The sequence below is a fragment of the Armigeres subalbatus genome, chromosome 1 (assembly GCF_024139115.2).
Source record: "Armigeres subalbatus isolate Guangzhou_Male chromosome 1, GZ_Asu_2, whole genome shotgun sequence".
Lineage (NCBI taxonomy): Eukaryota > Metazoa > Arthropoda > Insecta > Diptera > Culicidae > Armigeres > Armigeres subalbatus.
Genome location: NC_085139.1, coordinates 278,875,531 through 278,947,619, shown reverse-complemented (window position 1 = coordinate 278,947,619; position 72,089 = coordinate 278,875,531). Strand labels below are relative to the sequence as shown.

At 40.7% G+C, this 72,089-nt stretch overlaps 1 protein-coding gene across 1 annotated transcript; it reads right to left on the bottom strand.

The window, feature by feature from the left end:
* Positions 1–49,131: 49,131 nt before the first annotated feature.
* Positions 49,132–68,959, bottom strand: LOC134207361 (uncharacterized). Its single transcript, XM_062683078.1, has 4 exons — positions 68,852–68,959; positions 56,907–57,097; positions 49,384–49,536; positions 49,132–49,189 (listed from the first exon to the last, which is right to left on the bottom strand). Exons 1-4 carry the CDS (start codon positions 68,957–68,959, stop codon positions 49,132–49,134), a joined length of 510 nt encoding a protein of 169 aa, XP_062539062.1.
* Positions 68,960–72,089: the final 3,130 nt, after the last annotated feature.

The following is a 72,089-nucleotide window of genomic DNA, read 5'->3' as shown; positions in this document are numbered from 1 at the left end:
TGGCTCCTGGCCCCCTTATACATCAATTAAATAAAATAAAATTAAAAAAAAAAAAAGAAATAATGAATAATGTGCGAAAAAAAAAATTAAAAAAAAACAAGGAAAATAAAAGAGAAATAAAAAAGTATGGAAAAAGAAAAGAACGTAAAAATTGAAAGCAAAATATGAGAAACAAAAACCAAATAAAATTATTGAAGATATAAGAAACAGAAAAATAAAAATAAAAAGGAAAAACAAAAAAAAGGAGGGAAGATAGATAATACCAAGAGGGAGAAAGAAAGAAAAATGAGGAAGGAAAAATGAAAAAGGAAGGAATAAAAAGAATAAAGAAGCAAAAAGGACGAAGGAATAATGAAGAAAGAAGAAGAATAAAGAAGAAGAAAGAAAGTCGAAGGAAAAAGTAATAAAGAAGAAGGATAAGGAAGAGGTAGAAGAAAATGAAAAAGAAGAAAAAAAAGGACAAAGAAGGAATAAAGAGAAGGGAGAAGGAAGAGAGAAAAAATATGGAAGAAAAAAAAGGAAGGACGAAGAACCTCTTGTTCTTCACAACGAAGAATCAGGAAGGAGAAAGGAAGAAGAATGAAGGAAGAAATAATGAGAGAGAAGGAAGAGAAACGTTTTTGAAGAAGTAAGAAAGATAGTAGAAAGAAAAATAAAAAATAAATAGAAAAGGGAAAAAATTTAAAAATAACAAAAATATATGAAAAATAAAAAATTAAACGGATGAGAATAGAAAAAATAGAATGAAAATAGTAAACAATTGAAGGTGAAGGAAAAGGAAGAACGAAGTTTAAAAAATAAAAAAGAAGAACGAAAGAGAAGACAGAAATAAGAAGAAAGTAAGAATAGAAGAGGAAAGCAGAAGGAAGTACAAAAGTAAAGGAACATAACTTGTTTTTTGTAAACTTTATTAAAATTGGGCTGTGCACAACGTCTCAACGTTTTGGGACCCCAATCAACTGTGCAAAATATGAGCTCGATTGGTTGCGACCTCGCATGCCGCATCGCGTTTTAAGTTTACATGGAGATTAGTATGGGAAAACGTTCTTTTTTAGTTTTTTCTCTTAGCGGCTTCAATTTATCATCAATCACGTGACTCAATACGTAAGCATATAGCCAGGAAGATGCCGAAGAAGGTACGCAGCTGGAAGGTCTACAAAAATGTAATTACGTTTCGAAAATTGATTGTTTAAACCATATGCAAGAAATCAATGTTTCTGCAAGCACTACCGGACAACCTTTAATTGTCAGAGGGCAAACCCCATTTTCATTCTAGTCGGAATTTTTACTTTGTGAAATCATTCCGAATATCTCTCATTAGCTTCAAAGTCCTATAAAATCAATAATTTTTAAATAACACTCAGTTAAATTATTACTCCACGTAGTTCGGCAGTGCTGGCAGAATAAATGATTTTTTGCATATGGTTTGAACACTCAATCTTCGAACCGTTATAACTTTTTTCGTGGACGTTCCAGCAAAGTGCCTCCTTTAGCAAAGTTTTTCGGCATCCTTTGGTTTATACTTGGCCACTTGGTTTACCATGAACTGAAACCTCTAGTAGTAGAAATCTCCCATACTAATTTCCATACAAACTTCAAACGCGATGCGGAAAACGAGGAAGCAACCAATCGGTCCCAAATTCTGCACAGTTGTTCAGGACCCAGAATGGCTTATAAAAATCATTGATTTGCAAAAATGATCATTATGCCCACTCTACTGTTTATATACATGGTTTGCTTGTTTGTGTGTGTGTCAATTGACACCTAATAAGCTCCACCCATTACGATGGCAACGCCAACAAAAGAAAACAAAAACCTAACCTGGTGGATGAAGCTTGCATTGGACATGACATACAGGGAAGGGGCAAGACGATATTTATTTTGCTTATAGTTTCTAGAATGGGGGGAAAGGACTATAAAGGTGCATGACTATTAGACTTAACTATTACTAGGGGGTAATGAGGTCACATCCTTTTAGGAAATGAAATATAGGAAAATAAATACAAGTTTAAACTATATTTACACGTTCGGAACCGAACAAAATGTTTTTAATTCTAGATTTTAATTTCAACGCTCAAAAGCAAAACAGAAAAAAGAAAGAAAAACGAAGATGTAAGATAAAAATACACAGAAAATATTATGAAAATTGGACACGACGAAATTCATAATTGAATGTAAAATTCGGTAACAGAATGTGTACCAGATCATAATTTTAAGTTTCTGTGATGTAAATGATAAAATCATTGAAATTTCAATTCAGTATATCTTAATTTTACATGATTCTATCAGAAACCTTGATGAGCGCGCACGTGGCTGTCAAAATAAATCAAAACAAACTTCATTGCATTTCATTCAAACCGCAGCTGGCATCTATTTTATGTATATAAGAATCAACCTAATCGGATATCTTCGCATATGAAAATAAAGCAGCCTTTATGACGCTGCAACTCTTTGTTTTTGCTTTTTCCAGCGACAAATCTGTGATACATTCAGCATACTGAGTCTCAAATGATTCCGTCTTGATGGAGTTTACGTGTCATGTAAATTTAAGCTATCGCTTAGCCTAATGAAGAATTATCGAATCACCAAAACGTTTAACCTGTTACACCTTGATCAACTGAATATCAAGAAGCGGAAATACCGAGACGATAAAAGTTCGGCTCTCACTCTGCAGACCAATGTTCAATTCCCATGCTCTGCTCCTTTTTTGTTTTCAAATAAAAATAAGAACTGTAAAATTCCAGCACGTGTAAATTTAAAACAACCTATCCAGTTTTCCGCGAGCGGTAATGGCCGCCAGCTTGTCTGCGGGTCAGTCTCTGATTTTACGTCTGTGGAAGTCAACTGCTCCCACCGTTCGTACCGCAGGCAAGCTGGCGGCCATTACCGCTCGCGGAAAACTGGATAACTTTCTGTTGTTTAACACGGAGCAGATTTGTTACATCTAATTGAACGGAAATTTTCAGGTTTTGTTCGTACTGTGTAGTAGAAGGAAAAAGTATTTACAATGCATTTATGATAAAAGAAGACAGAAAAATAGTAGAAAAAAGGAGAAACCATGAAAGAAAGTAGAAAGGAAATAAGAGGTATAATAGAGATAGGAGAAGTAATAAGGAAGAATAAATATGAAGGAAGACGATAGAAAGAGGTAAATTTGAAATGAAAAAGAAATGAAAAAGGGTTGATTTCTTAGACTTAAATTTCCATTTTTCACTTCACATTTCTCATTCTCTAGTTCTCAATTTTGTCAACTTACACCTCCCACTAATCTTCAAACTTTCTAAGTTTTAATTCTTTTATATTTTGATTGTTGCTTCCGACTGTGATTGATTATTACGACGGTATTTTTCGGCTCTTTAAATCTTTATGATAAGCTAAAACGGATTTTGTGTCAACTATCCGACGTTTCGGTGTTTATTACATCCCTGAAGAAGATGTAGTGAACACCGAAACGTCGGATAGTTGACACAAAACCCGTTTTAGCTTATCATAAAGACTGAAATTGCCGAAAAATACCGTCGTCTTTAATACTTTGCATAATGCATTTCTCATTGTTTATTTCTAATTTTCCTTTTCTCATTTATTATTTCTCACTACTTGATTCTTACTTCCCAGTTTCTTCTTCTTATGCCACACTGGGACAGATCTCGTTTGTTAGGTCATACTGGCGCCTGCCACATCAGAATGCAAGTCAATGTAGGGAAGGGAGGAAATGATGATGCAATCACTCGCCCACTACAAGCCGAATATACCTCTGCACTTGCCACGGGTTCATGCGGAATTTTGTTGGAATCTTTGGGTTAGGTTCGAGAGGCAGAGGTCCGTCTTAGTTAACGAGCTGCCAATATGATAGATAGGAGAAAGCAACTGATGGAATTTCAAATTGAATGTTTGGAAACGCGCTTAATAGTTCATTTCCGATTATAGCAGATTACTGTTAGAATATTCAAGTTGATGGTATAGGAATTGAGATGGAAACGGCATGGATGTCCATGTCCAGTTCTAGCGATTGCTAGAATACGATAAATTTAAAGACAGATACAAAGTAGAGACAGTACAAAGAATGGAACAGACCTGGGATTGAACCCACGACCTCCTGCGTATAAGGCAGAAGCAGTAGCCATATGACTACCAAGCCCGCTTTTTCACTTCTCACTTCTCATCTACCCATTAATTCTCTTCTTTTCACACTGCTACCATCTCGTTATTTTCTTTGTTCGCTGCATTTTTACTCCTCATTTGTCACTTCTCACTTATTTTTTATGTGAACTTATTTTTTCTCACTACTCACAACTCGCACCCTGAGAAAATAAAAAAAAATGGTAATCAGAGAAAATGAACATAGAAGAAGAAATAAGGAAGAAGAAAGGAAAATGGAAAAAGAAGAAGAAATAGAGAAGTAATTTTTAATTCATATTTTTACTTCATACTCTCATTCCGCACTTCTTACTTCTGTTCACTAACAACTCACTCTAAATTTCTCACTTCACTTCTTGTATTTCAATTCCTAATTTTCCACATCTCATTTCGTATTTTTGACTTCTTAACTTTCGATTCTTACTTCTTACTAGTCACTTTGTACATCTCGCGTCTCACATTTTACTCATTAGTTCTCTCCTCCCACTTATTACTTTTTCTTTCTCACTTCACACTTTTCATTTCCTATAACTTATTTCTCTCCTTTCACTTTATAATTCTCACTCCCCACTTCAAACTTTTCTCTACATACTTCAGGCTTTCCCTTCTTGGATCTCGCATCTCACTTTTTACTTCTTACTCCTCGTTTGTCTCTTCTGACTTGTCCAATAATTATCTTAATCCTTAATCTTTATCCTCACTACTCGTTTTTCTCTTTTTTCACTACTTACAATTTAAGGAGTTTTTTTTGTCAAATTTCGACCAAATGGCATTCGATAAAATGACGTTCGGTCGACAGATCTGACATTGTTCGGAATAATTTCCTACAGACTTTCGGAAGAAACGAAAACGTTTTTAAACGTCTTCGAGACGTTATTGAAGACATCTTTCACAGTGTCATAAGGACACGTTTTCCGATAATTCCCATAGACGTTCGGAATCGTCAGACGTTGTAAAGTATCTGCAAGAATCCGAAGACGTACGTGAACACCTCCCATGAGACGATCGGAAATGGTTCTTATAGACTCAGACAAATATCTGTACGAGGCGTTAGGTAACATCTAGCTGAAGTCCACTGAAATGTTCTTCCGGAGATTTCCGAAAACGGTCCCCAGACACGTTCGGAAACAACTTCTAGAATCGCCTGGAAGTAACTCCAAAAGGGTTCCGGAAAAGCATGTCAGAGGCGTTCCGAAACGTCAAATAAAAGAGGTTTGAAAGCATTTCTAGCGACGCTCGAATTCACCTCTCAGAAACTTCGACTAAATCAGAGCCAGAGCCGTTTAAAACACTCTCACAAAGATACTCAGAAGCTTCATCCAGAAACGTTCGCAAATGTCTCCAAGAATCAGTAGAAAACGTCCTCCCTGAACGTTTGGAAAGATAATTTTTCTCAGAGACTTCCTCTGGTCGATTAAGTTCATTAAAAACACAAATACTTTCGAAACTATCCCGGCTATCTGGTCCAGATCTTACTTCTTCTGGATCCGTTTTCGACTCAACACCGGGACGCACACTTGCCGCTAGTATTGAGGAAAGATCTCCCAGAGACAGTCTTTCGTTCGGCAACGTCTCTCAGAGACTGTCAGAAAACGTATACTAAAGTCGTTTGGAAACGTTTCTCAGAGACGTTCAAAGACTTTCGGCAAGGCTTCGAAAAACGATCTGAATACTTCTTTCACAGACATTCACAAACGTCACCCAGATACGTTCGCCATATACATTCTATAACATCTATCAAAGATGCTCAACAACATCTCCCACAGCCGTTTGGAATGTTTCACAGAGGCCAGCAGAGATGGCAAATTCTATTTCTGTTATTCCACATGGTTCAATCGTATTCCTGTTTAAAAAAAGACTTCAAGACATTTCCCCCTGATCCTTCCGATTTGCATATGCATGCACTTCACGGTGTCGCCATCGTAAACTTCCGTATTCATGAGACCAGATTCTCTCTTCAATGCACGTTTGCTTCTATTACCCATCATCTCCTCAATAATGCGATAGCAGCACAGTATCATGCCCGCCGGGAGTAAAACCGAAAAAAAAATCGCAGGAAGTTACCCCTCGCTGCTTTCTGTCCTCCCACCACACCGCCACAATGCGAAACATTGTTGTTTGTTATCAAATAATTTCGTAATTTATTGGCCTATTTTGCATAATTTTTCAATTGTCATCGCCTTCGCTCCGAGCGGATATTGCTCTGAGGCAGAAAGTCACCCAGCGTCGAACGAAATTCTTCCACTCCAACGGTGCATGGAAATTCGACGATTGTTTGGCGCGAAAAATATTAGCACGTGGTATTTCCGCTCAGCCAACGCGGCGTACTTCTTGCGATACCGACACCACCCGACGACTGGCGAACTGCCAATTTGGCAAAAGGGCACAGTGCCGAGGACAACGGTAATGGGCTCAATTTAACAGAAGCTAAATTGATTCGGGAAAATTTTATTAAAAAGGACACTCCACCCTCAAAGCGTAGGAATTGCGAAGTGAGAGGGGGTGGATGATCCCAAATACAGCGGCCGCTTGTTTCGGGATAAAAACGAAGCACAACAATTGAAAGTTTGGGATCACTTCGAGCTATTTAGTGACTCGTCGGACAACTTTTATGACCGTGATGACATTTATTATCACCTCTTTATTTTTGAAAAAGATAAAAGACCCCGTCCGGCAGTTCAGAACAAATCGACCACGATGTACAGAAATGCTCGGAATTTGCTACACATATGCCCTGGCCTAACGTACAAAGGACTTTCGAGCGTTGTAAAAGCGGTTTGTCCTTTTCACGAATTTGTAGTGCCGTTCCACCATCACACAGGATAAATAATTCACAGCTCATTAAAGTTGAATAAACTTTTCTCCGTTGAAAGGCGAGAAAGCCGGATGTGGTGCACCCCACTGGCACTGACTCAATAAAATCGGGCTCGTATGTAAGGACCGTGAACGTTTCAAGCGGATCGGGTGGAGTTTTTCGGGGCGATAATAATGCCATTATTGATGTCCAGTCATTTGTCTTTCCTGTCGACCGGCCGAATGAAGTCGTTTTACAGTTGAAAGTGCCCTTTTCTTATTATGGAAACGAATACCCAAATGTGTCGTTCGGCCGATGAATGGCGAAGTAGTTTCACACATGCAATGATTGATTAGCGTGGATGGATTAGAGTTGTTTATTTTATGGGGAAATTATACATAAAAGAGTCATTGCGGGATGCGCTTTGGTCAACTTGTTTGGCAGATGATGTTGAATTCAGTTCAAAGTGTTTGAGATCCTTTTGAATTTCTTGGAAAATTCTTCTCATTTTCTCAGAAAACTCATACAAATTTCCTAAGGAAATTTATTCGATTTTCTCATAGTTTGTTTCAATGTTTAGATATTTTAAGGAAAATTTTGAATAGGTATGAATAAAAAGTTCTGAAAAAAATCAAACAGCATCTTTTCCCCCTAAGCAATAAATTTTAACTCATCTTCAACCAATATCGGTTATTCAGAATTCAATCTCCTGCAGCTTTTCCCCTCCTAAAAACACCGCAATATATCATCTAATTTGAATACATCACACAGTCTGATGAAAATGTTGAATAAAAATATGCTTATTAGGCAACAACTTGTTCTATCGGAACGGTTGCTTTTCTCCCATTACGCGGGGCTTCATAGAAGAAAATAATAATAAATAAATCATTTCCCATAGTTCATCCTGTTTTGAATCTGGTTCCACACAATTTGGAAGTGCACTTCAGTTTACGTAATGTTGCCTTTTAAAAATCTGTTTGGCACCTGACGATCACCACCGAGTAGGCAGACCCGCACTTCAAATCAGCTTCTTTTCACCTTCGTGCCATGAACACGATCGATCATGGCACTGAGTCATCCAACATCCTTGGACTTGAACTAGAATCGAAACCGGTGCAAAGCGGTGGTGGAGTGGAAGGTAAATGCGCCTAAACCAAACAAACACCGCATCACTCGCTTTTGACCGTCGACGATGACGACCCATAAATTAGGGCCTTCTATACGCGGGCTTCTTGCAGTTTTCCTATTTCTCCGCACTCTCGCAAACAATCGAGAAGTGCAAAGAAGTCAGTAAGAAAACGGTCAGCTCATGGCAAAACAAGCGCAAGCATGAATCATCAACCGAACGCCTGGACGACGACGGTTCGGTGCTGCGCTGCCTCTGTTGAAGGTTCGATCGCTCCTGCAATGGTCTTGCTTGGCAGGCGCGGTCAGGCGGCTAAGTGATCTTCTGGGCTGAAGCAAATTCATTTTCTTCTTTTCCCCTCTTTTCCAGAGGTTTGTCGCCGGGACGAGCCCCTAATAATTATGGTTGGAAATTAATACACTCATTCCGTGTTGACCGCGTGTCTGCTTTGCGTGCTCTACGCTCGCTCGCTGTGGAGAACCGAACGGTAAATGTATATGGCTTTACGATCTACGGTACCTTTTTTGCCGTGTTGCTACAGCACGTGTAGATGCGGTATTCTTCTTAGTTGTTGTCGGTGTTTGGCAAGTTGATCGTTGGCTAAATCAAACAGACCAGATTATGACTCATCTTCAGCGGGGAGCGTACCGAAGAAATTGGGGCTTACTGTGTGCGGAGAAACATCAGATGATAATTATTGATTTAGATCTTCATAGCCGTAAAATTTTAATGGCTTAGAGAGATTTGGATAGATTGAAAGCAATTTGAAACGTGTATTGTCATCATAACTAGGGAAACATTAAATTTTCCTAGGAGATCTCTCATCCAGTTTACTTCAAAGATAAACAAATGCATGTTTTTGCCGGAAAACCAGCACTAATAATAATTATTGATCAAACTCTGAGCATTGTTAGTTCACATGCACTGTGCAATCAGATAACATACTTTGGTACAGTTCAATTATGTTGTGTGGCTTGCCTAAAATATGGTGGGATTCGGCAGTGAGCTCTGTTAAACTTCTATAGGGAGTTGCATGTATCCATAAGCAGGCCTCACCGTGCTCAAAGCGCACCAGCCTGATGTTAAGTGGGACTCTAAACAGACCTTACACGGCGGCCCTCCGACAAGACAGCAAGTTTGCACAGGTCCAATAAGCCGCCTTGTTGATTTAGATATCAACGGGGTGAAGAAGAAGAAGAATAAAACGACACGGTTCCAATTTTTTAACTATATTGGAGTATGTTAAAAAAAATCCTGAAATACATTATTTCACTTAGTTTGAACATTTTTGTTTTAGGTTTACTTTACTTACGTTTAGTTCTTTGTTTTAACTTTAAGTTTTACTTCTTTTTTCCTTTTGTAGCACACATTGGGCAATTACCTATGGTTATGTTTACATATGTTTTGTGAACAAAATAATATAAACTGCTTCTTCTTATAACTTACAACAGATTAGCATATAACGTGTCTACACCCAACTCGATTTTGCACCGGTATGGATAATTCAATAATCTGAATGATTTAGAGTATCATAATAATTCCAATATTACGTAGATCTTCAATAGTCACCTCAATTCAATTAGTAATTACAATAGGAAAAAATATAAATAATTGTGATGACTTTAGGATAATACATTCAAGAAGTTTGCTACAGATAATCACTACACCACATTTCTTTTTGACCAATCATCTTTGTCTTGTCAACCTGTGCTTGGCATTTCATCCTGTCATTGTCAAACGAGTATCTACTTATATCGAACACAGTTTACTCAGACGCATGGTGTGATCAAGCTATATCGTCGTGATCTGGGACGGGACTTGCAAAGAGGAAAAACTTCATCTGCAACCAGCAAGCGCTGTCACGAATTGTCAGATGCAACCAGCACCTTTTTGTGTGAAAGTATTGGAATCCCTCAAAAAGTATTCCAAATGATTTTGTTTTACGAGTACTTTTTCACTTTGAAAAGTATTCTAGAATAGCCGGACAGCTTATTATTGCACAGTTATGAATACGTGTTTTATTCCCGATAGGAAAATCTCTTTAAAAATTAGATTATAAATCCGTAATTTGCGAACACTTTTATTGCGCTCAGAAGATTTTACCCGGGATTTAGGTGAAACACTCAAGAAAACAGTTGAGAATCGATGATCAACTGTGTTGAAATTAAGAACAAGTGTCAAAACAAGGAAAAAGAAGCCATCTTTGCAGGTCTCGTCTCAGGTCGTGATGAGCCGCATCGACCAAGGGGTCGCTACACGCCTGTAAAAACAATCATTAGGAACAAAGATTCGATACAATCGGCAAAGTCCCAGGAGACGAATAAAGGATCACGTTTAAAAGTTTGGAACATGGAGTTGCTAGTCGCTATGTTTCACTGGTTTCGACGATGAACTACATCCCCGCAACTTCGATGTCGTGGTGTAGGAAATTTGCTAGGCAGGACTGAAAGTTTGGAAAATCGGGCATCGAGCGAACACCTTCTATCAAAGCTGTGGCACCACCGACGAGCTGGGAATTGGCTTCATAGTGCTGGGAAAGATGTGCCAACGCGTGTAAAATGCCGTTTTTTCAACCACAGCATCATCAACACTGCCCACAGGAAGGGCAACCCGACAACGAAAAAGAAGCGTTCTATGGAGAGCTGTATCAGCCCACTGCCCCCATCAAAATTGCTAACGGCGACTTGATCGCTTAGAGGAAGGAAGAAAATGTACAGAGCGATGATCGGACCGGATAGTCTGCATATCGTATCTCATGACAACGGCCAACAATGCATAAACTTTGCACCTCCTGCGGAATGGTAGTCCGAAGCACTTTCTTCTCCTGGAATCATAATACTTGCCGGACAAACGTCTTCTTCTTCTTCTTATTGGCATGAAATCCCCACACTGGGACAGAGCCGCCTCGCAGCTTAGTGTTCATTAAGCGAGGTTTCTAAGCCAAGTTACCATTTTTGCATTCGTATATCATGAGGCTAACATGATGATACTTTTATGCCCAGGGAAGTCGAGACAATTTTCAAGCCAAAAATTACCAAGACCGTCACCGGGAATCGAACCCAGCCACCCTTAGCATGGTCTTGCTTTGTAGCCGCGCGTCTTACCGCACGGCTAAGGAGGGCCCCTAAAGTAAGCCGGACAAACGTCTACTTTTAATGAAAGGATCAAATCAACCATTGCCTTAACCTGGACAAACGGCTACTTTTAACCTTCCGGTACTCGCACCGTTGTAAAAAGTACAACACCTTCAAAAAGGTCCCTTGCCGTTCACAATAAGGGCGAGACTGCGTGGCGTGACGGATCCAGGCCAGGGTCATGCGAGTCCCGGAAGGTTAAACAAGGGATCACATCCACCATTGCCTTATTCTTGTCAAACGCCTGTTTTAAAGAAGGGATCACATCTAAAGCTATGTCCATTTGGAATCCGGAATCATTTATTGTATTGCAGCGGTACGGAAAGTGACCGCTGCAAGAATTGTTTTACAGTGGTTTGTCTACCTAGGCGACCACTTGCTGTGGTATAAATTTCACGATGTTATGTACAGCAAGTCAAAAATTATTCCAGATGGAAGCCGAAAGTAGAGAAAAAAAATCTGCACACCCACGTTGATAATCCTGCCCATCGACGATGGAACCTACGTCAAAATGGATTTCGGACAGCTTTCAAGCCAAAAATTCTACATTGGGACGGCACGATGAGTAGTTCCTGCGAAGTTTAAGTTTGCTTTTGGACAAACTTGCAAAAAAATGGTTTGGCAAGGGATATGCCTAAATGTTTGTGACCTAAGTGTTTGTGACGAATAAGACGATGGACTCGAAGCTGTACAAGGAGAAATGTCTCAAAAACCGCGGTCTACCTTCCATAAAGCCCATAAAGGTCCCGTGAAGTTTTGGTCAGATTTGGCGAGTTGCCGCTTCAGCCGGGAAGTCATCCAGTGGTACCACGATAATACCAAAGATTTCATCGATAAAAACATAAATCCACGCAACTGCCCACAGCCCCGGCCCATCGAGACAATCTGGGCAATAATGAAGCGGAAACTTAAGAAAAGTGGAAAACAGCTCAGGACGCGACTCAGATGACCGAAATGTGAACAAATGTACCAAGGAAGTTGACTCCGGAGATGTGCAACTTTTGATGAGAGGAATAAAGATGGGATCACACCCACCATTGCTTTAATCCACCTTGGCCTATTCACCTTATTTATGATAGATGCATTATTTTTGAAGACGGAAATCCATTTATCAGGGAAGATACATTGATTACGTAACGCAAAAATAGGGTATTTTAAACCCCTTCCCCTATGTCACACTTTTCGTATGAAACATCAAAAATTTGGTATGGATCGTCACACATTGCTCAACCCCTTCCCTCATCTAAGCGTTACGTAATTTGTGGACAATCCCTCATTGTTTTTAACTGGACACACGATGTATCAAACAGGGCCCTGCATAAACGGATCTCTTTCTATTTCATCCTTTGTGAAAGTTAGAAATATCAATTTAAGCGGTAAGTGGCTTTGTTGTTTTCAAATTTCTGTGCAGCGATAAAGAGATGAAGTTCTCTCGGATTCATCATTCCGGACTTTGTCAAGCACCACTTAGTCAAATAATTGATTTAGATAACCAAAAAAATGGAATTTCCATTATGTCAAATGACCCTTACTTTTGACGCTTTATGCCACATTGGGTTATACCAAACCACGCACGCTGTGCAATGCTGCCATCAAGCTTTGGCTGCTGGGTGGAGTAGACCCTTTCCTGACTTCCGCTGATCTGGCTCTGAACACGTAAGTGTCAACCTTGCATGGGCTCCCTACATGCCGTGAGGCAGAAGTCTGAAAGACATCTGTACGCCTAAGATGCGATCGCTTTGGCATGCAGGTAGCCTACCTCAGGTTACCGGTTACGGAAGCCAAGGAAGTGATGGAGCGAGGGAAGCTGAAGATCAACTGGTCAGTATGCTCAGTGAGCAAACTCCAGCCGCCTTTAGTAGACATGTGCTATAAGTGCTTAGAGTCGGGACACAAATCCTACGACTTTAAGGGCCTAGACCATAGCAACCTGTGTCGTCGTTGTGGTGAGGAAGGGCGCAAGGCGCAGGAAATCGATTAAACACCAAAGTAACACAGCTGAATCTTAAACACTGTGCATCAGCCCAGCAACTGATGTGGCAGTCGGTCTCGAGTCGAAGGCCGCTGTTGCACTCCTCTCCGATTAGTACAACTTCCGAGGTGGTACACTCCGCTGAGGGTGTCGCGATGGCCAAGATCAATGGTGTGTTCTACTGTAGCTGGTATGCCCCACCAAGGTGGCCATTGAAGCAGTTCAAACAGATGATCGACAGGCTATCGTCCGACCGGTTGGGTCAGAAACCGTTCGTCATAGCGAGAGACTTAAACGCTTGGGCAGTGAAGTGGGGCAGCCGCTGTGTTAAACGTTACTTGAGGCGCTTGCGATACTCGAATGATGGTTCCACTAGCATATTCGGTAGGAATGAGGTCGAATCGTTTATTGACGTAAAATTTGTCAGTCCTAGTCTGGCAATAGACATGAAGTGGAGGGTGGATGAGGGCTACACTCATAGCGACCATTTAGCAATTCGCTTTAGATCAATTATGGCGTGCAGCATCCGAGAGATTACTGTCAGGCCCCTGGACTGGAGGCCAACATTGACACTCAAACCGTGAATGGGCTGGTACCTGTCCTACCACGCTCGTGAGACGCGATCATGTAGAGGAAAGCCCTGCCGTGAAATGGCGGACGCCCGTTATATTCGTGGAGAGCAGAGATTGCCTGATTTCGGCCTGCCGTAAGGTTATACAAAGGACGCAACGTGGCCATACCGAGGAGGTGGATTGATCTACGGAATTGGCCCTAACCAAAGCCAATAAGAGCAGCAAGAAAGCGTGCTTTTACAACATGTGCGAAGGTGCGAATCCTGTGACGAATGAAGTGTTACTCGCAGTGACTAATTTCCTAGCAAAGTAGCAGGATCTTATGGAGTTCCGAACAGCGCTCTCAAGGCACCAATCATAGCGAACCTGAAATGTTCAGGCAAGCTATGCAGAGATGCCTCGACGAGTGTAGTTTCCCTGATACATGGAAAAGGTAGAAGTTGGTACTGTTGCCGAAGTCCGGGAGACGCCGACGAACCCTCGGCGTACAGACCAATCTGTCTAATCGCACGACGGGCAAGTTGCCGGCGAAGATCATCCTCCACAGGCTGATCCCCATACACACAAAGGGTACGCACGTCCTGTCAAGTAGGCAGTTTAGTTTTCGTAAGGGAAAGTTCATGTTGGACGCTATCAACTAGCGATCCAACGGAAAGGCGATATTACGCCAGAATAGTCTGCCGGTGGGCCTGGTCCTGGACTTTAGATTTTTTTCCAGAACCATGTACTATTATACGAGACTGATGTCGATCAGAGCAGCTATCCTATTACTGCAGGAGTACCTCAAGGTTCAATACTGGGCCCGGTGTTGTGGAACCTTGTGTATGACGGGACTCTGAGACTTAAGTTTTCTCCTGGTGTTAAGATCGTCGGCTTCGCCGATGATGTAACGCTGGAAGTCTACGGGGAGTTGATTCCCGAGGTAGAATTGACCGCAGCACACGCAATCAATGGTGGTGCATTGGATGAGCGCTAGAAGCCAGAAACTCGCTCAACATAAAACGAAGGTGGTTATCGTCAACAACCGCAAGTCGGCACAACATGCAAAGCGTATCTTGAAGCTCTTCGGAGTCATGATAGACGACAAGTTGTCCTTGGCAGCCACGTCGACTATGCATGCAAAAGAGCTTCGGTTGCTGTTGGAGAATTATCGAGGGTGATTCCCAACAGCTCCAAAGTGTGCGCCAGTAGACGTATGGTGCAGAAGAGCACGTACCACGTGATAAGTCTCAGAGTAATATGTGCCTTCCGCACGATATCACACGACCAGGGAATCAATCGTCGATGCGCATACGAAACAGACGACAGAAAAGAACCAACGACAAAAAAGAAGACAATTTTGTTGCTAACTTTTCATTCTGTTATTTTGCATTCTCTCTAGAGTAAATTTCGGTTTTATGCTACCCAGGGTAGAAATATTTCACAGTCAATGCAGTGAAAAACATGGATTTCAGTATAATCTGCAGTCTCCTTCTTCGCCGCCGTGGTGAGTGCGACTGGGTGCAGTCGAAAAATCATTTCCAACACCGACCGTTCAATGGATCAATCAAGGTAACTCATTTTGCACTCACCGCATCAAAACAACGGCGGCACTGTATATGCATATTTCTATTCGTGTGTGTTTGACAGAACATGTCTACGGTGGCGCAATCTGCTCATTTCATAGCGGCAGTTTTTGCTTATTGATTGATCCATTTCGCATTCAGCCACTCACAAGTCGCTCTAACAGGCTGCTCAGTTCGCGCCTTACCGTATGACTGTGAGTGGCCCATTTAAACGCGTGGTGATTTTTTTCAATGTTCTGGGTGAATGTGTACATTTTGCTGTGGTAAAATGCAGCTTGGCGGGGCCGGGGGTGAGGTGAGTTCTGTTGGTTACGTTACTGCCTGTCCGGGGATGTGGGGTGGATTACAAAGCAGGAAGAGAAAGGCAAAACATCACCTTCATCCAGTGCTGCCGAATATTTACAACCCTGATGCTACCGTAGTTTCTACTTTCATGGAAATGTTCGAGAATCTAACGCTGATTACAAAAATAGCCTCGTATTCTTGGAAATATCAGAGCATGCAAGGCAAATGATTCTTGTCATATTGTGTTCAGATTCTGACAAAGGCTTGTTGCAAGGCGCGTTTGTTAGCAACAAACTCTGGGTATAATGTTGGGTAGGGTTTCTTACCCCATTCCCGGCCTAACATGCGTACGACTGCATTATTTAATTGATATTTATGACAGGAAGCAACTTTTTCTGAAATTTGTAGGCTGTATAATACTGCATTGGGGTTCACTTCTGCTTAAAAATAGCTATTCGTGCTAAATATCTTTCAAAGAAGCTTTTATTTGATTTAAATTAACGAGGTGCAGCACTAATTTCAGTCATAGCGATTCCCAATCCGGCATACAAAAAACTAGTTCCCGGCCTAAGCAAAATTTCACTCAATCTCTCAACATTTTACTCTCATTCTCTCTCTCGGGACGGTAGAAAATGCGATGTAAACAAAAATATGCACGTTCCACGACAACAAGATGCCAGATGGTATTATTCATAATCATTTTATTTGGTTGCGAAGATATATAAACTCATCCAAATTTCTTCCAAATACTTTAAAACAATATTTATTTCACCTTTTAAAATCGAGAGAACTATAAATAACATGATAACGTCAACATATTAGACAATTTTCCTATTAACGATGAAGTATCATTTTTATAATCCTGGCCTTTTGGCAGCACGGTGCGGCTAGAAGTTCTTGGGCCGAGGTGAATTTTTGTTCGGTTTGTGAATACATTTTAAAATGTATTCTAGTATGTTTAAATAAGTTCTAGTGAAACGAACAAATAAGAATAATTGAAGTGCGGGTGTTTAGAATTATGGTGTGGTGATTAACAGCTTCATGCAATGGTTGTATCGAGCACTGTGACGATTTTCAGGTAGGTGTTTATTCGATAATACCGTTTTGTAAAAGTGGAAAGAATCACTCCGGCTCAGTGGTGTGGCATCGGAGAGTGAAATTTTGAATTCTACATTTTATTTTCTACAGTTGAATCAATTAGGAGTAAAACAAGTGGTAGAAAAATATCGAGTAGTGTGAAAAATAAATGGGAGACTTTTAAAATTATCAACCATGAACCTACGACTTCCAAACAGTATAAATCATTAGTTTTCTGTGCAGTGAGCCGGGAACCGGGTCCATAAGCCCAAGTAGTGATTTACCCTATATTGTTAGGCGTTGCTCGAATATTGATTCGCTGCACACGACACATCCTGATAGCGGGCATGCTGCTAGTCGGGCTGGTCATCCGAAGACGAGGTGTGCTTCGCGCTACTTGGTACAAGAGATACCAAGCGTACCAAGGTGGCTTCGGTCTCCAGATGGCGGAGTCATGAACTACAATTATCATTGTGCCAAAAGGTTTTACGTAACAACCGTCGCTTGGACATTGGTCGTCAGTATCGACTGATGTCATGATTCCACTACCGACGCAAAGCGCATTATATTGTTACTCTTCTCAATAATATGCTCAATAATATATAATTTCGACATGGAAAATGCATATATTTTGGACAGAGTCATTTTCTCCTAATTTAAAAATGGCCACCTACAGATCTCAATGGTATGACTTACCTACACCTATCGACATTCATTCAAATGCATTTATTTGCTTAACTGACATAGGGAACTGTTCCGTTGTCCATCTCACTGAACATATTTTCATCTCATAGCGAAACAAAGGAATACGGCACCAATTTCGTCGCTTCGTCTTGCTAAAATGCGTGCTCACTGCTAGAAAAAATTACAAAAATAAGAAACAAATCAAATACCTTTTCATAGCTTTGTTTTTCGTAGGATGAATATCGGAGCTATGAGATGAAGTCCAGGAGCAGTAACCCTAGATTAAACCAGAAATTAACATTTTTTCGCAATCTTATCGATATCATTGAAAACAGCCTGAAAGTTGGCAATTAATGGTTCATCCATATACTGTACATTGGGTGACCAATAAATGTCTGATGAATAAAAACATAACTTCATTTTGGTCACTCCTTGTTCATCCGTCTCAAGTTCATGTTAAGCGATTGGAATATGTTAGTATCTCAATTACAATCAAACTTTTGGCGCAGGACCTCAAGATTGCCGTTTGAACCAATTTAAACGTGTTTCAGGTGCATGTTACAAAGTCACATAATGCATGTTCTCCTGCATACTGACGTCCAGCAGGCACTTTGGTAGATAGCTTTACATTTTAGATAATTTTAAAGATAAATAATAGTTGATTTGTGAATTCTCATCAGGAGCCGCTAGAGTTCAGGTAAAAGTATGCAATGATCATACTTTCGATAAAATTTTCCTACACATTATCTAAAATCGATCGAAGAAGCTCAGGCTTGTCCAAAATATGTACATGTCCCAAATATATTATTTACCCTATAACGATAGCTTGAAATTTTGAAAAATTTGACTCTTTCTCCTAAAAAGACATCGAAACCGATGTCGAAACGTTGTACAAAATTAAGAAAAAGTTCTAATAATTCATTTAATCTCAAAATCAACACTACAGTCGAAGTCAACAACTATAATGATAGTCTTAAATAGAACAGATTTGTGTTCAACAACGCCTCCAGTCACTATCGCAAACCGCTACGGATGGTTCCGCAATGTTAGGCATAATGGACGTTTGGCATAATTCTGCCTTCTTTATGCCATAGGCTTTTCTTTGGGTCATTTTATGCTTAACGTATATTATCCTATCGTGCCTAACGTACTTATGTCTAACGGGGTATACCTGCTACGGGTCTTTTTATACACGAAAAACGAAGCGGTGAGCCAAAATACCGGAACGCTAAAACATGTGATGTCCGTGTTGGGAATGCATGAACGGGATTGGGTAGATTTGAAATTTCTACTGGGTTGAGAAAGAATTCCTTCTTCTTTCTTCCTTCGTCCTTCTTCCTTCTTACTTTTTCTGTCTTTCTCATTTATTTTTCCTTCTTCTTTCTTCCTTTTCTTCCCTTTTACTTCTTCCTTCTGAGTTCGGTGCGTGTTTTCTCTTGTTTCGGACAGCAGAACGATCGCGCGATTTGCCGAAATATTGTGTTCTGCATTGTGCGACCGGTAATAAATTTAATCAGTTAAGTGCGTGTTTTTTCGGAGTAACTATCGAGCAAGCATTGTGCAGTGCGTGTTTTAGTCGTCGCGAAGTAGTTGAGATATCGAATCAGTCTTCGGGAAAATGCGTAAGACACGCGCTTTTCCGTTTTTGTATCATCATGAATATGGTGCCGTTCAAATGAAATAATTTGTCGCTTACTAAAGCGATTTCCAATATATTTCCTTCCCAACTAACATACTATTCCTTTCCAGTGCGCTCATGGAGATGCAGAGGATTCCTCGGTCTCTTGTAGCAATAAGTGTCGAACTTATCCTAATTGACTGTGAGGACGTGGCTGGCATCGTTATTGGTCTTGAAATTAAGAAACTCCGAAGCATGTACACTCTATTGTACATTGAACAGTGAGGATAGCTTTCTAGTCCCGAGAAAACTACTCAATTGGTGAGCTGTGCATCATTTGTTATTTCTCGGCCAATCACGACTAGCAACTACGATAAGTACAGTCAATCAAGCTATGCTAAGCTTTCTTCTTCCTTCTTCCTTCTTTTATCTGTCTTCTTTCTTCATTCACCTTCCATCTTTCTTCTTCATTTTCCTTCGCCCTTCTTCCTTTTTGTCTTCCTTCTTTCTCTTCCTTCTTCTTTCTTCTTTCTACGTTCCTTCTTCTTTATTTTTCTTCCTTCTTCCTTTTCCCTATTTAATCACTTTAATAAAGAATAAAAAATCCTATTTATCCTTCCTTCTTCTGTCTTCCTTCTTTCTTCTTTTTCCTTCCTTCGTTCTTCTTCCTTCTTCTTTTATTCGTATTTCTCCTTTCTCTTTCCGTCTTCCTTATTCTTCCTCCCTCTTTTCTTCCCTCTTCCTTCTCGCGTTTTCCCTCTTCCTCTTCTTTCTTCCTTTATTCTCTTCCTTCTTTTTCTTCCTTCTTCCATCTTTCTTCTTCCTTCTTCCTTCTTCCTTCTTCCCTCTTCCTCCTTCCACCTTCCTTTTCATTGTTTTTCTTCATTCAGAGATAATCTGGCTTTATATTGCTTGCTACTCGCTATCACATCTATCACTTATCACTTCTGGCTTCCCATTACAAACCCTTCTCACTACTCACTTCACACACTTAATAAGAAAACGTATTTCAACAACACGATCAGTACCAGTAAAACGTAGTAGTAAATGGTCGCTGGTAATCAACGTAGGTTCATTAATGTTGATGGTAGTGAAATGATGGTGGAATTTGTGTTGTGATGCTACTCGCGAGGTGATAAGGCATATTGCAGCCGCGAATAGGGCTTATTACGGCTTCGCAACCAGTCCCGTAGTCTGCAAACGAAGACAAAATTCACGCTGTGGGCGTTAAAGGAGGTTGATTGGAGAACTTTCGGAGTGTTTGAGCGTAATGTGCTGTGGACAATACTCGGCGGTAAACAGGAGAACGGTTCCTGGCGGTGTCGCATGAATCACGAGTGGTACCAGGTGTATAAAGGGCTGGATATTGTTGCTTATACAACACGGCAGACTACGGTGGGCTGAACATGTTGCTTGTATGCCGGAACGAAGTTAACGAAGTTAATATTTAGTAGGGAACGAATATTTTTTGCAGTTGAAGAGGACCTGAGGGCACTCAACGTTCAAGGCGACTGGAAGCGATTGGCCCACGATCGAGTCCAGTAGAGAAGGATTCTCCATTCGGCGTAAATTCATCGAAGGGCTGTAACCCATCAAGTATCAAGTATCAAATCATATCTTTTGAACAGTTTAGCCATCATGGGATAAAGATGTAGATGACTGACAACGGTATGAGGTCCAGAACAATTTGGAGTGCCTGGAATTGTAAATAATTCCCTTGGAATCTGTGACACATGGACATAAACAGTTTACTTCTACTCCATATCAGCTGTAGTTTACCTGGAAGACCAAACGATCTAAACTCCAGATAATTTGGAGAACCTAGAACATCTGCAGTAATACTTACTGTAGCATGCCTGTTAACATTTCTGAGATTGTTTAAAGCTTAATTCTCGAAAAACACAATCAAAATCAATCGAAAAACGACGAAAATACTGAAGAAACATGAATGCAGTACCGGGTTGATAACACCCGTATGTTAGCAAATTGATCAAGCAGCAATGTTTGATGTTCCTCTTGGCTTGAACATCTCTAATTTTCCATACAAACTTGGATTTTGAAGCCGCGTTCCAATTTTACAAACACTCTTCCACCAGAGGGTCACTACCCCAGCAAAGTATGAAATTAAATTGAATTCAAAATTTGCTGTTATGATGTAAATTATTTGATTACTCCAATTGAACTCGTTTTGTATATTGGTTAACACAGCAGAAATGAGAGCTTATTTTTACACTGTGGAATCATGCTGAAAATAAATCTTGCTGTCAATGAAATCCACATGATTACTATATTTAAAATCATTAGATTCTTAATTTGATGAAATGAGATTATTCTTATGAGCATTCAACAGCAAATTTTGTTTGCAGAATGCTTTTAATCTTCGTAAAACACACTTTAGATAATCGACAGCATAATTTGATGTGAAGCTGCTATCATTATGATAACTGAGGAATGCATATTGAAAACATGTTGCGATATCAATTTGTATTAACTAACAATTGACATCAAATTTTGTTTTCAATTCAATCTCAACGACAGGGCTTAATATCAATTTGCTCTCATTTTGTTAACCGACTTTGCTCGGGTAGAAACCCCAAACCTCAGTTAATTTTAGGTTTCATATTAAAGCGCGATCCAGTGTTGCGCAGTGTAATCACCTTCCCTTAGACGTAGTGCACGTCAAAAAGTCCTGTGCAACCTTGTGGATTGTGCATTACAGATGAATCAGGAAACACCACGAAATCTATCATTCGACGATATCCCGCGGATGGTGCGATCATTTAAGGTGACTCGGACGACTAAGGTGTAAGCAAGCAAAAATGAAAAATCGAATGCAACTTCATGTTCAAGCGTTCGACGAATCTTTCGATCCACGATTCGGCGAGATGGTGTATATTTTCATCTGTTTTTTCAAAACGATAGAAGGTCAAAAGATTATCTAACCAGAACGATGAACAAACAGGTTGATCAAAATCTATGCCAGGAAGCTGTAGTGGCTTGGGAAACCAAGGTGCGTCGTGACGAGATTTACCTTAAGGTAGAAACAATGCTGTCGTCGGGACAGGAGTTGTACGTTGCCACATTACGGTTAGTCGTATTTTAGCGCCGTGTGTTTTTAGAAATTCCTATGAAATCGTTACAATTGTGATTACGATTCCTTCTGTACAACATTAGAGCCTTAAGTGTCCTTAAAATGTTCAATCAACGAACTTCGCTGAACCCAAGAGGATCTGAAGTATCAAGTGTACTCAATGTCCAGATCATCCTGCCCGTAATAAGAATACATTATCAATAGAATTTATGATTCAGGAGGTACCAACGCATTGAAGAAGTGATGTTGAGAATAGCTGAACAATTGGCGAAGCTCAGTTGATGCAACACCTTGCAAAATTTAACTCTTCATTACTGGTCAAAATTCTGTCCAGTTGAAATATGATATAACTTCTGAAAGATCGCTTTGAATCTAGAAAATAGCTTCCATACCTTTGACTAATGTTGAAACTGAAAATGCAAAAGTGCACCGTAATTCGCTTGAAATTAAAACGCAGCTCATTATTCAACCACACTGTTGCCTCGTTAATATGCAATTTCCCTCAGCTTTTCCTTCTTGCGTGCTAATATGTAGCTAAGTAGCGGCAAACCCCATTCGTTTCGCAATTTTTTGCTTCCAATAGAAATAAGTTCTGATGGATCAACAACAGATGTTATTCTGCTATTGCCGCCACTTTTCTTCCCGCTCGTTCCTCTATTCCTAGGCCAGCAGCAGTGAGAACCGTGCGAGAAGCGATTATGCATATCAGCGAAGTCATCGTCGGATCAGCGAGGATGGTGCGGCGGGGTGCATCTATGCACCGGCATCCACGCAGGACGTAGGTAAGACTGAATTAAGGGAATGTGATATTATTATTTGTTACCGAGACGAATCGCTCGACGGTTTAGTTTATCGTAAAAAGTTCCTTTGTCTAATTTGAAGTTAAATTTTGTTTGCATGAGTATTTTACGAAGATGTGGCATACCCTCAACTACCAGCATAAAAAAGCGCCACAAACCGACCTGACGTCGCACTTCTTAGTTCAATAAACCACCACTGCGCTCGGTAAAGACGGCGATGATGCCGGTGCGCAACGATGATTGAGAACAACTTGCTTACGCTTGTTTAGATTTCAGCTATTATATTTCAATTTAAATAATTCCTCTATTAATCACTGAAGCGTTTCGGGTTGAGATTTTATTTTCCTTTCTACCATGTTGCGTTTTTGTTTGCCTTTCTTCGAAGACCGACGGAGCCCCGACCGACCGACCGGTAGGAGCTGGCTGCCAACCGACGACATGCACCATATTCGGTGGGCTGCCAGGCGATGACTCATCCGAGTTTGAGCCACTTTTTCCACCGGTCGGTTGGATGTCCAGCTTCATGAGAAATGCGTTCGTTGAGCTGCCTTGGATTGGGGGAGCAGACAAAACATTGTTTGTTAAACCACTTCAGAGAAGAAATTCGGTTCACCTTTACAAGACCTTTCGGCGTAACGTCGTCGTCGTGGGCTCGTCGGTAACGAACTATAAAATGTGTTCACTGAGATTGATGTTTCTGTTCGAGTTCGAAGAAATGAATTGTGGGATCAGATTTGTTACCGATGCTGACGCATATCAGTCGGCAAACATTGGGAGGACGGTGAGAACAAACGAATTGGTGGACATTGACCGAAGGTTGGTGTCGAAAAGGTTAGCGGAACAATGTGAGAAGATTTGATTTAGATTGTATTCTTTTTCAAAAACGGTGAATCGAATCTGAATTTGTAAGATTGCTTATTGGACAAGCTTATGTTAGACTTCCTTCAGCTGTGTACCAGCAATCATTAAACTCAGCCGGAAAGCATGTTTTGATTTACACCACCAACCAGTGCTGTGCACCATCACCATCAACACCTTTTAACACCCTGATATAGACACACTTGTTCTTCTGCATTCCACACTATCCTCACCCATCATAGTAACACAAAGCTATTTATTGTGACATGCCTATTGAAATGATCGGATTTGCTTCTTCCATCATTCTCCAAAATATAAAAGAGTGGCACGATACAGGACCATCATTTCACTTGCCTTCGAAAAGATACTCATCACCATCAATTTGCAGTTGTATTGCCATTGGGCCGTGCACACATAAAGTTAATCGTGTGAAGATTAATGCAAAGCATAGAACACAATATCTTGTGCAGCGGGGATACACATTTTCGCATGTTCTTCATCAGCGCGAGCGTCGTTCCATTTGGTTGTCTTGGACACTCTTTGTGCAATGATGGTTAGCCATATAGAAAGAGTATCATTTTAAGTTTTCTATGAATGTACAAAGAGCATCCTGACATTGCACAGCCCTGCCACCAACCATAAAACCACATAACCTCAACCTAACAAACACCGACTCTCAACCCCACAAATTCTCAAAACCAACTTACTCCAACATACATCGTTCAAACTGACTAAACCAACCAACAACAGAAACAACTGCAGTTACGGAATGGTGTCTCAAACCTTTTAATCCTTGCCATTCATTACCCTCTCTACGATAGAGTGGCTACTGCTGGAGCCTTCCGAAGGTGAATCCATTTCACAGCACTGACTTTTGTGCCAGGATTATAATATCCAACTTGTCGTGCCATCCCACAATCTACCACTATCTACGCCCGGCTGGATGTTAACTCGCTTGTAGTAATATTTGTCAGTTGAATCCCTGCGATGTGGACCAGAGCCAGATCGCTTGTCGCTTGCCGGAGCAAGTTTTTAATTGCAAAATGCTATTTTATTTATGGCCTTCCGCAGCCACTATGCTCCGAAGCTCCTGCCAACCGTAACCTCAAACACGCTCCTGCGGGGGATCTCGCAGCATTCTGTGTTGATCCGATCTGACATATTGTTTTCGACTTTTCTCCCAGTTGAACTCAACTGACTGAACGTGCACAGTTTGCACATGGTTGATTGCAATACGAACGCACCATAATAAAGGAGAACTTTTCCATAGAAAAGTTCTATTGAGATTGACATATTTTAGTCGGTTTCGAAAGGATATCTGTGAATGCGCTTTTCAAACAAATGGAAGCGATTGCTGATGTCCTTAAGGTTCACAAAAGAATCTCCTTAGGTACCACAAGAAAGATGCAAAACTTCAAATACAAAATGCATTAATTTTACCAGGAATTCTAAATAAAAATGGTAAGAATCATTTCCCCAATTACATCAATTATCTTTGGCTGCACATATTTCTGAGAAAATTTTCACTTTATCGAGAATCCTGCATCATGCTCCTCTGCATTGTTCCGCCAAGGCAAAGTGGTTCTGGTCTATGGAGCACGCATATTCGTCTAACTCGGCACGGCATAAGTGGAGGTATGCAAATTTTTCGGCAAAACTTCCGACGCGACAATATGTAAATGATTATTTATATTCGGGAGCTAGGCTTCCGGTTTCCTGTCCGGATGGATTGGCTGCTTCTGCTGCTGCTGCTTTTGTTGATACTACTTCGTCACGGTTGATGTCACTATCAGCATCTTCATCTGGGATATCCGCTAGGAATTGGCAAAAAGACAAAGTTGGGAAATGATGTATTGGATAGTTTCGAAATGCATTTCAGTTGTGATTAGTTTATAGGAAGACGATGAGATCTGTTGATACTAACAAATATGAAAAAGTCATTCCAGACATGATGCACTCTAATTTATGCTGCTGCAGTTTCAAATTCACTTCGATTTTTGACGTAAACTACGTCTAAGGGGAAGACTCGGATACAGGGTGACAAATGAAAATTTCCAAATCCGAGACCGTCACGAAATCATGTAAGATTTTGAACGTTAACAGCGCATTCATCTTTCGATGGATTTTTGAGATTTATATATCAATCGACTCGGAAACTCTCCACCAATTTTCCAGTTATATTGAAACATTTGATTATCAACGTTAAAGTAGGGTATTGGACCATTTTGGCAGCACCTCTTTTCCCGTTCGCAACGTGAGTCTCATTCGGCCGTCGTTCAGTGTAGTTGGTTTTCGGGCTCTTCTTTTTGTGCGGTGCTTCGCACCAGTTTGCCAAAAAAAGTAGGGCCAGAGCAGTAACCGCAGTCGGTGATACACACAAGCGCATGTTTGTGCAAGGATAGGATGATCGATTGTTAGCAACGGCAATGCAATGTCATAATGCGATAATCGCAATCCAGATGAACAAACATGTTCGATTCAAAGATAACTTAGGAAAATGGTAAGCCATTTTATGATAAACTGCAAATTGTTAATTATATTTTTAACATTAAATATGCGCCAAAATCAAAAGAATTCAATTTTAATTCAGGAAGTTTGAATGCACTTCAGATACTCTGTGGGTACAATCATGCGGGACTTATTGTATACGGCTATAGCTTCGGAACGCATACTTTATTGAAACGGGCTATAGGTTACAATAGAACTATTACTTTTTAGCTCCCGGATCTAAGATTCTTGCAATTATATTAATAATATGGTTGCACGAATATGTTATCCATAATGCCACTGCCAGATAGTGGGAGTTAGATTGTAATAAAATAGCACAAACACCCTATTCCCGTTCCAAATTGTTGATTCAGTGTTATCTGTTTAGATGTAGACTAAATAAATGAAATGAATGACCCTATTCCCGTCCGCAGCGTTTACTACTCTGGCGCATCTCAACCGAATGGCTTGGTTTTTGGTACCGTTCTGACTCAAATCCCGAACATGACTCATATTCCGAACACTGGCGTTTTAGCGCCCTAAAACTAAAACTGTCATTGGTTTTCCGCACTGAGGATCAAGATAACAAACGAATTAAAACTCCTGTGGAAAAATTACACGAATAAAGTTAAAATGGGCATTTAAATGCTAAAGTTCGGAATATGAGTCATGTTCGGAATTTGAGTCAAAGCGGTACATGGCTAGTATTTGTTGATTTTAGTTGGCGCAACCGGGTTTTATCGACTCGCCCTTCTTTGTCGGACTCACCAATACGACTATCCCTTCTCTGCCAACTATTCCTCGTCACTCCAAATAACAGAAGGCAGAGATTCTGCCAAAGGTCCAAGGCTCGTATTCTTCCACCAGTGATGACTCGATGCTCTGACTACCATTGGACAGAGGCACCTGTTTGTCCGTAGCCAGATCAGAGATTCTTTGCAAGGTCTAGGGCCGATGCGTATCGTCTCGCATCTGTCGTAAAATCGCTTAATCGTGGTACACGCACTCACCAGTATACATCCAAAAAACAGATCTTACAATTATTGTATAAAAACGTGGCATATACAAATCTGTAAGATTTTTATACAGAAATTGTATTAAAATAATAAAAATCTGTATAATTTCAATACAACGATTGTATTAAAATCTTACAAAAAATGTATATGCCCAATTATTATACAGTTTCTGTAAGGTTCTTATGCAGAACTGTATTAAAATCTGCCATCCGCTGGTTGGGTGCACCCCCAGCAACAAACATATTGCACATCGATCACAGTAACTTATATATGCCCGAATGGATCAATCAAGGTAACTCATTTTGCACTCACCGCATCAAAACAACGGCGGCACTGTATACGCATATTTCTATTCGTGTTGTTTTGACAGAACATGTCTACGGTGGCTCGATCTGTTCATTTCATAGCGGCAGTTTTTGCTTATTGATTGATCCATTCTCTCACAATAACCAACAAGATTGCTCAACGTGTGCTGCTTGTGATATCATAACCATGTAACGCTAGTGAGTTATTTTTATTTCAGAATAGTATTATTTAATAATCATACTCCACTATTTCCACCTATATATTACTACAAATAAACTAGAATAGTGGTCGAAAATTTGGAATGATACTGAATCCCTACTAATTTTACTCTAAGTCGAATGCAACAGTTGGAATTGCGAAAAGCATTATTACCACTTGGGGTTTTAAAGTTAAAATTTTAAGTTATCGTACCGTCGTCGGGGAGACAACGGGTCAAATGGGGGTGAGAATGGGTCACTGTTTCAACTACATAGAATGCTTGTAGAATAGATTTAATGTATCTGAGAACAATAAAACTGAATTATAAGTGACCTTTTAGAACAATTTTGTTATCCGACCTCCAGACTATCGGTGAGGGCTCGGACGTCACCCCTGACTACGGTATCCAATTTTTTTTTATATTTTAAGTTATGGTAATTTTATTCTAAACCAGTGACATAAATAATGGAATGAATTATCTTAAAATATGACTACATTCCTCAATGCACCAAACTGTTCTACGTAGTTTACGTTGGGCGGTCGTGTCTTGTACATAACCCTTCAGATTTTTTTCATTCAAAAACTGACACCTAATAAGATACAGTAGCCGGTACGGATATTAGCCCTGTACCAGGTAAATTTACAAAATATTTAATCGCTGCGCTAAGGTAGGCGGTGCGATTCAGGATTTATCGCCTTAACTTCGGAGGTACAAACCCGATTGAGCGTTTGTCTACCAAGGAAGTGCGGCTCAGAACAGCATCTGTTCCTCGTCTTAGGAGCAGACCGATCATGGTCAGAGTGTAAGGAACACTAAGCAAACAATGCACTATGGTCCTTCGGAAATTGAGAGATAATAGTCCTCTAGAAATTCACAGGCTCCGGTGCTAGACTAGCCATTGGATTGGAAACTCAGTTCGTGGAACTGCGAATCTCTCAACTTCATCGGGAGTACATGCATACTCGCCGATGTGCTCAAGGACCGTGGATTCGGCATCGTAGCGTTGCAGGAGGCTTGTTGAAAGGGATCAACGGTGCAAACGTGCACGAGCTGGGAACAACTTTCATAGTGATGGGCGGTATGAAAAGGCGCGTGATCGGGTGGTGACCGATCAATGCGAGAATGTTCAGGTTGAGGATCAAAAGCCAGTTCTTCAACTTAAGCAAATAACCAACGTCCATAGCCCACACTCCGGAAGCACTGATGATGACAAGGACGTATTATATGCGCAGCTGGAACGTGAGTACAATAACTGCCCAAGTCACGACGTCAAAATCACCTTAGGAGATTTGGAAGTTGGCCAAGAGGAGAACGAAAACGGGTGGCGACTAATTGATTTCGCCGCCGCCAAGAATTTGGCCATTCGCAGCACCTGGTGCCAACACAGTCTTCCGTATCGGTACACCTGGAGATCATCACTGCAGACAGAATCACAAATCGACCATTATCGACGTCAGGACATATCGTGGCGCTAACATCGACTCTGACCACTATCTGGTGATGGTTAATCTACGTCCAAAACTATCCGTCATCATCAATGTTTGGTACCGATTCCTGCCGCGGTACGACCTAGAGCGACTGAAGCAACCTGACATACGTGCAACATCTCGAGACAGCGTTTCCGGAAGAGGGTGAGCTCGATGGGGCCCCTCTTTAGGACTGCAGGAATACAGCTGAAGCAGCCATTAATGACGTAGCGGAGAACAACGTCGGGTATGTGGGACGAAGTCAACGGAACAGTTGGTTCGACGAAGAGTGCAGACAGATTCTGGAGGAGAAGGACGCAGCGCCGGCAGTCGCGCTGCAGCTAGAGACCCGGCAGAATGTTGTGTATTTTGTTGGAATGCAGGAAATAATTTGTCAAGTTACTGTCTAACCGTCGTTTCAAAACTGGCGGGCGATGAACCAAAGCGGTGAATTTCAGCAAGTGGGTGGCAAATGAATACGGTTACCAAAATATGAGCTCCAGAGGCTTCGAGGAAGAAGGCAGAAAAAGGGAGAAAGCGATCAGTCGAGGTACGAGAGACTAAGAACCTACAGCCAATTCGCATCTGTGAAGTTTTTTTAATTCCTCGTGAAATTCGGTATTGGGAAATAAGTTCGGTGAATCAGCCCAAATAGACTGTTCGACAGTGCGACGTTCGTGAAAGAACTAGGTGGAAAGCTAGCTACGTGCGTAGGTGGTGATTGCGTCTGTTCAACGCCTCTCGCCAACTGTAGTCTGTATTATCACGAGAACGCCATCTTGAAATTTGGCGTCCTGTTCACGACAACCATCCGCGTGCTTAACCTTTTGTCTGTGCTCTGGAGTCAATATGACCCCAGGCCACTTTGAGTGGCTGCCATTGTTTTAGCCTGCTAATATCCTGCCCTGAGGTGCCGAGACTTCTACATTTTCCCTGAAGGTACTTTCCGGCCCAATTCGACGGGCGGTACTACGCCAATAACGCCATTTTGTCATACGGCGTCCTGAGAACGACAGCTATTGTTCGTCCCAGTTCCCACGCATCGTGCCAACGAACGCAGTGTTATCGGGATTCCGTTAATGGTTGGAAATCTTCCAGAAGCAACGCCTGGCGAATGCCGCCGGGTCATTCGACAACCATCCGGCCGCACGACGCGTCAGTGCCTAGCGTCCTCCGCCATGCGATGAGATGGAACAGCTTTGCCGTTCTCAAGAAACACCCAAGTTCTATCAGATGCTCAGCGCATCCTGCAGAGGCCTCGTGCCACGAGCCGAGATATGCAGGAATAAGGATGGGATCATCTTGACGGACGAAAGTGTGCTGATCGAAAGGTGGAAGCAGCACTACGAGGAACACTTAAATGGCACTGAAGTTTGGGCAGTGAAAGTCAAGGCAGTGGGGGAGATGACTACGTCAGATCAGCGGATGATGGAAGCCAACCAACCCTGACCTTGAGGGAAGTTAAGGAAATCATCCAATAGCTAAAGACCAATAAAGCAGCTGGTAAGGATGGTATCAGAGCTGAGCTCATCAAGATGGGAAAAACGATCACTGTACTGGCAACTGTAATCAGAATCTGGGAAACTGAACAGCTGGAAGGAGGGGTCATATGCCCAACTACAATAAGCAGGAATGTGAGAACTTTAAAGCGACCGCCATTCGTGATGCCGCCTACAAAGTTATATACCAGACAGGGTTTGCAGAAATCGCTTTCGATAGATAACAAACAACGATAAAAGAGAAGCAAAAATTGTTCCGAATCATAACAAGCCATGATAACAAATTTATCAAACTTGTATACAAGTGCGAAAAAACAGAATCGGATAGGCAGCCCCCACAGAAAAATGGTGATTCTCGCTTTGTTCGCTCCTTTCGTGTTGGTTTTTGCACAGCTGTGTAGAACAAGTTGAATTGCATAATCAGAGCCAGTGCTCCCCGCATTTGGAGCTTTCTAAATGAAATTTATTATGGTGTATAGCCTCCCGAATCAGTTCTGTATCATGACAACTTGCAAAAAAAAGTCTCTCGCGGTATGCTACATATCGTATATGCATACAGAGATGATAAGTGAGAGACTTGTTCTTTCTCTTTAGGATTCAATCCCTGATACGAGATCATCTTCCGTCGTCTGTCACCAATGGTGAATGAGTTCGTGGCAATTTATCAAGCCAGCTTCGTTGTCGGCCTCTCGATAACAGACCAGATCTTTACTGTACGGCAAATCCTTTAAAACTGCCGTGAGTACCTGGTCCCAACGCACCATCTGTTCATTGATTTCAAGGCGGCATACGACAGTTTAGACCGCGTAGAGCTATGGAAAATTATGGATGAGAACACCTTCCTGGGAAACTTACCAGACTGATCAAATCAACGGTGGATGGTGTGCAAAACTGTGTGTAGATTTCAGGCGAGCATTCCAGTTCATTCGAATTGCGCCAGGGACTAAGACGAGGTGATGGACTTTCGTGGCTGTTGTTCAAGATTGCACATTGTCAGCCAAACTTTTGCAAAGGTGGCGGAACTGTACACCCGCCTGAAACGTGAAGCAACAAAAGTTGGACTGGTGGTGAATGCATCGAAGACAAAGTACATGCGTGTGGTTTGGAATCGAGCGCGACAGGGCTCGCCAGGGAGCAGTGTTATAATAGACGGGGATACTTTTGAGGAGGTCGATGAGTTCATCTACCTTGGGTTCTTGCTAACGACTGATGATAGTCGTGTAATACGCGGGCGCATCATATGTTAAAGTCGGGCCTACTACGTGCTCCAGAAGAAACTGTGGTCAAATAAGATTCACACTCGCACCAAATGTGTCATGTACAAAACGTTCATAAGACCGGTTAGTCCTCTATGGAGATGAAACTTGGGCTATGGTCGAGGAGGACTTCCATGCACGCAGAGTATTTGAGAGACGGGTACGTTGGATCATCTTTGGCAGTGTGCAAGAAGACGGTATGGCGAGCTCGCCCAGCTCTACGACGAATGTATTGAGACGTCAAATCGTTGATTCAGTGTTATCTGTTAAGATGTGGTCTAAATAAGTAAATAAGTTATTTTTTTTTGTAAACTTGAAAATTTAGCTCTTGATCAATGTCGATCATAGTTCGATCATTTGACTTTGATGACTTTGATGGCGTGACCCGCCGTAGAAGAATGGTGTTTGGCCAGGTTGTTCAGCTTACTCTGCAGATTAGAGCGCCGTTGCGCTATCAGAGTAACAATGAATACAACGAGACTCTTGAATTTGGTTGACCTGACCTGATACGGCGCGTAATAATATGGTTTCCACAAGATCTTGCGGGGTGGAATCCTGCTTGCTGCCATCGGCGGGTCGTGTTAGCATTAGCATTAGCATAGCATTAGCATTGTTACGGTGTAATTCGTAGATTGGACACTAGTGATACTCATGTTTTACTTTTGAGATCCTTATCTAGAATGCTATCAGAAATCAAGAAGGGGAGTGGTCCTTGATTCCAGTCTCAAATAAAAATCACAAAAGCATGAGGATTACTACTCCTGGCCACGCTCATCTTCACCGTAACTAGGGAGAGGAAGGAAGTGTTGATGTAGTACTTACTTAACGAGAGGCCACCGACTTAGCGACACCCTCATAAGTACCACGGAGTTGGATAATGAGGAAGGTAATCGTTGGGTCAGGATTTGCCTGTAGCTGGCAATGTAACCGTGGTAGATCTTACCCCGTAACACACCACGTAAAGGTGTCTACCCAGCATTACGGGTAGCTGCCATCGGCGGGTCGTGTCGTGATTAACTTTGCGCAGATTTTGAGAACAATAGACATAACTATAGTGCCTCGCACAGTTTTGTGGTACAAAAAACTGACGTACTTGACATTTTTTGAAGAGAATGAAATAAATGTATGTAAACGATTTGCGACGTAAAATGATCGACGTAATAACCAAATCGACGTAAAATCTGCCATCAGGAACCTCGCTTTCAGTAGCTGGGTTATGGGTGGTCGTGATTTTTTTTTTCATGCTTCCACAATACAGTTTCAATGAATGTATAACATTATTATATTTTTCAAAATGTTGACAATATAAAAACTTACAAATAATTGATTTTTTTATTGAAACGCGTTAGATGTTAGAGCTTCTATAAATACATTTTTTTAAAAATAACCTCGATTTTAAGATTTCAAGATAAAAGTGAGTTTTTGAGATTTTAGTATTTATAGATTGTAAGGTGTTTTGAAATACATATTCAGATTTTTTTTACTTTTACATTTTAGTATTTTAGTTTACTTCAATACAGATTATTTAAATCTAAATCGACTCATATCGAAGTTCCTTCAGGAATTGCTCTAGGAGCTCCTCAAGGAGTTTTTTCCTAAATTCCTTCAAAAGTTTCTCCAGGCGTTCCTTCGAAAGTTTTTCCAGATATTCCTACGAAAGATACTCCAGGAAATATTTCGGAAGTTCCTCCAAAAAATTCTCCGGAAATTTCTCCATACAGAATTTCTTCCATACAGAATTTCTCAGGAATCCCTCCGTAAGGTTTATCGGAAGTTTCACCACAAGTTTCTCCAGGAATTCCTCCGGAAGTTCATTCGAAAATTGATCCAGAAGTTCCAGAAGTCTCTCCACTAATTCGTCCGGAGTTTCTACTGAGAATCCTACAGAAATTCTTTTTTTAATTTTCTCCAGGAGTTTCACCGAAAGTTCCTCCAGGACTTACTCCCGAAAATCTTTCGGAAGTTTCTCAGGAAATCCTCTGAAAATTCCTCTATGAATTCTAACAGAAGTTTCTCCAGGAATTCTTTAGGAAGGTTCTCCAACAATTTATCCCAACATTCCTTACCAGAAGCTTCTCCGGGAGTTACTAGAGGAACTCTTTTAAAAGTTCTACCGGTATTACCACCGCAAGTTCCTCCCGTAGTTTTGTCAGTATGATCTTCCAATATTTCCTTCAGAAGCTCCTCCAGGAATCTCCGGATATTCTCTTGGCAGTTCTGCCAAAAAATCCTCCAGAAGCTCCATCGGAAGTTCCTCGGGAAGTTCCCACAGAACTTTTTACAAAAGATTCTCCAGGAATTATGGAAGTTCTTCCGGAAATAACTCAAGAAACTTTTTTGAAACTTTCTCAGGAATTCTTCCAAAAGTCCCTCCAGGAGTTCCTCCGACAGTTTCTTCGGGAATTCCTCCATATGATTCTTCGAAAGTTTCTCCAGAAGTCCAGCCGAGAGTTTTTTTTTCTCTTTATTATGGTGACTTTCAGCCCTAGACTGGCTCATCTCGTATTGGAATAAAAAAGATGGCTGATAAAATAGATTAGATGTCATAGGTAGGTATAATAAGCAAGTGGTGGACCATAGTGGAAAAACATTTAATTGTTTTTTTTATTATAATGTCAAATTTATCCTGCCACGCACGGCTACTGCTCACCTAAAGGCAGGTCTTAGATCAGCGTTGGATAGCTGTTGGTTTTGAGGAGAAAGCACTGATAAAGGGAAACTGGGAGTTTTTCAGAGCTTTCAGGAAGAATGCTGGAATGCCTACCGTACCTAAACTTGTGGATTTTATCATATATAGTGGGTGATATACACGCGTACGCTACCCAGGGAATGCAATATTGTTTGGGTTTTTGAGTTAAAACATTGGGGCTCTTCAGGGTATTTATTGCGATGTGTGCTGGTGGGTTTATGTTTTGTAGTTTGAGCAACAAGTGCGCGTTTGGGAAGATCAACCAGCACATTGATCATGTAGATCAGCGGTTCTCAACCTGGGGTACATGTACCCCTGGGGGTACCTTCGCTGGCCATAGGGGGTACCTCGGACAAAAATGCGCAATGGCGGACGTATTACAATTCCAATCGAAAGTCATTAATAAAGAATTATTAATTGTGTATTCTTTATTTCAAAAATTTGTATTTTACATAATATGGAATGCGATCAATAAATCAAAGCCAATTGAAACCTGTCTTCCATAACCAGCACAATGTATGAAGGCCTGCGGAACAAATGATCAAACAAACAAAACGTCGAATGAACAAATTTTAATAATCTTTAATGCAGTCTACGTACCTGTTCGAAACAAAAGGATGAATAATATGTTAAAAATATGCTTCTGAACTAAAATCGAGGATCTAAAGGTTCGGAATCCATCGTTTAAGAGACATGAAAGTTTGTTTTTCACTAAAGCTCGGTTGCTTCTTTGCAAGAGGATTAGAAGCATTCTTTTACGCTTCCCGGAAGCCTTCTTCCAAGAGGCTCGGAAGCCTCCTTTCGAGAGGCTCGGAAGCCTCCTTTCAAGAGGCTCGGAAGCCTCCTTTCAAGAGGCTCGGAAGCCTCCTTTCAAGAGGCTCGGAAGCCTCCTTTCAAGAGGCTCAGAAGCCTCCTTTCAAGAGGCTCAGAAGCCTCATTTCAAGAGGCTCGGAAGTCTCCTTCTAAGAGGCTCGGAAGCCTCCTTTCAAGAGGCTCGGAAGCCTCCTTTCAAGAGGCTCGGAAGCCTCCTTTCAAGAGGCTCAAGCCTCCTTTCAAGAGGCTCAAGCCTCCTTTCAAGAGGCCTCAGAAGCCTCCTTTCAAGAGGCTCAGAAGCCTCCTTTCAAGAGGCTCAGGCCTCCTTTCAAGAGGCTCCAGCCTCCTTTCAAGAGGCTCGGAAGCCTCCTTTCAAGAGGCTCGGAAGCCTCCTTTCAAGAGGCTCGGAAGCCTCCTTTCAAGAGGCTCGGAAGCCTCCTTTCAAGAGGCTCGGAAGCCTCCTTTCAAGAGGCTCGGAAGCCTCCTTTCAAAAGGCTAGGAAGCCTCCTTTCAAGAGGCTCGGAAGCCTCCTTTCAAGAGGCTCGGAAGCCTCCTTTCAAGAGGCTCAAGAACCTCCTGTCAAGATGCTTGGAAGCCTCTTTTCAAGAGGCTCAAAAGCCTCCTTTCAAGAGGCTCAAAAGCCTCCTTTCAAGAGCCTCAAAAGCCTCCTTTCAAGAGGCTCAAAAGCCTCCTTTCAAGAGGCTCAAAAGCCTCCTTTCAAGAGGCTCAGAAGCCTCCTTTCAAGAGGCTCAGAAGCCTCCTTTCAAGAGGCTCAGAAGCCTCCTTTCAAGAGGCTCAGAAGCCTCCTTTCAAGAGGCTCAGAAGCCTCCTTTCAAGAGCTCAGAAGCCTCCTTTCAAGAGGCTCACAGGCCTCCTTTCAAGAGGCTCAGAAGCCTCCTTTCAAGAGGCTCAGAAGCCTCCTTTCGAGAGGCTCAGAAGCCTCCTTTCAAGAGGCTCAAAAGCCTCCTTTCAAGAGGCTCAGAAGCCTCCTTTCAAGAGGCTCAGGCCTCCTTTCAAGAGGCTCAGAAGCCTCCTTTCAAGAGGCTCAGAAGCCTCCTTTCAAGAGGCTCAGAAGCCTCCTTTCAAGAGGCTCAGAAGCCTCCTTTCAAGAGGCTCAGAAGCCTCCTTTCAAGAGGCTCAGAGCCTCCTTTCAAGAGGCTCAGAAGCCTCCTTTCAAGAGGCTCAGAAGCCTCCTTTCAAGAGGCTCAGAGCCTCCTTTCAAGAGGCTCAGGCCTCCTTTCAAGAGGCTCAGGCCTCCTTTCAAGAGGCTCAGAAGCCTCCTTTCAAAAAGGCTAGGAAGCCTCCTTTCAAGAGGCTCAAGCCTCCTTTCAAGAGGCTCAGAAGCCTCCTTTCAAGAGGCTCAGAAGCCTCCTTTCAAGAGGCTCAGGCCTCCTTTCAAGAGGCTCAGAAGCCTCCTTTCAAGAGGCTCAGGCCTCCTTTCAAGAGCTCAGAAGCCTCCTTTCAAGAGGCTCAGAGCCTCCTTTCAAGAGGCTCAGGCCTCCTTTCAAGAGGCTCAGAGCCTCCTTTCAAGAGGCTCAGAAGCCTCCTTTCAAGAGGCTCAAGCCTCCTTTCAAGAGGCTCAGAGCCTCCTTTCAAGAGGCTCAGAAGCCTCCTTTCCAAGAGGCTCAGAAGCCTCCTTTCAAGAGGCTCAGAAGCCTCCTTTCAAGAGGCTCAGAAGCCTCCTTTCAAGAGGCTCAGAGCCTCCTTTCAAGAGGCTCAGAAGCCTCCTTTCAAGAGGCTCAGAAGCCTCCTTTCAAGAGGCTCAGAAGCCTCCTTTCAAGAGGCTCAGAAGCCTCCTTTCAAGAGGCTCAGAAGCCTCCTTTCAAGAGGCTCAAAGCCTCCTTTCAAGAGGCTCAGAAGCCTCCTTTCAAGAGGCTCAGAAGCCTCCTTTCAAGAGGCTCAGAGCCTCCTTTCAAGAGGCTCAGAAGCCTCCTTTCAAGAGGCTCAGAAGCCTCCTTTCAAGAGGCTCAGAAGCCTCCTTTCAAGAGGCTCAGGAAGCCTCCTTTCAAGAGGCTCAGAAGCCTCCTTTCAAGAGGCTCAGAAGCCTCCTTTCAAGAGGCTCAGAAGCCTCCTTTCAAGAGGCTCAGAAGCCTCCTTTCAAGGGGCCCAGAAGCCTGCTTTCAAGAGGCTCAAGCCTCCTTTCAAGAGGCTCAGAAGCCTCCTTTCAAGAGGCTCAGAAGCCTCCTTTCAAGAGGCTCGGAAGCCTCCTTTCAAGAGGCTCGGAAGCCTCCTTTCAAGAGGCTCGGAAGCCTCCTTTCAAGAGGCTCGGAAGCCTCCTTTCAAGAGGCTCGGAAGCCTCCTTTCAAGAGGCTCGGAAGCCTCCTTTCAAGAGGCTCGGAAGCCGGAAGCCAAAGTACCCGAGAGGGGGTACCTCAATTAATGCAAACGTTCGAAGGGGTACCTCCCAAGAAAAAGGTTGAGAACCGCTGATGTAGATAATAAGATTAAAATCTAGGAGTAAACTCTTTAGGGAAGGCTGACTGTCCTTAGTAAACCACTTACTTCATAACCTTCTTGCGTTGGTCCACGCTTGGGTTTCGATACAGCAGCATTAGATTTCTCGCTGTCGCCGAAGTCACCAGCATCGCTTCCTCGCTTCGGTATTTATTGGCATAGGCTTGTGTCCATAGTGTCAGAGAATTCCGTGAAAATGTCGTCGCTGTCGATGTACGTGTTTCTCTTTCCTTTGCTAAATTTCGTGCTAACATGAATTGCTGGGATTGGCTCCTTTTAGGAGGCGCCAGTTTGGATTGTTTCACGTAGCTTCCCGATGATTTAGTCCTTGGTTTTGCAGTTGACTTGCAGATTGTTCACTGTGTCGGTAAGGAGGGCGATCATTTGAATCAGTTCTTCGATTGGTCCAATGCACGGAATCAAGCATATTACAATCTTGCAATGGTCATTTTCAGTGTCTCGATATCCTGGTCTTTGCTGGATTGTGTCTAGTGGCATTGCATTTGCAAAATATGCAATATGGCTGGTTCGGACATTGTGGACGGGTTACTGAGGTGTTCGATTCAACGTCCACGTTCATGGCATTTTAACCTTGGTGATGGTGCCCACAGTTGCCGCAGAGCTGGTTGGAACTAGGGCACCACTTGTACCACCGGTAGCACCTCATCGAGTTGAGGTAGTAGTTCCTCATGCGAACCCTAGACCAACCAAAATCGAAATGGTCCCAGCCAGGATCAAAATGATGGTGGGAGTATTTACGAGTCTTTCATCTGGACTCCTTCTTTGGATGCGGTGGATTTTCTTTACTATTTTCGGCTTCAGCTGCTCCAGAATATAGTCGTCTGGCAGCGAAATTGCGTCCGCATACGACACAACACATTTAGCGGAATTCGGCACGGGGTGTTCAATGATTTTCACCGGTGTACCATCGCTCAGTTTGTCCATTTTTTGCAGCCGCTGGAAGTAGTTGCGGCTGCGAGCTTTCAACGCGTAGCTGGCGCCTCGGTTCTTCTTGAAGACCCCACCGATGAGACAACCAAGGAAACTTTCAACGAAGAGACGAAGAATGAACGGGTTCTTCGCCAACGGACCGTTTTTGCCTTGAAATCAGAGACAGAGGCTCAAAAGATGGAATCTGGCTTCTTTTCGGCTCACGATACCTTTTGGGATTCCAAACGGAATTCTTTAGGACTCACGAACAAATTTAATATTTTTTGAGAGTCTGAGCGGATGGTTTTTGGGCTTCAGATTTCGAACTGATTTTTTTTTTAGTTTCCAAATGGAGTTCTTCTGGACTGCTTTACGAAATCTTTTTGGGATTCCGAAAAACCCAAGAAGAATTCCGTTTGGTTTATTAAAAGGATTCTGTTTGGAAGCCCAAAAGAATTCCGTCCAGAAGTCTAAAAGGTTCCGTTCGGAAGCCTCAGAAGATTTCCTTCGAAAGCCCAAAACAATTCTGTTTGAAATTCCAAAAGGATTCCGTTTAGAAGTATGAAGGGATTCCGTTCCTTCCCTTCGTTTTCTTCCGGAAGCACAAAACAATTTCGTTCAGACGCCCAAACGAATTTTGATTGAATGACCGAAAGAATTCCATTCGGAAACCCAAAAGATGGAATCTGGCTTCTTTTCGGCTCACGAACAAATACCGTTTGGGATGCCAAACGGAATTCTTTTGGGCTCCAGCACAATTTAATATTTTTTGAGAGTCTGAGCGGATGCATTTTGGGCTTTCGAACTGATTTTTTTAGCTTCCAAATCGAGTTCTTTTGGACTGCTGAACGGAATCTTTTTGGGATTCTAAAAGTAACCCAAGAAGAATTCCGTTCGGAATTTCAAAAGGATTTTGTTTGGAATCCCAGAAGAATTCCGTTCAGAAGTCTAATTGGTTCCGTTCGGAAGCTTAAAAAAATTTCCTTCGTAGACCGAAAAAATGCTATACAAATGCCCAAAAGTATTCGGTTCGATGACTCAAATAATTCCGTTCGAAAACAAGAAAGATGAAACCAGTCTTATTTGAGGCTCACGAACGTATATTTTTTGGCGTTTCAAACGAAATCCTTTAGGACTTCCAAACCAAATTTTTGAACTCTCGAGCGGAATCTTTGTAGGCTTCCGAATGGAGCCCAGCAGGATTCCGTTCAGAAACCCAAAAGTGATTCGGTTCGGAAGCTCAAAAGGTTTACTTTTGACAACCCAAAAGAATGTAGTTCAGAAGCCCAAAATAATGTTGCTCAAAATACCGAAAGAATGCGGTACTAAAGCCCAAAAGACCTCTGTTCGCAAGTCCACAAGAATTTCTTTCGGAAATCCAAATAATTCCGTACAAGAAGGCTTTTTTAGGTTCACGAATGGATATTTTTTTAGGGCCTTAGGGCTTCCGAACAAAATTTAAAAATAATGTCGTTTAGAAGACCAAACAAATTTTCCCAATACCAAAAAAACCCAGATTAATCCACCTAGCGGTGATGGTGCCTTTCTCGACCTTCGTAAAATGTGTGTACTTGAAAATAGATGAGCTAGTAGCTAGGAGTAAAAAAGACAAATTTCTTTGTCCGTTCTATGAAAATCAGATTATTTATGGCAAAGATATTGTAGATCCAGTTGAAAGCCGAAAATCATATTTTGTCCCATTCCCGGATGTCGCGAGTGCATCGCGAGTGGTGCCCGACTATGGCACAGTTGCGCACTACTCGCGATGCAGTTGCAACATCCGGAAATGCGAGAAAATGCGATTGTCGCGAAACCTCGGTTCGGTTTTCAGCTTGATCTACAATATGCTAATAAGAATTGCGACATTTTTGTTTCCTTTTCCAATCTTTTTGACGTACATACCCCTGTTTTATTTTACCCAGTCATATATTCTTAGGATATCACTTTTGGATGTAAATTGAACTGAAGCTCCGACTACACAAAAAGAAAACGAAAATGTCTTTCCCATCATCCCATCCCCGTCTTTCTGCCAAACTCCCGTATGAAGAGGGAGGGAAGTGTATCAGTGTGGAAGCATCCGATAGTTCGTTTTCGGAAAGAAATTATAGCCTTTCGGTACAACTTTGTTGCACAAGAAAGGCAAAAAGTATTTTGGCCATAATTTCTAAGGTAATAGTCCAATCTGGCCAAATTTCTAAATAGAACAGGATTCCGCATCTAATGCAATTTGTTGTGAGTAAATCGGTTGAGGGTAAGTCCATTAAAAGTCAGCTAGACTTTTTTACTCGCTTTTTTATAACACATAGTATATTTTGGCCATAATTTCTGTGCCCATGGTCCAAATTTTCAATAGAAAACAATACGAGAGGATTCCGCGTCGAATGAAACTTGTTGGAATTATAGATAGTGGAATATATAGATGAGTGAAGATAAATCCTCTGTCTCCAAACGAACTGTCAAACGTGTCTCCAAACGAGCATGACGTCACGATTTCAATGGAAACGTTAAGGGCTGTGACGTCATATGTGCGTGTGCACGGGCAGAAAAATCGACTCAGCCATGCTTTCGCTCATCTATATATTCTACTATCTGTTGTTGGAACTAAATCGGTTGAGGATAAGTTCCAAAAAAGTGAGCTAAACTTTTCGCACTTTTGGTGCGCGCACACACACACACACAGACATCATCGCAGTTCGTCGAGCTTATACGTATATAACACTATGAGTATCCAGGCCTTCTGTAAAAGTTTGGTTTTGGAGCGAACATACAGCCTTTTCGTATAAAAAGGCAAAAATGGTGTTTCAGCCATAAATTCCGATCCCATAGTCCGATCTAGCCAATTTTCAATAGAAAACAATGGGACAAGATTCTGCGTCGAATGCAATCTGTTGCGAGCGTCAATAGATGAAGTCTAAGTGCTAAAAAAGTGAGCTAGACTTTTTCGAACTCTTTTTCACAATAAATAGCAATTTGACCATAACATCTAAGCCCATAGTCCGATCTGGCCAATTTCAATAAGAAAATATGAGACATTCTGCGTCGAATGCAACTTGTTGTGAGCAAATCGGTTAAGGATATGTGCCCGAAAAATGAGTGACATTTTTTACGCGATTTTTTCGTATGAATTTGTATTTTGGCCATAACTTTCGATCCCATAGTCCGATCTGGCCAAATTCAAATAGGAAACAATGAGACAGGATTCTGCGTCGAATGCAACTTGTTGCGAGCAAATCGGTTGTGGATAAGTGCCCGAAAAATGAGTGACATTTTTTACGCGATTTTTTCGTATGAATTTGTATTTTGGTCATAACTTTCGATCTGGCCAATTTCAAATAGGAAACAATGAGACAGGATTCTGCGTCGAATGCAACTTGTTGCGAGCAAATCGGTTGAGGGTAAGTGCCCGAAAAATGAGTGACATTTTTTACGCGATTTTTTCGTATGAATTTGTATTTTGGCCATAACTTTCGATCCCATAGTCCGATCTGGCCAATTTCAAATAGGAAACAATGGGACAGGATTCTGCGTCGAATGCAACTTATTGCGAGTAAATCGGTTGAGGGTAAGTGCCCGAAAAATGAGTGACATTTTTTACGCGATTTTTTCGTATGAATTTGTATTTAGGCCATAACTTTCGATCCCATAGTCCGATCTGGTCAAATTCAAATAGGAAACAATTAGACAGGATTCTGCGTCGAATGCAACTTGTTGCGAGCAAATCGGTTGTGGATAAGTGCCCGAAAAATGAGTGACATTTTTTACGTAATTTTTTCGTATGAATTTGTATTTTGGTCATAACTTTCGATCTGGCCAATTTCAAATAGGAAACAATGAGACAGGATTCTGCGTCGAATGCAACTTGTTGCGAGTAAATCAGTTGAGGGTAAGTGCCCGAAAAATGAGTGACATTGTTTACGCGATTTTTTCGTATGAATTTGTATTTTGGCCATAACTTTCGATCCCATAGTCCGATCTGGCCAATTTCAAATAGGAAACAATGGGACAGGATTTTGCGTCGAATGCAACTTATTGCGAGTAAATCGGTTGAGGATAAGTGCCCGAAAAATGAGTGACATTTTTTACGCGCTTTTTTCGGACGAATTGGGATTTTGGGCATAACTTTCGGTCCCCCAGTCCGATCTGGCCAATTTCAAATAGGAAACAATGGGACAGGATTCTGCGTCGAATGCAATTTGTTGCGAGCAAATCGGTTGAGGGTAAGTGCCCGAAAAATGAGTGACATTTTTTTGAGTAGTTTTGCGCACACACACACACACACACACACACACACACACACACACACACACACACACACACACACACACACACACACACACACACACACACACACACACACACACACACACACACACACACACACACACACACACACACACACACACACACACACACACACACACACACACACACACACACACACACACACACACACACACACACACACACACACACACACACACACACACACACACACAGATATCACCTCAATTCGTCGAACTGAGTCGATTGGTATATAACACTATGGGTCTCCGGGCCTTCTATAAAAAGTTTGTTTTTGGAGCGATCATATAGCCTTTACCGTATACTTAGTATACGAGAAAGGCAAAACTGTTCGAAAGCCCAAAATGATTCCTTTCGAAAGCGCAAAAGAATTCAGTGCAGATGCCCAAAAGGACTCCACACAAAAGGACTCCGTTCGGAAGTACAAAAGGATTTTTTTCCGGAAGCCCAAGCTGTACTACTCCGTTGTTGAATAATTTTTTCTCGACTGAAGGAAGGTTGGAATAATTTAGGCTAGTCAAGTGTTTGTTGTAATGTTTCTATCTTCATAACTAAAAATTACTTTCCTGGATGGAAACCTGGTACTTGTTGGTCGAGTTGAATGGAATTTCGCAGACCTTCTTGTTGCGTTTACGGATGCTCAGCACATCTCCGAGCGCCAGTTCCATACACTTGAGCAAAGCAGCTTCCGAGGCATCGCCACTGACTTCCTTCTTCAGGATTGGGACACCATCTTGACCTCCCTTGAATTCGGCGCGATTGCACAGGGTGGCGATTTTATGAAAGTACGTTAAATTTCCAATGGAAAAAGCGCACTTTTTTTTTATCTAAGTGCTACCGTTTCTGAGATACAGCGGTTATAAGATAAAATACACCGATTTTTCAAATTTTCAGAATTTTTCGATTCTATTCAACCTAGAATCGAATTTTATTGCACCGTTGATATTTAACTCCATTGAATTCCACCAAATTGTTTCGATATCTTTGCAGATACGTATTTCGACCACAACTGTGTGATCGAAATACGTATCTGCAAAGATATCGAAATAATTGGTGGAATTAAATGGAGTTACTTAACTCGTCTTAGACGGTTGAATACATTCCTCTAAAAAGAGCTTTAATTTTTTTTTTCGTTGATATATTGACAAATCCCAGTAAAGATGTTTTTGTTCTACAATCTCATACCATGAAAATAACCAACCACTGCTCCATTACTAGCGTTTGTCAATCAATATCAATTAAGCATATGCGGTATTTCGAAAAATTTCGTTTCAGGTGGTTCGAAACGAAATTCCGCGGAATTTCGCGGAATTTGAGCATGGCGAAATCTGATTTCTTGATTTCGTTTCGTTTCGTAAAATTACAAAAATTTCGCTAGAAAAAACTAGCTTCTAACGAAATTTAACGGAATTCCGCGGAATTTCGAAACAAATTTAAACTTAAACCATACTTTATATTATCGAAAATTTTGGCTGCGCCGCTGAACAAAACCGTAAAGTTGTTTTCAAAACTTTATGTTATACAATTTTTTCTATTAATGCTTACTACAAAACCTCATTCTTAGTCATCAAATATGCATGTAGTTTTCTTCTATAAAACGTCTTTAGTGTTTCCATGATTAAAATTCAAATTTTGTGATATTTTTTTTACTATTTGCACAATATGAATGCGGAATCGATCGTGTTGCTGCAGGCCATGGGACGGCAGCTAGTCTAGGAAAACGCGAAGTGATAAAAATCTACTACGCGGGGAAATTTGTTTAACTAGTGTGCAATCGATAGTGTTGATGCTGATCACGCCAGCTAGTGTGGGAGAACGCGAAGTGATAAAACTAATGTCTGCATCGAAGAGCACAAAATTATTTAGTGCGGAATCGATCGTGTTGTAGAAGATTATTAAACGAAGCACATTGGTCTTGCGTTGGATTGATTCGAAACACATTTTTCATCTTCTTGTTTTCAAAATAAATATTTTGTCGCTTACCAAGGGGTTTCACGTGAATTACCTTCTCAACTAACCAACGATTCCTTTCCCGTAGCGCTCACGGAGATGCAGAGCATTCCTCGATCTCTTATAACAATGAGTGTGAAACTAAGCAAGCAAGCATACAATAAGAATAACTTTTTTGTATCGCAAGAATATTATTTAATTGGTGAGCTGTGCATATTTGCTGTTTCTCGGCCAATCATGATTAGCAACTACGATGTGTACAGTTAATCAAGCCGACAAACTTTTTTTTTGACTATTTGCACAATATGTAAGGAACATTGCAGATTTGTGGGCATTTCTAGATCTTCGCATAGAATTTGCAAAAAAAAAAATCCAGAACGGGTTGAAAGATCATTAAAATTGCTGAAAGTTCTTTACTTATGATTGCTTTCAGCTTATACTGACCATAACAGCTGTTCTCATATGCCAAGGACACACAAAAAAAAAGCTCAAAAGCAAAAAAATGGGTCTGTGAAATTCAATCTGAACTACATATCTTTGTGCATTTTAGGAAGGTATGCTAAATATGTAGACGAAGAATAAAAAGGAATAAATTTTGGCTGATACGCCCTTTTCAAATGTTGGTCTAGTAATATCAGTTCTCTATCTACTGTTACCGAATATATTAACAATGGACGAACCATCGGCATACTTGCATAACATGTATATACATAGGAAACAATATTGAGGCTTTTCACCTATTTCATAGTTAAAGTGTACCCACTGTCCTATCCCCTCTCCCTATTTCGGCCCTTGGAGCAAAATTGAAAGAAAGACGGAAACACCATTTCCGCTATACCGAAGCCGAACGTCGAAGGAGGGGTGCAGAGACAGAGAAAATCGAGGGAGCCGAGCGAAATATCGTGGTCGTGGACTAGTCGAGGAGTCGTGTTTTGACTGTGATCGGGTACAGACCTCTCGATTGACCGGAGAAAAGCTGTAAAAGAAGATCCTTGTGGAGCGTTGATTTGGCGAGGACTTAGTGTGCTGGTGAAGAGAGCCTAAAACGTCCCGAATATTGAAGAGTGTGCGCGGTGAACGGTTGCTACCCGTCGGGAGGATTATTTCCGATAGAAAAGCCCGTAGTGCGTCGTGAGTCCCGCGAAGCCGGAAAAAACCTCGACTATTTCTCAAGCTGCATCCACGTGCTAAACGTTACCGTCTCGCCGGCTGTCTATCCCACCGAGCTGGGAACAAACCTCGAAGAATCACCAATCGTCGCAGTTTTCAACATCGCGGCTCATCCCGCGGAACCGAGACAGAGCATCGACAATCCGCCCACGTGTCCAACATTTCAGCCTCGTCGGCTGCCGGCCCCTTGAGGCCGTGAAAGTGTATCAAAGAGAATTTCAAGACCGTGTCCAACGCTGCAGATCACGGAAGCCGTGAAGCCGAGAAAAATCTTCGACAAATCGCCTATGTGTTCAACGCTGCAGATCGCTGGCTGCGATCCCCAAGAGGACTGGAAAAATTTTTTCGAACTAACCCTCAAGCTTCCGCCCACGACGTGTCCAACGCTAGGACCGTGTCGGCTGCCTACCTCGCGGAGCCGGAAAGACGACATAACGAGTCATCGAGCCCTCCCCTTCCACGTGTCCAAGACTACAGCCTTGTCGGCAACCTATCCAGAGGACCTGAAGAAGCATAGTTGCTTCAAACTACCAACCACTGTCAGCCCGGTCAGCAATCCACTAGCGGAGCCGAGGAGGAGCTCCTTCAAACCCCGTTGCAGGTACCGTTGAGTACCCAGGTATGTCAAAACACCTGAGCTTGACAATATCGACCAACCTTGTAAGGCCGCAACCCTTCCTTTCCTCCCACTAATCCAAAACCAAGGAATTTCAAATGAAAAATAAAATATAATTAGAAATGTGTCTTTAAATCTTCGGTTCTTTCAAACGCTGACCCTATGTGCATGCAATTGCGTCGAACTCTCGTTGTGTTGTCCACTTCTCTTCGCTATTCCGTCGTGTATCCCTTGAGCAAGTAAAGGTAAGCCTGAGAACCCCAACGGTGAGCTAGTTTGGGACGTGTAGACGTTCACTGCATAGAAGGCGGACGTCACTGGCAGTTACACTATGAATACGCTTGGCAGATGTGGATACATAATAGAGTATCTAAATAAGAAAATAAATCTTAGCATTCATTTTCTAATTTTGACTAAGTCAAAACTGTAAAACCACGCTAACAAGACAATATGAAGTATGCTTCAGCATAATTACATAATTCTTAAGTGAACTAAGGTTTTAAGCAAAATTTGAATCCCACAATTTCTTTATTTTCATATTTAGTACATAAAACTGATATGAAATTGAATTGATATAAAATTGATCAGATACGGGAACACACGCTCCACGATGAATTCCTTTGAAAACGGCACAAATGCTGGGGTATTGCCTTATCGCCAATGGTATATGCGGCGAGAATGTGGCGATTTATCACAGATTGCCTCTTCTGTTATTATAACTCAGTGAAATCAGAATTGCGTACATAATGTAAAACAAATTTAATAAAAATTCCGCGGAAAAAAAAATAAAATTTCGTTTCGTTTCGAAAAATTTCGAAATAAATGAACCTTGATTTCGTATCGTTTCGAAGTCTCGAAAGAAATCTATATTTCGTTTCGTTTCGATCCGAATCAACATAGACATTTTAAATTTCGTTTCGTTTCGTTTCGTTAGGAAAAAGAGTGTTATCGCATACCCTTAATATCAATGACTCAGAAAAATTTTATTTCATGTTGAATAGAATCGAAAAACATTCGAAAATGACTCGAAACGAACACCGTTTTCGCTCATTTCTCCAAGACTTGCTCATAGCCCGTGTTGTTGGTGTTGATATTCGCATTGAGGTCGCCCATATAGATCTTGGTGTAACCTTTCGGAAATTTATCCACGACGGCATTCAAACAACTGTTAAAGTTAACCTTGTCATGTAACTCGGCAGCATCGGTCGGCTCCAAACATTGGATTACCGCGTGGTTTTTAACCTGTGTTCTGAATCTGGCAATTATAATTCTCTGCACCGGCTGTGCAGAAAACGTTAAGCAGAAAACCAACTCCTCAGTGATGGGATGCGTTGTTCCCTTGAATACCGGAATATGACAATACATGTCCCAACAGAAGTTCATGTTCTCCTAAATTTCTCCCATCGATTCCCAGGATTTCAAACTTCATGCACCGCGCCAATTCCATTTCGTGTGCTTGGTTAATCATTTCTAGGTCTTTCTCTGTCAGTTTCACGAAAGGTTTCCGATCCACCGGGATGGGTCTGCCTTCTTAAATACAGCTCTAAAAAATCACGTAAATGAAGTTTCAAAAAACATTAGTTCAGCTTCCGGGGAATAGCGTTTTTTACAAAACAAAGGTTTTCAAGTGCTTCTTTGTAATAATGTAGATATGTTGGATTTGACGGCTCTGCAGCAGCATCTAGGAGCAAAAAATGTTGCTTTCAGCAAACTTAATAAAAGGTGTGGTATATTTATCCAAACTTTTTTAAATTTATTAGGATATCAAGGTATCTCATTTGAAGATCTGCGAACATGTCCAAGAATCAGCCATCTTAGATTTTGTAATTAAATTCAGTATATTTATTAAAAAAAATGTGGTGGTTCAATCCTCCCGACAGGTACATGTTTCCTAAGCAGTACTGACGATGCAGTCTCCTCTACCTTTTATCCTGTTACTTCGAATGTGCTTCAGAATTCCTGTCACGGATTTTCCTTATCCTGTTCGATTCTATTCTATCATTTTTCATAATCAGTTCAAGTAATAACAACCCTTCCTCAGTAGGTACTCGACCATTAACTTGACTCAATCACCGACCACCATAAATGAGGAAATAAACTACCAACCCAAAAGCAGCGATATAGGGGCATCGCCGCCGTTTTTGCTTCTTTGTGCATCACAGCAACAAAAGACGCTGCAGCATGCTCGTAAGTGAACTACCAAAAAAATCCCAATCCTTCGCCAAGTGAGAAAAAGGGTTAAATGAAGCGTCACCAATGACGCCTCTAGTTTTTCCTCCACGAGCTCTCGGCAGCACCAGCATCTCCGCCGATGCGCGCTAGTCTGTGGCAAACCGGAATGAAACAGCAGAATGAATATGTTTGCATATTAACAGCCTTGATTTTTATGCAAATTTTCCAAATATTTAAATTTCATTACCACCAGCCAGCCATCGCATCGGAGGAGATGGTGACGACGACGACGACGCCAAGTCGGGGCTTCATCAACCCTTTCACGGCTGTTTTAGGAATTCATACCCAACCACTTCGGCGGCGACGGGGTGTTGATTCGTGTCTGGGTGGTTGGGACTTTGGGATTCTTTGTTTTGTTTGATTTTTTCGTTGGCGAAAAAGAGTTGATTTTCCCGATTCATGCAAATCGGGCTCTCTGGCTGCTGCTGCTGGTGGTCCCTGTTTCGGGGTGTTTGGAAAGATGAGATGATTGATGATCGTGTATTAAAAAGTCATCATCCCTTGTCGGTCGGTTCGGATCGGTTGATTTTCCAGAAAAGGGGTTGAGTGCTGTTGCTGCGAAAAAAGCGAGATTGTTAATGACTGGAAGTTGGCAGGGCTTTGTACCGAAAAGTGGTTGCGTTTTGTTTTGGTGTTGCTCCTCGGAGTCGATGTTCGAAAATTGGAAGCCAGGAGTTTATGCAAATATTGTTCCAGTGATTAATCCTGTTTGCATACAAAATGTTCAACTATTGGACACGGAAGAGAGGTGCTCGTGGGAACGGAACTCTCGGCGGAAGGGTTCCTCGGCAGTGATGGTGCTTGTACGATGAGTGAGAGGTGCTTTGGAGTGATTGATCGATGATGATGATATGGAAATGAGATTTGAGGACCTGTTCGAAGCAGCATGGGAAATTAAATAGAATTCGATATGTTGAACCCGCAGTACCTTTTAACTTTTAGTTGTATCCATTGTATATATTTAATTGTATGTCTTCTAAAAAAATCACACTAGCTGATGTTAGAAGGACAACGCATTCGAAGTACGCAACGCTTAATTGGCAAGCAATTGTCATCAGCAGATTTGAGGAAGTGTGTTACTTTAATACATTTTGAAAGTGTATCTGAACTAGACCTATCCATTCTAGCCGCCGTTTGCAATAAATCCGCGCATCGCCGTTAAAAAAAATATCACGAATGAGAATAATGGGTACCATTTTTTTTAAACAGAAAGCATATACTGTTGAGTTTATCTAATCAAAAATAAATAATCCAGCCAAGTTCACATGACATTTATCTACTCCCAAGTTTGCAAAATTTATTCTCAATTCCGATAAAGTCTATAAATCGACATCATTGGATATACCTTTTTAATCACTAGATTTCTTGCTTTATAACGTAGATGTACAGAGGAAATTTCCAGAGACCTCGATATTAATTAAACCAGAACTAACTAAATCGGTCCTTTATCTGAAAGAAACTCAATAGCGTTCAATAATAACATGCAAGGAAAATGGGGCCCTCCTTAGCCGTGCGGTAAGTAGCGCGGCTACAAAGCAAGACCATGCTGAGGGTGGCTGGATTTCGATTCTCGGTGCCGGTCTAAGCAATTTTCGGATTGGAAATTGTCTCGACTTCCCTGGGCATAAGAAGTATCATCGTGTTAGCCTCATGATAAACGAATGCAAAAATGGTAACCTGGCTTAGAAACGTCGCAGTTAATAACTGTGGAAGTGCTTAAATAATCACTAAGCTGCGAGGCGGCTCTGTCCCAGTGTGGGGATGTAATGCCAATAAGAAGAAGAAGAAGAAGAGAAAATGTTACCAAAATCCTCACGGAATCCAAAACTAAATGTATTCGCGTTCTCAAGGGAACAACACTCAATACGGAAGCAACAAACCGACCGTCATTTTTATTATTGAAAGTTGTGCGTGGCTTCCGTTTTGAATAGGGTGCCCTTGAAAACGCGAGTGCTCTTAGTTTTAGATTCCGTGAGGATTGTCCTTCATCTTCTTATTGGCATTACATCCCCACACTGGGACAGAGCCGCCTCGCAGCTTGGTGTTCGCTAAGCACTTCCACAGTTATTAACTGCGAGGTTTCTAAGCCAGGTTACCATTTTTGCATTCGTATATCATGCGGCTAGCACGATGATACTTTTATGCCCAGGGAAGTCGAGACAATTTCCAATCCGAAAATTGCCTAGACCGGCACCGGGAATCGAACCCAGCCACCCTCAGCATGGTCTTGCTTTGTAGCCGCGCGTCTTACCGCACGGCTAAGGAGGCCTAATTTTGTAAAATTAATCTTTTGAAATACCTTAAAAATGAGTGAGATTTAAATGGCAGTAAATTTAATAATGTGCACACATACGCAGCCATATATGTGAATAAGTGATCTATTAATGTCTCAACACATGTTCACATTTGCGAAACGCTTCAAGGGAAACCTTTTTAATCACTAGATTTCTTGCTTTATAACGTATGTTCTAACAAGCATAAACATTAAGAAAATTATTTTGAGCTTCTCAGTGGAATGTCTTCACTTGTCATAAGACGAGTTTGTACAATCCCATTGAATTCCATCACTTAATTGTATCTTGACAGATACGTATTTCGATCCCAACAATAAGGCCGTCTTCAGTGTCTCGTACTTCAGTGTCTCGTAAGTCGAGTCAAGTACGAGACACTGAAGACGGACTTACTGTTGAGGTCGAAATACGTATCTGTCAAGATACAATAAAGTGGTGGAATTCAATGGGATTGTACAAACTCGTCTTATGACAAGTGAAGCATAAACATATTTTTTTTACTTAGAAATCCACTTGTCATGCAATATTTTCGGAAAAGTAGGAATTATTTCTCAGGAATTTAAGGGATTACACCAACCTAGAGAACCTGCAGTAATTCTTACTAGAATTTCTTTAGTATTTTAGTCAGAAATTATTTGGAACTCCAAATGAAATTATGTTTAGAAATTCACCTTTTTTAATTCAGATGAGCTTCCTTTTGCAACTATTTCACCTTTTTTAATTTCTCCAAGAATTTATTTAGGAACTTTTTAAAAGAATCTTTCCAGATTTTCCCCTAGACGTAGAGAGTAGATGTCACGAAGCTTAGTGTTCATTCAGGGCTTCGACAGTTATTAATTGTTTCAATTGTCATAAAACGAGTTCGATTGATTTCAAACTTGTCATAAAACGAGTTCTGTACATTTCCATTTAGTTTCACCAGGTTTTGTAATGTTTCTAGATACGTAGTTCAACCTTAACTATAAGGCCGTCTCCTAAAATAATTCAGTCGAGATTTCTAAACGATGCTATCATTTCGCATTTGTATATCATGGAGCTATTACAATGATATTTTCATTCGCATGCCAAATTACCCATGCCGTACCTGTACTCGAATCCTGTCATTTTCAGCATAGTATTGTTTTGTGGCCTTGCCTCCTACCGCACGGCTAAAGAAGGTCTCCATGAACTGCTACATGAAACCAGGTACTCAGGTACTCCTTCAGATGTGCCCACGAAAATTTCATGGCGAATTCTGAAGGAGTTCCTGGGGATATTTTTTGGACGAATTTTTGGAAGCATTTTCTGGTAAATCCTGAAGGGTTTTCTAAATGTTTTCTTAGCGAAATTTGGGGGAATTATTGAAGGGAGATACTTTTTAAAAGAAACTTTTAGTGAACTTTTGGCAGGGATTTCTAAGAAAGGATAGTTTCTTGGGAGAATTTCCGGTGCTTTTGTAAGAAATTCTGGAAGAATATTCGGATAATTTTTTAGAGAAATTTCTTTAAAATGTTGAGGAGATTTCCCAAGAAAAAACTTACCAAGAATTTGTTAACGAATATCTTGGGGTTTTATTGTATGAGTTTTGGAGAAAATATATTTTCGAGTCATTTTTGAAGGATTTTCTGTACGTTGCTGGACATCGCTCAGGATGGAGATCTCTCAAGTCGGCCCTTTGCACCACCGGAGGTATTCCAGATTCATAAGTAAGTAAGTAAGTAAGTAATTACCTATGAAGAAAGGCATGTAAAATTTTGTAGAGGATTATGAAATTGAATTACTATTAAAAAAAATCTGTAAGAATTACTGGGGATTGTTGAGATGTGAGATTCAGATTATAAAAATTGTATGTAAGTTTCAAAAACAATCCTCAGGAAATTTACGGAGTTTTCTCAATTTTAGTAGAGTTCTCGAAGAATCCGTTAAAAAAAATCTTAAAGAATCCTTTTGCGAATTTATAGAGCAATTCACGGAATGATTTGTATAATAGCTACTAATTTTTTTGTGACATTTTATATTTGTCACTAGGCTAATAATTTACAATAACATAAAACATGAAGTTATCTACATTTAAGTATCTTCTGGCGTTTCTACCATGTAACTAAAGTAGTTTCCTAGAGATATGATAATGTACTGTTTGGAATTACGATTAGTGTTGCGGAAATTGGGGTAAACAAAATCTTCGGGCTTGTAACTCCGTAGACGTGGCTCGTAGTTCAGCAATTGATTTCGTTGGTAGCTCCAGACATCTCTGACTCGTTGACAACGGAATAATTTGTGTGTGATAGTTTCTGGTTCTCCTTGGCATATTGGGCAGTAGTCATCATCTACGACGCCTCTTTGGTACAACAATTCCCGATGTTTAATTTTTTTATGCATGACCATGTACCAATTTGAACGCTGTGATGAATTTAAAGTCCTACCATGAAGTTGTTTGAAGACAGCTTTCCATTCTCGTTGAGCTGCAGATACAAATCCAGGATCCGGTTTCAATGAAAGAAGATGTTGGAGAATTCCTTAAGAAGATGGATTGATTCTCAGCTGTTCTGGCAGTATGAGCAGTTTTTCTCTCAGTAGCGTTATGTGATTATACGTTGGCGGAATATAGGAGTTTGGGTCAACCAGAAAGCTTCTTAAAAATGGGAGGCTATCCACAAGACTAGTCAAACGATTGAGTAGCAGAGCTTTAGATTTGATTTCGGGGCAATGAGGGTTCAGCCCACCTCAACATTTTGGAAGCGTTAAGTTGTTGAATGCTACACGCTGGAGCGTTTGACCATGCCAAATAAATTTACCGATTTCTGTGCTTATTTTTTTAGTAAAACCCTTTGTCAATGGTATATTGGATGCCATATACCAAAGCTTGGAATTGATGTAGGTGTTTAGCAGAATGATTTTCTGAATCAGATTCAGTTTTCTTGGATGATGAAGCCACAATCGAGTTCGTAATCCAGTCAACACTGCTTGCCAATTAATTTTTTGACCTTGCTTGATGTTGTCTCCAAAACGTACTCCAAGAATGTTAACAAAATTCTCGATGTTCAGCCATTCTGTTTCAGTCGTAAGATTGATGTTTCCTATCATTACCGCAACAGTTTTCTGCATGTTTAAGATTGCTCCAGAGATTGCGCCAAACCCATTAAAGATCTCAGCTACTTGTATTAGCGATCTTTCGTCTTCAAGAAACATAGAGATGTCATCGGCATATGCATTGACCAAACCATCTGGAAATCGACGCATGATGGCGTCAATTAAAGGCTGCAGGTACAAGACAAAGAGATGCATCGAAAGTGAATCACCTTGCCTCACAGATCGATTGATCTTGAATTCTTGTGTCAAACGTCCGTTCACCAGGATTTTTGAAAAGGATTGGTTTCATATCAAACTCAGAAGATGCACGAACGTTGGGTTGAAATTTATTTTCAGCATTGTTTGTTTCAGAAATTGTTGATTTACTCTGTCGCGCGCATGATCCAAATCGAAGGATACCAAAAGTGAATGTCCGCGAGAATGCTTAAGATGTCCAATTCTCTCTGTAATACCACATGTAGCTTCAAAAATAGTTTTTCTTCCGTTTGAACACTTTTGGTGATCCGAGAGTACGAGAGGTAGTAGGCTATTCATTCGCAATTTGAGAATTCTGGCTAGCAATTTATAATCATAGTTTAATAGAGATATTGGACGATATCCGTTGACAGTTTTGTCTCGCCCTCTTTTCTTAACTAATACTATGATACCATCGAAGGATTGTTTCAAGCTCTGCCCTTGAAGAACATCGTTCAGAACGTTGGTGAATTCGAAAGAAATAATGCGCCTCGTTTTCAAGTAAAATTCTTTTGGCAAACTATGCGTACCCGGTGTCTTTCTAGAACAACTGCCTTTAATTGCAGCCAGAACTTGTGTCATTGCTTGCATGATATTTACGTTCGACGGGTTGTTGTCAGGAATCGATTTAGCTGGCTCAAAATTAAAAGAATTACTTGCTTCCGTCGAGTTGTACAAGTTTTCAAAGTACGCTTTAATTGTGTCACTTATTTCAGCGGGATCATGTAATTCATTGCCGTTCTCTGCCTGCAGTACATTGATTGTACTCTTCGCTCTTTTTCTAATTATTTGAGCAACATGGAAAAGTGTTGTTGATTCCCCTGAGATGAAGGTTTCGTTGATTTTCCGAAAATTTGTCGAAAAATTTCCGATTCCCGACATAATTGAATCGGCAAACCACAGAAGTGATGGTGTTATTGTTACTCGAAGATTCTCCTATTTCGGTTGTGATTGTGATCGCATCAACTGTATTTGGTGGGTTTGAAGATGGCGGGTTTTCGGCTGTCGCTGGCGGCAGGGTACCTTGTACTACCTGTGCTGCAGTTAGACGACTGTTTATGTCTAGACCCATTTCCTTGCGTGCGTCACTGCAAGAACGACCGATATGCAGAGGTCTTACACAATATCGGCAGGTGCGAATTTGATTTCGATAACTGATAAAGACGGTGTATGTTCCAAAAGGTATGTGCGATGGAATGGGTTTCTGGATCCTCATTCGCACTATTCTGACTCCGGTAGGCAATCCAGGCCAAAAGTCCTTCCAGACTTCATCCTGATTAGAGAGCTTGACTAGACTAGATACACTTCGCCATAAGCCGCTAGGTGCTTTAAAATTGTTTCGGTGAAAATGTATGACGGCAAATCAGCCACCTTAACCTCAATTGCGTTATCGTAGGGAATTAGCGGTATGACATACAGTTTGTTGTTGTGCTCTATTGTATGTTTTAGGCTGTGTTCCGCAACCAGCTACTCAACATATGCCTGGGAGTTGACTTCAATGATTACTCGAGCTTTTGTCATGCTTGGCTGGATGCATTTCACTTTGGACATGTCTAGTTTTTAGGGGCTCTTCCCCTACCAGAACTCTGGCTCCACCAATGTGTGACTGCCACTTGAATTCATAACATGTACCAATATCAATAGCATTAACGTTGCCCGACTAAGCTAATTTAGCATGAGTTTAATTCTTGGGGAGTTTTGAACGGTTGGAGAGTAATTGTAACGATGGCTATGATTTTGAATGAAATTCAACTGAAGCAGACGAAAACGAAAGAGTGAATCAATTCGCACGTGCTCAGAAAAACGAAGTGGAACGGAAAGAAAATGTAACCCGGGCGAACTAATATACCACAGGGCTCAGGTAGCATAAATGAATGTAGAAAGGTAAGTTTAGCTTAAATTCATTTTAATTATATTATGTATCTTTTTTCGTTAAACATAGTTGTGTGTCAGTGTGTGTGTTGTGTGTTGTGTGTTCATGGCCATGAGTGACATACCTGCGCAGGGTTTTAGCAAACGACGACTGCTGGTTCACCGGAGGTTCGCAGATTCATGCGATGATCTGCCGTCGCAGAGGCGGGACTAGGCCTATCTCCGGGGGGCACCAAGATGTTGGGCACCAGCGTCGTTAGGGCGTGCTCGAAAAAAAAACAACGGCCGATCTATAGTTGCGGGGGAGGACGTCGGCAACTCCAGTACGCTGCCCGATCGTACGTAAACCGCACGCAGGTAGGCCGGAGGATGTCTTCTCTACCCCGTTTGTCTGCCAGAAACTGGCGGGCCGGAACGAGCTGTCGCCGCAGAAAACGCGCCACGCGGGCGGGAGCCGAACCAAGATGGTGGATGTCTAGATTCACGGACTCTAGGTCCAAACAAAAAAGCGCCTGTTGGACGCCATTGTCCAACTTTAAAAGAATTAAATAATATTCTCAAATGAATTTAAAAAGCATTATTACCTTTTATAAAGAAGGAAAGCTCACAAGAGCAGAGTTTTCGCCACTTGTGGTATATATATACATATATATATATATATATATATATATATATATATAAACCGGAACTAAATAAATATGAAAAGCACAAAAAGATATAGTATAAAATCACTTCACTTCGCTAGTTATATTAAATAAGAATTATTTTAGGCACGTTTAATTTTAATTTACTATTATACTTTAGTTTTAATCTTTACAATTACACACCTTGAATTAAAAAACGAAAAGGCTAGGAACCACGGTGACTAACTTCTGTACTCTAGCCGACGAATTTTAGAAATGAGCGAGAAGAATGGACATTGCTGTAAATGTCCAACAAAAATCAAAAAAATGTCAGTATTAATACTAACACAATTAAATTTATACGAGTCCACAGTTTATTATTTTCAAATTCATATGCCATCTTTACATAATCCGAGAACTTATAAAAATGTGATTTAAACTTAATTGGGAATGGTTCATGAAATAATATTTTATTGTGCTACAACTTAGTTGTTTATTTTAAAGTTTAAAGTTTATTTGTGTTAATCAAAGAATATTACCTACAGACCCTAACAAGATACAGACAACGTTACAGTATGCCTTAATCCAATTTTCTCATAATACTTATTTTCGGAGTTAGATGAGTAAGATCTTAAAAATAAAAAATCACATATATGAAATTTAGAGAAAAAAAATCTCCAAGCAGAGGAACTTCATATTAAAATACCACCAGAACAATTTTCTAAATTTGGCAGATTCTAATACATATCTCTTGAAAGCATATTTGTTACTAGTGCCACCAAGCGGTTGAATACAAAAAAGAATCATCACAACGTTTCTTACCATCCAAGCAACTTATTACCATAATAAATTATTTCCAACTAACAGTCAGGAAAAAGCCCGCTTGAGTAATGCAAAATCCCTTCCTCAAATGGGCGCAGAACCTCCTCTTCTTTTAATTTCAATTGAAATTACAATTTCCAACAGATACAAAATTTCTTAATTCTATACAATTTTACAGTTTGCGAATACTTAATTAAATATCCTGACTAGATATCTATCAGAGGGTATTTGTGTTACGAGCGGCAAGCAAAAACTTTTTCCGAAAATTTTAACGAGAGAGATGAAAATCAAATTCAGTAGCACATGGATTGAAGATTCGGGTCATGCTCGGTATGTGCATAATTTGTACGAGCACCCTGAACGAACAAAAAAGAATTAAACCTAAGCTGACGACGAGGCGCATTCAGGTTCAAAAGCGAGAGCAAATTCAATTTTGGATTGTAGAAGGTCGGAAACAAATAAAGCCCTGGATACATAACGGCGCTCACTCAACAACTCTAACCCAATGAGCTTGCAGCAGTCATACTGTTTTTAGGATACTGTTTTTGTAAAATGGTGCCCAAAAATGCGATGAACACGTTATACGCAAAGCAGGAATCCGTGCAGATACGAATAACTGGTGAGTGTCATTTGACTCCAACTGGCAGATACTGGTAACTTAGAAAAGCATGGATGCAATGAGAAGCCCAAAAATTATGCTTTGATTCATTGCGTATCGTGTTCTCACGTGTGACGAAGACATACATGCTATGTAGGAATCAGTAACCCTGACCACAACTCGCAGTTGGCCTGCTGCTGCTGCTCCCAATTCCTAGCAGATCTTTCCATCGAAGTCCTGGAGGAAAACTCGGAGGAATTCCAAGTGGAAATTTTGGAAGAAATTCCCGACAAAGTCCAATAGAAAATATTGGAGGAATTTTTGAACGAATTTCAAGAGGAACTTGTGGTAGAATTCCCTTCAAAACTTTTGGAGGAAATACCTGCGAAATTTCCGGAGGAATTCTTAGAGGAGCTTCCCAAACAATTTCTAAAGAAACTTTTGGAGTATTTTCTGGAGAAATTTTCGGAGGATCGCCTGCATGAACTTCCCAATGAATACCTGGAACAACTAGACAACGATTTCCTAGAGGAACTTTTGGAAGAACTCCTGGAAAAATTACTCCAGGAAGAATCTGTGTCAAAAGGTCGAAGGTCAAAAGGTCGAAGGACAAAAAGTTGAAAGGACAAAATGTCGAAAGGATAAAAGGTCGAAGGGTCAAAAGGTCGAAAGGACAAAAGGTCGAATGGACAAGAGGTCGAATGAACAAGAATACAAGAAATGAGAAGGGAGTTGTGAGTAACGACAAGTGAGATGCAAGATGGAAGTAGTAAGCATAGATAAATAAGAAGTGTCACTTCTCACTTCTTATTTATCTATGCTTACTACTGTAAAAGTGAAGTGAAAGTGAAAAGTGAGAAATAAGAAGTGGAAAGGAAGAAATCAGAAGTAAAAAGTGACAAGTGAGAAATGTAATGTGAGAAGTGAGGAACAGAGAAGTAAGAAGTGAGATGTAAATAAGAAGTGAAAAGGAAGAAAGAAGAAAGGAGGAAACATATAAAGGAAAAATATAAAATAAAAAGAACAGATAAAGATAAAATAACAAAGGAAGGAAGAAGAACGAAGATGGAAGAAGGAAAAAAGAAAGAAGAAGGAAAGAAGGAAGAAAGAAGAAAGGAGGAAGGAAGAAATAGGAGAGAAGACACAATGAAGCAAAACAAGAGAAAGAAGGGGGAAGCAAGCAACAAAGAAAGAAAAAAAAAAGAAGAAAGATGGAAGAAATGAGGAACAAAGAAGAGAAAAATACGGAAGAAAGAAGAAAGAAATAAGGAACAAAGAAGGAAGAAAGGATGAAGAAAGAAAGAAGAAAGAAGGAACAAAGAAGAGAGAAATAAGAAAAAAATAAGAAAGAAAGAAAGAAGAAAAAAGTAGGAAAGAAGGATGAAAGGAGAAAGAAAGAAGAAAAGAAGGAAAAAAAAGAAAGTAGGAAAAAAGAACGAAGAAGAAGGAGGAAAAATAAGGTGGAAGAAGGAAGAACGAAGAAAGAAAGAAGAAAGAAAGGAGGAAGGAAGGAAGAAAAAAGAAAGAAGGAAAAAAGAAAGAAGGGAAAAAGAAAGAAGGATAAAATAAAGAAGGAAAACAGAAATTATTGAAAAAAATAGAAGAAAACAAAAGAAAGGAAGAAAGAAGGATGAAAGAAGGAAGAAAAAAGAAAAAAAGGAAGAGAGAAGCAAAAAAGAAAAAGTAAAGAAGGAAAAAACGGAATAAAGTAAAAAGAAGCAAGAAAGAAAAATAGGAAACAAAAAGGAAGGAAAAAAGGGGGAAGAGATAAAGAAGAAAAAGAAGAAAGAAGGTAGAAAGGAGGAAAAAAGAAGAAAAAAGCAAGTACGAAGAAATCAGGAAAAAAGAAGGAAGAAATAGGGAAGGAAAAAGTTAAAAGATGGAGGAAAGATGAAGGAAAGAAGGAAGAAAAAAGGAAATAAAAGAAAGTAGTTAGAAATAAAGAAGTTGAAATATAGAAGGAAGAAGGAAGAAAGAAGTAAGAAAGAAGAAAGGTAAGAAAAAAGGAAGGAAACATATGAAGTAAGAAGGAAGAGGATAGAAGGAAAAAGAAGAAGAAATAGAAAAAGAAAGAAAAAAGAAAGGCTTTTCTTTTTCGTTTCGACCTTTTGTCCTTCGAGCTTTTGACGCAGTTTTTTGTTTCGACCTTTTGTATCTTCAACCTTTTGACCCTTCGACCTTTTGTCCTATCGACCTTTTGACCTTCGACCTTTTGTCCTTGGAGAAGTTCTTGGAGGAATAATTCAATAACAAACTTTTGGAGTAATTCGTGCAAACAATTTCCAGAGGAACTTCCCAATAAATTCCTGGGGAGACTATACAACGATTTCCTAGAGGAACTCCTAGAAAAAGCTACCAGAGGAATTCCTTAAAGAACTTTCCAAATTCCAGGGAGATCTTGCGGATAAATTCTCGGAGGGATTTCGCAAAGAGACGCCTGGGGGAACCTTCGGAGGAACTTGCAAAGGAAGCTCTCGAAGGTAGTTTTTGAGGAATTACTGAAGTAACTTTTTGAGTAATTCCTGGAGAAATTTTCGGAAGAATTGCTGGAGGAACTGCCCAACGATTTCCTTGAAGAACTTTTCATAGATTTTCAAGAGGAATTTTCGGAGGAACTTTTGTAGGAATACGTGAAGCAACTTTCAGAGGAATTCCTATGGGGAACTTCTCAACTAATTATTGTATGAAATTTCCTTCAAATTCCTGTGGAACTGTGGAAGGAAGTAGTAGAGAAGCACCCAGAGGAATTCTGGGAGAAATTTCCTAAAGTATTTCTGAAGGAACTTTTGAAGTAATTGCTCCGGAAGGAAGGAAGTAAGGAATTCCTTAAGGAGGTCCACGACGTTAGGCATAAGGACGTTAGGCATAAGTATGATAGGCATCGTCTGTTATGCCTAACGTCCATTATGCCTAACCAACTTATGTCTAACGTCTTTATGCCTGACGTACTTATGCCTAACGGGGTATACCCCCTTAAGTAGCAATCGGATATATTCCTAGAGGATCTATTCTGGAAGCATTCATGTAGGAATGTTTTGAAGAATCCCAGAAGTAACTTTTGTAGGAATTTGTGGAGCAACTTTCGAAGAAATTCATAGAGAAGCTTCCCAGAGAACTCCTGAATGCACTTCCCAACGAATTCTTGACGGAAATTCTCAACGATTTCCTGGAGGAACTGCCAGAGGAAGTCGCAGTGAAACTTTTCGAAGAATTTCTGAAGAAGCTCATGGAATAATTACCTGAGGAACCTTCCGAGGAATTCTTAGAAATTTCTTGGAATTCTTTAGGGGCGCCACCGCCGATAAAATTTCAATTGCCGCACAGGTCTAATCCAAGCTGAACACAACGAAGAATAAAAATTTACCTAGTGCATTAGGAAATATTGGAACAAACTTCAAGACATTCAACAAATAAAACACAGAATAGAGTGTCAACTTGCTAATTGAATCCCAAGTGTGCCAACAAACCCGTTTCACAATCCATGTCAACAAGCAAACAGCTAAAAACCTCATTCAACATTGTACACAACTAAAACATAGAAAAACCCTTTTCCTCGCACGCATTGCTGTCCAACCAGAAGCACGCTCGCCGCAACCCGATCCGTGGTTCCCCTTCCGGATGCAACCGGCTTCCGCAACCACCAGCCAACAGGGACCGGAAAAGACCTATCCACTTAACCCAAAACATTCACCACCGTCCACCGGCCCATGCAATGCTTTTCATTGTCCGTCCTTTGTTCGGAAACCAAGTGCCTAGGGGGGGTAAGAAAACTCATTTTCACGCACGCACAATCCCATGTCCGAACATTTTTCCTCGATATCATGTTACCATAATCGAACCAGCCGTGTTTGATAGAGCTGCAGTCTGAACCCTCATCGATCTGTTCGAGCGAGAACCTATCAGTTGGTTCATAAAAAACAGTAAAACGATTTAGGAAAAGTTCATTAAAAATAAATTATCATTTTTCCGGGCGACGTTCAGTGTCAAGCTCGTTGGTCCTTCCAGCGATGAGGCATTGTCCGATTTTTGGCGTCCGGTTGCAATGTCCGGAGTTTTGATTGATAAAAAATCAGTGAAACACGAGCCTGGATTGAAAACTAGGGCTGGCGCGCGCTTGTTTTTTTTTATGACGGACCTGGCAGTGTTAGTATTGAAAAACTGGCGCGTGGCTATTGTTGCACGTTGATTGAAAACAGACCTAAGTTACTCAATTATCAAGCAAAAAATTGATAACAACATTTCAGTACCAAATTTTTCAAACGACTCACGGTGTCTCTATGGGGAAACATTATTTTTCAAAAATCAGTATCTCTGAAACACCCACCACGTGGAAGTATATGCTCTCCTCTTTTATATAGTGGGTAAACTAAAATGTTCTATCGGGGGATCTAGAACAATTTTTATTTTTTTCACTATTTTTGGTGCAAATTCCATAGAAATCTCAAATGATAGCCGATTTAACCCTCCAAAAAATGTATGAAAAAATGACCCCCGATAGAACATTTTAAAAATGCACTTACGAGAAAGCGGAAAACCTATACTTTCGTGTAGTGAGTGTTTTAGAGATACTGATTTTTTGAAAATAAGCCTCTTCGGACAAACACACCGTGGACTTATCTGCTTATGTGTACAAAGATTCAAACGTCGACTTGACGAAGCTGATTACAAACGCTAACCAAGTTTATCAACAGGTAGCCGAAGCGTTCATCTACGTATTGGTGGTATGGGTTTGCGTGAGATTGCTTTCAGATTCGTCGAATCAACGTTTGAATCTTCATTCAGAAGAGCAGATAAGTCATTTTGAAAATTGTATATTGATTTATTCAATGAATGTGTTGTTATTCAAAACATTTGCCTATAACACAGTCGAGTTATTCAGCTCCAATTTTCCAGTGTATAAAATTTATAGCTGAAGCAGCGCAAATTTTCCCATAAAAGCTAATGGTATTCAAAATTGTCCAGCAAATTTACGACTCATACCGTAATTTTCCAGCTATTCGTCCCTAATCTGTAGTGTCTTTATCTGTCACCCAAGGAGCGGCAACGCAATTCACCATCCATCAAATTTATTGGTTCCACATATTAGCGCGGACACTCTCCTGCGCGTATCGCCGCCATATCTCGGTCCGCTGCAATTACCCATCCGCGTAAAAAAAAACAAAATCCAAAAGCAGGAACGAACTCAATCTAGTTATTTACGATAATGTCCATTTTATTGTTATTCGGCGCTCACAAATTGCAACACACCGAATGAATAAACTGAAACGCAACAAACAAAGTGTCATATTTTGTCCTGTTGCTCATTTGAAATTCAAAACCATCGAGAGCGATTGTCCTTTTCTGTGTTTTTTCCCGCGACCAAAAAACAGGAGAAAACCGTTCACAATTGGACTTAGCGGAAACGGTGAACCAATGTGGCCGAAAAAAAAGCTCAATGAAATTAATTTTCACCGTTCTTTTTTGTCACCTCTTCGGTTGAATGTTTGTACCTTTTTCGGCGATGTAACGTGGCAATTAGAGGTATGCGATATGCCAGGTATCTACATCGATCGAAACTTATTAAGTTACAGATGCGAGTTTCGTATTAAGGTATTCTTTTTAAGACAAGTACGATATACTGAAGAGGACCTTACTTGCAGATTTTGTAAAGACAAACGCAAAGACCACGTTTATACCAAGAAATCTTCACATCGTATTCCCTCATTTTTTTCCCAACGGAACTAGGAATCGCAATTCATCACTTCCACTTGGATCCGTTTCGCCGTCTCGAACCCAGACCCCGAAAAGAGAACCAGGCAACCTCTAAAACAATTAACTACATGTTGATTACAATGTTAACATGTTAATTACGTCCAACAAAAACTACGAAAGCGACAATGACGATGAGAAGCGGAAATAAATTTCACATTGTTCCGCACTGGCACGGCCGCAGCAGCAGCGGCAGCGGTTCTAATGACCACATAGACCATCCATTATTCCGCTGGGGTTATTTTAGGCTTCTAACTAGGACCGGAGCCAGCCAATAAATTACCCCCGGCTCGGACTCACCCGGGCCGATGCAAATGAGGTTGGTTTATTTCTTTTAATTACTGAAAATCCCGGGACCGGACCGCAACCTGAACACCGGACGGTAGGAAATCTTCCCGAGGGATTCCGATCGGGAGGGGACAGCGCAGTGCCAAATAAGATGTCCTGACGAGGACGTCCCCTTTTCCGTCCCTCCGCAGTGGGAAATTGGAATCTTATTTTGATTTAATGTTATGGGATGCGTTTTGGCCGCTGGTCCCGACTGAACAGATGGAATCGGGAAAAGGGTTTCTGGTCATTGTTGAATTTTGGGTAGGTTATGAGGCGAGCTTACATCGTAGATTCTGCTAATGGGCGACTATTGTCATCCGAAGGATTCATATTGAGATTTAAACACGACATTATGCATACATTGTCAACGTAAATTTTAATTGATATAGGATATCTCTTGAGAAATTCATTTCTACAGTTTATTGTTAATTTGCGAATGGTGTAGAGTTACTTCTTGTGTTAACCCATCGGTAAGAAAACGTGTGCAGTGTGCATATAGATAGAATCTCAATGTTGTACTTAGGTAGTTAAAGTAAATTCAGTTTTCATCTTCTGATGACATTTTCAAAGTCATTTTTTTATGTGACTTTAGCTTACACAGGGTCATAGCTTGGTATTCACATTTACTTGTACTCTCATTAGCTGATCATCGCTTTTGGAAATATAATTTATTGGGGTTAGAGTTTCCATCCCGGGACATCCCTGGGAAAAAATAACGAGTTTTAGAAAAAATCGGGATTTCCCGATTCCCGGGATATTATTTTTGAAATCCCGAAAATTCAGGTGAATCAACACGTTGCGAAATGATATCATTTACGAAGGAAACCATTGCTATTTCATGCCGCTCTTTCAAAGTCTGTATGTCAATAAGCATGCAGCGTGCTTTGTATGATGGGAGTGAAAATGATGTCCAGCCTAATTTACGAAGAGCAAATAGTAAAAATTGCTTTTGTACAGATTCTAATCTCTCTTCGTGCGTGATTGAGAAAGGAGACCATACAATACTGCAATATTATTGATCTAACATAAGCATGAGCATGAGCATGAGCATGATGACCGTGCATATCGTAGTTGCTACTCCGTCATCGACCAGAACAATCGCAATTGCACAGGGAACCAATGGATGGAAGCATGGGATTTGCTCTCCAACCTCAATGTGCACAGTCCGAGAGCTCTAGTATTTTGGATAGTCGATAACGGCGCTGGCCACGTCCTCACGGTCATCGAGGATGGGAAGGAATTGATGATGCAGTCACTCGCCCACTGCTAGCCGAGAACACCTCTGCACTCGCATCGAGTTCCTGCGGAATTTTATTGGAATCTTGGGGTTAAGGTTTTATGGCAGAGGTTCGTCTTGGTTAACGAGTTGCCAATGTGATAGTTATGAAAGGGTGGTGTAAGTATTCTAATTGGATGCCGAAACGAACTTTTTCGCTCATTTCGAATGGATCAATCAATAAGCAAAAACTGCCGCTATGAAACGAACAGATCGAGCCACCGTAGACATGTTCTGTCAAAACAACACGAATAGAAATATGCGTATACAGTGTCGCCGTTGTTTTGATGCGGTGAGTGCAAAATGAGTTACCTTGATTGATCCATTCTAACAGTATCCTGCTAGAACTAATCAAGTTGTAGGTATAGGGATAGAAGATGGAAACGGTATGAAAGCCCATTTCCAATTCTAGCGATTGCTAGAACATGAGAAATATATGAAAAGATACAAAGTAGGAAGAATGGAACGGGCCTGGGATTGAACCCACGACCTCCTGCGTATGAGGCAGAAGCGGTAGCCATATGACCACCAAGCCCGTTTAATACTGCAATATTATTGATCTAACATAAGCTACATAAAGTGTTTTAATTGTATATGGGTCATGAAAGTTATAGCAGAAACGCTTTATGAACCCTAGCATGTTATTAGCCCTGTGAATGATTGTGTTGTAGTGGTCTACGAAAGAAAGTTTTGAGTCTAATATTACTCCTAAGTCCCTTACTTTTTCACATCTTTCCACATTCTGATTCCCTAATGCGATTGAAATGTTTGGTATAGTTCTTTTTCTGCCAAATGATATTAAGTTGCATTTCTTTACATTCTGTTCTAATAGGCTTTTCTTGCACCATATGTAGAATACCTTGATGTCGACTTCATTTCTTATTTCCATAAAGAGCTTCATATTATCGGCATAAATTAACACTTTAATGTTTTTCAGAATGAAGCAAATGTCGTTTACGTACAAGATAAAAAGAAGAGGGCCCAAATGAGAGCCTTGAGGGACTCCCAAAGTGACTTGAATTGGTTTTGATTTTTGTCCATTAAATTTGATAATTTGTTGGCGGTCAGTTAGGTATGATTCAAATGTTGAAACGAAGCGAAACGAAATATAGATTTATTTTCGAGACCACGAAACGATACGAAATCAAAGTCTATTTAATTCGAAATTTTGCGAAACGAAACGAAATTTAAAAATTTTCCCGCGGAATTTTTGGTAAATTGATTTTGTACGCAATTTAAGTTAAATTTTTGGGAGTCAAAAAAGGCCGTCACAAATATCTAATGTAAATTATGTCAAACTGGTCTTCAAAAGGTCAATGGTAGGTTGGAGGAGCGGGGAATAATAAAAAAATGAAAATAATAAAAAAAACTCCTCGAATTTGCTAAAGAATGTTTTGAAAATCCCCAAAATTTCCCGATTTTTTTTGCTGCCCCTCAAAATATTATTTTTGGACAAAACAATCTGCGTGGGGGCGGGGCGGAGTTCATAATTGTTTTAAAATATTTGTATTTCCCTAACTGCTATGCAACAAATAGAGTGTTAGTAACAGAAGAAGCAGGTTATGGAAGCGGTTTCAAAGGAATTTATCGTGTAGCGTGTGCCCCCGAATATGAACAGTTTTATATCAGTTTGCAATTCTCCTCGCGACGAGCACTTAACGGATACAATTCTGTTAAAACCCTCATTTCACCTTAAAATTAATTGATTATGCTGAAGCATACTAAAGATGAGCAAAATGAATCCGCAATACAATCAGCACGAGCTATCCAAAGTTCTATAGCGAATCCGATCATCGACCGATCCACTTCAGAGGTGGCTAACCATCTGAAATTTGTATATCTCGCGCAAATGCGTTAGGCTAGATGTACCAGTTGTGGCTATAGCACCAGTTGTCGCACTAGTGCTTTATATGCCAAATGGCCTATCAAATCACCGCAAACCAAGTTCATATCGACAAAGCATATTCATATGATACGATAAAACCTTTGATCTCCTCCAAAACAAGCAAAGCATAATTGTAAAAATTGATTTTGCCTAATTTTTGACGTCCTTTGCACCAGTTGTCGCACTAGTGGTCCCTATTTGGCCAGTCCCATAAGAAAACAATGGGATTTGCCAAATAAGGAACCAAAATTAAGAATAGTGCCACAACTGGTGCATGCGTTCCTATTATGGATTAATCAATTTTTAGGATAATAACAAATTTTAATGTGGTTTTCACAGCTGTTCTAAGGAGCAGGAAGTAAAACCTTTCGCTTGATATATAAAGTCCACCCACATGCCTTTTACTTATTTTTTGAAAAATAGTTGTTCTTATGTATGGCGACAATTGGTACACCCACCCTAATCGATTTCTCTTCTTCGATGCTTTTTTTAACATTGCAGCAAATTTAGACAGTTTGCCATAGATTTTAAAGTTTGAAGTGGTAACGAATTGCATCTTGCTTTAGAAGCAATAATCATGGTTGTAGCTTTGAATCTTTTGCGTTATTAACGTAAGAAAAAATCTATGAAGAGAAATCGATCAATGCAGTTACGCTCTTATAAAACTATGCGCAAGATATGATTTGTAACGATTTGTCATGTTTTTAAAGCCCTCTTCTCCGTGATCTATTATAAAGTACGTCACATCTTTAATTAAGGCTCAAGAAAAGTTGGACGATGAAAAGTGCTTTCTGAATGATTTACTACCGATGTGTCGTTTGTTTCTTTTCGTCCTTCGAAAAATTGTTATTGCAGTAGTGCAACACTAAGAAATACTACAAACACTCATTCAAAAAATACGAATTTGTGTAGTGGTTTGATGCAAATCTTTGTTCCCTCTTAAGTGCATGAAATAGCTGCTATGTACAGTATGAGCTGAACCTGAAGGCAATCATGAGTCTTTACGTCAGGATTTGGTGGTTGTTCTTGTTGCTGTAATTGCAGCTGATGCTGTTGTTGCTGCTGCTGCCGTTGCTGTTGATTCTGCTGAGTATTAGCGTAAGGAGGTTTCATTTGTGATTTTTCAGTTGGATAGATGGTTTCACCCTTCTTAAAGTGGATGAAAGATTTTGCACTAGGAGCTGATAGAGCTGGTCTTCACTTCTAGCAGTTCTACTAATCTTTCAATTCGTTCTGGACTTTGGCAAATTGAATTCCATATAAAGATCTAGAAATACCCATGCTACAAACATATTTTTCAAATAGTCAAACAATATGACAACATTTCAAACCTTCTTAAGGACTGTATGTATATTTAGTTGATTCGCTGAATATTGACTGTTATAGCACAGATAAGATATATGGAGCATATTCAATCCTCTAAAAAAAATATGCTAACTTTCGGTGAGATTGAAATCTTAGTTTGAATGTGAAATGTTGCACATTTTGTTTTCCTTAGGACCTTCTTCACGCTCGCTTAACTATTGAATGGTGCTTATTCATACGCTTAAACTTGGCTCAAGGCCTAAGTGGAGTTGAAGGCATTTAGTACGAAAGAGGCGCCCAGAAAAGACTTCGTCAAGGGCGCTAGGTATCCACGACTTTGCCTGTTAGACAAAGTTATTAGTATAACTAATTCTAATTGCTAACATTTACACTCTAAGCCTGACGTACTAAAAATTGCATAAGATCATGCGTCAGATGATTTTCCTTAAAAATAGGATAACCTAAAAAATTAAGTAAAAGATGCCTTTCGTTTTCTGTAGAACATTTTCAACAAAACTCTGAAGACGTTTTCTAGAAGAAAATTAAATACATATTTATCGACTCGGAGTGGGGTTACGTAAATAGTAGGCGTCAATATATAGGCAACAACATTTAAAAACAGTCTCTATGATTTTTTTCAGCGGCGCAGCCGATATTTGAAGTATGAAATGAGTTTAAATTAGCTTAGATATTCCGCGGAATTCCGTTAACTTTTTCTTCCGTCTATTGGACTCATACAAATTTCTGTCGTTTCGAAATACATTAAAGCCGCTTCCAAAAACTTCTTCACTTTTTACGCTTTCGTCCCAGCTAGTTACGGTAGCCAAAATGGCCGAAAAAGACGTGCTTAAAATGTTTTTATAAATTTCCTTCATTTTAGCTGGACTTTTCATGCGATTGAAATTTTGACAATATATCGAAACTTCAGTCACATTCTGTTTAAATTCTGAAGAAGTTTTTGGCTGCTCATCGGTCAAAGAAATAGTGCTACTTACTTCAGGCGAAGAAGGCGTCCTTACTTGCGAAAAACCTGGCTGAGCTCTCCCTTAGCTGTTGCAGGCGATGTGTCCGTTCACTCGAAAGGTATTGGCGATAAGACTGCAGGTCTGCTGCGGCTTCAACTGGCCCAACTCCATATTCCCGATGTACTTCGGTGAATATGGGATGAAGGTGTTCAGGAGACGATGGTAGTCCTTCAGATGCAAGAAGCATCTTGATGCTGGTTGGCGTCATTCCATCGATGCATACATTTAGAAGCTGGTCTTTCATGTACGCAAGATACAACCGAACAACCCTCATGATGGTAGGGTCACGTAGTCTGGCTTTTAGGAACCGCCCGTCCCCTTCCGTAGATTGTTGCGTCAGACGAACGATGGGTGGTCTCATTGGATCTAGTTCGAATTGGCCGTCAGGATTTGGTGGTTGTTCTTGTTGTTGTAATTGCTGCTGCTGCTGCTGATGCTGTTGTTGCTGCTGCTGCCGTTGCTGTTGATTCTGCTGAGTATTAGCGTAAGGAGGTTTCATTTGTGATTTTTCAGTTGGATAGATTTTGCACTAGGAGCTGATAGAGCTGCAATTGGATGTTCTATTGTTATTGGAGGACCAGAAAATTGACTTTCCGCCATTAGCAGTAGTTGCATGTCATTTGGTTTGTTGTTGCTTTTACTGCGTCGTTTAGGTCGTTTAACCATTTCAGTGGTTCGTTTGACATTCGCCTTGCTAACGATGTTGGTTTCCCCACCATGAAAGCATTTCCAGCCGGGTTCGTTGATATGCGTAGAGCAACTTCCTTTTACATTACTTCAGGGCAGCAGGGACTATGTCCAAGGGCTTGACGATCCCTCCCCAGGCCATCTGCGAGTTGTGGGGCTTGTCTAGGATGTGGTGGAGTTTGACAGTGGCCTTGTTATTATAGATGTGTACCACGATGGCAGTCAATATGGCAATTAATAGGTCAACCCACCTTCACCTTAAGGTGAAGGTGGGTTGAGTACCAAAACAAAGCTTTGAAAGTATTGGTACAATAAAAACTGTCATATACTGTAGTAGTATTGGTATCGTATTTATAAAAAACATTAAATATAAGTAGGGTGGTTAAAAAACGACCCAGCTCCAACACGCTCACTTGATTCCAACCCATGCTCCAAGTGTCTTCCAACAAAAACTGGTTGAGCGCAAGCCAGTTCAAGTTTGTATGAAAACTAGTATGGGAAACAAAACCTTTCATTACACTGGCTACAGCGCCTCCTCGAACGCTGGCGAAAAGAGAACCCACATAGCTGAAAGCAACATTCTAAAGACTTTACTGAACGAAAATCGCACCGCAGGAAAGATCCATTAATAACGTAACGCAAAAAAAATATCATTTTATACCCCGCTCACCCCCATGTCACACTTTTTGTATGAAGTATCTGCTCCTGGTGCAATAGATATCACAGACAAATTTTGGCTATTTTGTTGAAGCACACATTTCTGTTGCCACACTGATGCCTTCTGAGAAGAAATTATCATGCTGAAGACACGCAACCTCGATTGAAATCGACTTCTAACTATTGGAACAACCATTCAATATGCATTGTCTACAGAGTTAAAGCTCTTGAATATTTTATCCATTCATATGGTCTCCCCCCTCGCCAGCGCCCAATGACGGTGCGCCACAATCAGAATAATGTAAAATTCAACCTCGCCATATCAACTGTCATACAAACCTGTAACGACCTGTGCACGGTAAGCCTCTGTTCAAACCAGCCCAAACCATCGGATGACACCCAAATTATAAATCATAATTGACTGAGCGTGGCGCAGCAAAATTATTTTTTGAACCACCCTAGTTATTAGTTTGCTGCTGCCGGTGCCGTTGTTTACATTTGCCCGCGATCAGTTTTTAATGGTTTTTTCGGGCAAAACTAGCAGTTTATATTAAGTTTTCGCTTCACAC

Bases quoted from the DNA above. Each gene is read 5' to 3' on its own strand.
- LOC134207361 (XM_062683078.1), bottom strand. From the start codon at position 68,959: ATGAAACCTCCTTACGCTAATACTCAGCAGAATCAACAGCAACGGCAG. The intron at 57,098-68,851 runs GTAAAGACTCAT...ATTCTTTTAAAG, and splicing joins AACAACCACCAAATCCTGAC to TTGGACAATGGCGTCCAACA. The intron at 49,190-49,383 runs GTATGAATTCCT...GGTTTGCCACAG, and splicing joins GTCGCCGCCGAAGTGGTTGG to ACTAGCGCGCATCGGCGGAG.